General features: G+C 35.7%; 1 pseudogene across 1 annotated transcript; it reads right to left on the bottom strand.

Moving 5' to 3' along the window:
• Nucleotides 1-27,524: 27,524 nt before the first annotated feature.
• LOC307064219 (proteasome maturation protein-like) lies at nt 27,525-57,491 on the bottom strand (annotated as a pseudogene). The gene is made up of 3 exons: nt 57,337-57,491; nt 28,166-28,410; nt 27,525-27,799 (listed from the first exon to the last, which is right to left on the bottom strand). The product of its transcript is annotated as a proteasome maturation protein-like (transcript).
• Between the last annotated feature and the right edge of the window lie 14,598 nt (nt 57,492-72,089).

Raw genomic sequence — 72,089 nt, 5'->3', positions numbered from 1 at the left:
ACAAAGATTGAAAAAAATTAAGAATGATAATTTATGATAATAAATGTATGAATTTTAAAAACCTGCCAAGCCATACTAAGCAATATTCACAGATATATACATATGATATAAAACTATAAAGAGAGAGACTATTAAAAGCATTTATGAAAATTACAACCAATGAATTTATTACAGTAGATATTTAACACTGGTGAAGCAGAGTGGGAAATAAGAGATTTCAATAATTTTATGTAAATAAATGAAGATGATCTAAATGACCTTGCTATAGAAAGGAAGTCAGGCACCATTACTTGAATTTGACAGAGACTCAAAGGAAGACAGAGGAGTGGGAAAGATTTACAGTAGAAAAAAGAAGAGAGAAGGCTTCAGGTATGCCCTGACTGGAAGCTGTTGGCATGGGAAGCTGGAGGAAGGCTAACTAAAATTGGGGCATCCTATGTAATTGTTTAGGGGAGTATATTTGACTTTTTTCCAGTTGGTCCTAAGTTGGACGTGGGGGCAGAAATTAGGGAAGCTGTCAGTTATTCACGAAGTCCTGGCCATTTGGGGCTACTTGCTACAGGGGTTGTTGTCTGTCTTCCTGGACTGGTTGCTGCAGATCATGGTTTGGCTTTGTGGGTTGGTTGCTGAAGGTTATGGGTGAGAGTTCTATTTTTATATATAGTCTGACATCATCCATTTGCCTATTCAGTCTATCAATCTATAAGTTTTTATTTATTAAAGAAGGCTCACACTATTCATATAAGACAGAAATGTAATTCCATGGATGAATACTTAAAATGACAAGAAGTATCAATTTATATTAATAAAAATAAAATCTAACATTAAGATATTATAAATATGTTATTTTGCTATTTTTGGCATTTGCTGAAGGTTATCACTTATATGCTCGTACATATAAGCACAATTCCTAAGCTAAAACTCTACATGTGTTTCCAAAATGCTGATTCTTAAAATATACAGCTCAAGACAGTTTTAGCATTCGTAATGCACCCTATTATGTGACTAAAAATAAAATTTAATCAAGATATATTTCTATAACTGAGCACTGTAACTGGGGCTGGACAATGCAAGTAATATATTTATCAACATTATTTTCTATTTTCTTTTATCTTCAGTATTTCAATTTATGGGGCAGAAGTCTCTGATATTAACTATTTTAAATAGCTGGTAAGACAAATGATTGTTCTGCCCCTTAGCTAGTATAGTATGGGTGTTGATATATAGTACTACCAACACAGTAGTATCTCTTGTGAAAAGAGAAATATGGACAATTCTGGTGTAATAAATGCTACTTTTAGAAGCCAAAGTTATCTACTTGTAAAATTGGTGTTTCCTTGAAAGAAGTCATATTATTATCAAGCTGAGGAACAAGTTTAACTTCATATCTGGTAGGACGTTACAGCCATTTTGATTTCTTTCTTATTTTCATTTTGATGTTGCAAACTTTCCTTAGAGAAGAAACAGCAGGGGTTGTTATTGAGGAAATCATTATATTGTACAGAGGAGCTGAACAATTTGGGAAAGGGGCATGAAGATTTACTAATGGTCTGGCTTTTTTTCTTATAATCTATCTCTGATATATGGTATGAATGAAAAGATAACTGGATGACTGCTATTAGAATTTTGTGAAGTTTTTGCTGGTTCCATTTTTAGGGGGACAGTGCCCTAGTCATCCAAATGGCATTGACAGGGACTGAAAATTATCTCCTTTCCACACACTCAGCTTCAAAATCAGGTCAGGTTGTTCTGTAAATGAAAACCCAACTGAAGCAGTTTCTCTTATCCTCTTCTTTGGGTAGATCAGGATCTAGACTTCAAAGCTAAAAATGTAGTCTTTTTTAGGAGCAATACAATCAGTGCAGACAAAAGTAAAACTCACAGATCAACCTCTTCAAACTTTGAAACTAAGATGAAAAGACCCATCTAAAGTCCATGGACAGTGAAATGCCATACTATTCATAGAAATTTTACCCATAGGTACAATTTACTCTGACATATTTGTTTTAAGAGTAGTGGGCTTAGTCATGCAGTCAGTAAAGTGAGATAATCTGAATGAATTTGTCTTAATAAAGGCTATAGATACCCACTGTAGGTCCATTCCAAAGTTGCAACATATCTCAATGATTATGTGTCCTTTATATGTTAGAGTTGGCTAGCAAAAATCTTCTAAAATCTGTTTTAAGGAACAATTTACATCCCTGTGCACCACTGCTGAGTGTCTGTCTTGTAAGTCTAAAGATTGACTACATTTCATTTTTATCCCTCGTGTAGAAAAAAAGGATCTTTTTAATTAACATGTTGAGCATCTTTTTTTAAATCTCAGGAAAATATGATAAATAATACTTTAAAAAATGCCTACATCCTTAAGAACCTCAAGTTCAGTATGGGAGATAAATTCACAAATTCATAGTTCATAAACTATATGCTAAAGTTTTCTAAATGTTGCCCTCGAGTTTAGGGTACCACAGGTAAGAAAATAACCAACTCTTTAGTAGAACTGATTAAGGCATTATAGGGAAAGCAACCTTTAATATGAATTTGGAATTATGAAAAAGAGCACAATAGACAGAAGGGGAAAAAAAAGAGAAGAACCTTTAGGCAGAGGCAAGAGAATGTTCTAGAAAGTGTGAAAGGACACAGTGTATTTCAGGAAGTCAGTTAGGCTGGGGCATAGAACCTATCACTGAAGATATGTCATGATGCACCTTCCCTGACAAGACAAAGAATCTGAACATTGGCTCGTAGGCAGTGAGCAGCCAATACACATGACCATATTTAAAATTTATGTATTTATTTTTAAAAAGATAATTGACAGTAGTACCATAAGCTATGAGTGGAGAATGAACTATGAGAAGGAGAAGTGTCAGGAAGTTGGTAATGAGGCTGCTTCAAGACCAATAAAATCAAATTCAAAAGCCTGTTAGGTAGGGAGGAAGTAAAGAATCCAGCCTCCATTTCTGAGGTGGCAATTAATGATTGATTAGGCATGAATGAGAAAGAAAAAAATTAGAGATTAAGATTCTAGTTTAGGTAAGGACAGTGGTACAAATTATCAAACTGAGGGCTATTATAGGAGAAGCTGATTGAGGAGGCTGGGATAGAGAATGAAAGTAGAAATAAATGAGATCTTTGTACCAGTGGTCATTTTGAAATTCCTAAAGGACGCTCATTAGACATACAGGTTTGGGTCTTGACCCATAAACCCATAAATTCAGTAGTTGATGTTCTGTCAGCTGAGGAGCTCACCCAGAAACAGTATAACAAATGAGAAGAGGAAAAGTCAAGAATAAAACTCTAAGGAGCCATGGAGCATTTGAAGGGGTATGAAGGAAGAGGATTCAAAGAGGAACACTAAGAAAAAGTCATACAACTGTAAGTTGTTGCTGGTGCTGATAGCGTTCTAAAAGCCAAAAGAGATCATTTTCAATGATCAGTGTCAACTCTGTCAAGGGACAGCACATGTATCACAATGTTGCCATGGTAATACTTTCATGGATGATCTGTTAAATTTTTGTTATTTTTTTAAACAACCAGGTGAAGATTATGTACTTAAAATGCCATTATTTTCAAAATGCCTTTTTTAAAATCTTGAACACATAAAAAAATGAATGTTGCATTTAACATTTTTCAGGTTTTTTTGTTTTCAATTTAGTGCTGTGTCAATTTTAGACTGAATTTGACTGAGTAACAGAATACCAAAAAATTATGGTTTAATCATTCAAAGATTTAATTTCTCATGTTAAAAAAAATGAAGGTAGCCCTCTCTGGGCTCCTACCTTAGCTTTACAGCCTCTTGGATCTGTCTCTTTCATCTTCTACTTCACCTCTTACCATGTGGCATCCATTCTCAAGGTCAAGATGGCTGCTGAAGCTCTAGTTATCACATCTGAATTTCCAGTCTAATTAAAAAAAAAAAAAGAGGGGTAAAATTGATGTTCCTCTCAGTTGAGTCAGATCCGTTGAAAGAACCTTCCCAGAATTCCTTCCCAACACATGTTTTCTGGACCACATCTAGGTTCAACATTGTTGGAAATGTAGCATTCGTTTCTAGCAACAATGGACCAAGATAAAATTTGGAGTCTGGTAAAGAGAATGGATGTTTGGTAGGTTATTAGCTATCTTCGCCATGAGCTCCTAATATATGGAAAGGTTTGGCGGATTTGAAAAAAATATATTAAAAAAATTTAAATGTGGTCCCTTCCTTTCATCAAACAACTAATAGTCAAGTAAAAAATCATATATAAAAACAAAATATAGAAACAGTATTTTTGCCATTAAGAAGATAGGTACCAAGTGCAATTGGTTATAGTGGAGATGTAATCCCTGATGGAATGTAAATTTTCCAGGTGGCTAAGACTGGGGCAGGACATAGGAGGAAGGAAGACTCAGGGGCAAAGAAAATAATATGTTTTGATTAAAGTACCAAAAATAGCATGATGAGAATAACACTGGGCCTCAGAAATTGAAATAGCAAATTCAAACCGACATTGAAAACTTAGGAAGATTCACTTATAAGAGAAATTCAGGCACTTGGGTATATGGAAACTTCTAGGTCCTAAGTATCAACTACTGAGGAATTTTACATGAAAGCTACTCCCCAAAACTGCAAGACAAATTCTTTAGTAAAGGTGTGTCACCTCTACTCAATTTGTTATTTTTTTAGAAATCCTTATGCTTCTCTAAGGAATGAATTGCCATAAATAGTGTACAAAAGAAGAAGAGAAAGAGGTATGCTGTTTTATCAATCTTCAAGTATTCAATTTAGATAAGTTTAATTTTTGAAGAAGGCAAACACAAAATGTATTTTAGGTGTATATTGAATTTCATCCCAAATGAAGATGCAAGGTTGTGTTTAGAGAAATTTAAACACCTGATTGAAACAATTGATGTTTAATCAGGAGGGGTTTTTCAAACAATGTGCAATTTGGTTTTCTGAATTATTTTTTTAGAGATACTTGCCCTTTGATAATTGTTATTATTTTAAGTATTTTATTAAATTAGTGGTTTTCTGATGTTTTTCATGTATTACTTATTTTGATCATATAATAATACTAGCATTTACATTTTCTAACTTGCTTAACCTTACAACCCTCTGTAATAGATACCATTATGAATAAAATTTTACAGACAAGAAAATGTAAACATTGTATGTTCTAGTCTTTCCTTTCAAGGAATAGGGAGATATCACCTTCTAGATATGGTAATTATTAGCTATTCGTAAACCCTGTCACTCACCAGGGTATTCTATAGGAGTATGAAAGTTATTTCTTCCCATGAATTAGTTTGATTTATAAAACCAATTTCAATGATTCTTTCCAAATCCAAAGAAACAAAGAGTTACGTACTGATGAAATCAGCATGGTCTTTTAAACCTCAGAGTTAAAATAGTGCTCATATTCTCAGTTAAAATAGTACTTATCCAGACTGATTTATGGAATCCTTCTCTCTCCTATGTGTCTTTTTCCTAGAATGTTTGCTTGTTTGGGGCACACCTCTTTATTGGGGCAGATAGAGTCCTGAAGCCCTCTGCTTATAAAGTGGCACACATTGGGTATCATACGTTGTTTTTGTCAATAACACACGAGCAGCCTCCAAGAAGCTGATGCAAGATCTAGAGAATGAAGATGCACGCAATACTCGCAATTGAACTGAGCAACTACTTGAGACATTGCAAGTAAAGAAGAAGAGAAAAAGCCACAGGATTTAAAAAAAAAAAAAAAAGCCACTTTTTTTGAAGCAAAGCATTTTGGGAACAACTCTCAGTCTCAAAGAGGCCATGGCCACCTTATTTGCAGCTGCCAATTCTACTTTCTCCCTTTCTTTTCTGATTCCTTTATAAATCCAGAGAGCTCTAATGCTTCAAAAGAAAATTGTATCACTTATTGGTCTTAGGTATTATGTGGCAGGAGAGTCAACAACAGATTTTTAATCTCCCACTGTTGGGACCATTAAAACATCAAAATCGAAACTGCTTTAAATAGAACATATCGATTTCCAAGATATAATTTTTCAAGTACGTTGGAACATTACTGAAAGAAGTTCCCTTAAGCCAGGGTATGCTAAAGAGTGTATTTTTCTTAAACACCATCCAAGAATGTTAGTTAATTAAGAATGTGAAAGGCAGTTAGGTGTAGAAAATTATTTTCGACTTGGATCACGAATGTTGGAGTCAGACAGGTGTGCAAATAAATTTTGCTCAACTGAATATTGTGTACTCTTAAACCCTTTCCATTTCTGGAGCTTGATAAAATGCAAATGACACTTTGCATGACAGTTAAGAGAATTAAAATAGGTCATGGGCAGAGAATGTTCATCACATTGAATCTCTGTAAATAATATTTATTGTGCCTCTTTGAAGTGCTATATTAGTGTGGTAATGCTAGATAGATCTTGAAATCTTCAAATTAGCATCTATGTACTCTATCAACCCTGTGTTAGGCATTGTATTACTTCCTGGAGTTTCAGAGAAAGCAAAGACCCAGCCCCCATTATTGTCTACTCTAATGGGGTAAACAAACAAATAAACAGGTTGTTTTACCATAATTTGGTAATTTGTACCCCTATACTTAAGATGTCATTTTTAAAATCTAGCTGCTTTCATGATGTTTTTTCTTGCATTTGTTTTTTAAAGTTATATTTGATTATGATGTGTCTAAGCATTTTTTTCTTAGAATTTATCCTGTTTGGGCAACTTCTTGAATCTGTAAATTTTGTAAATTTATATATTTCACCTAATTTGATAAGTTTTCAGTCATTACTTCTTCAAACAGTTTTTTTTTTTCCTCCTCTGCATTTGGAACAGCAATTACCTATTTATTAGCTTTTAAAAATTCTCCTACAAGTTACTGAGGATCTGTCCATTTTTTAAAAAGTCATTTTTCCCTTCTATAAATCTGATTATTTCTATTGGTGTAATTTCAAGCCTACTGATTCTATCTTTTCTTTGGCTTTTCAGAGATTCTAGGAGTAAGGACCAGAAATCTGTGGGGTTTTCAGCTCTTTGAGATATAATTTACATATCATGAAATTCATCCATTTAAAGTGTACAATAAATGTTTATGGAGTTGTGCAACTGTCACTTCATCAATTTTAGAAGATTTCATCACTCCAAAAAGAAACCTCATATCCTTTAGCCCCAATTTTATCTCCCAGTTATCCTATGTGCCCCAGACCTAGGTAACCACTCATAACTGTCTGTCTCCATAGGGCTGCCTATTCTGGATATTTTACATAATATATGTGGTCATTTGTGATGACTTCTTTCACTTATCATAATGTTTTCAAGGTTCATTCCTGTTGTAGCATGTATAGGACTTCCTTCTTTTATGGTTATGCAGCACATTTTATTTATTCATCAGTTGACAGACACTATAGGAAATACTCTAGTTGTGTTGAGTTTCTTGGCTATTTATTCACAGTAAGACTCCTGGGTTTTGTTATACATTCCCATTTGCTGGCATCCTTGGAGGAATCAGGCTATTTAATGTCATCCCTTTGTGCATCCATTGGGGGATGGGGGGTTGTACAGAAGTTTTGTTTGTCATATAAAGGAAAATCACAAGGGAGAACTCAGGCATAGGCCCTATACAACTGTTGCTCAAGCCCAGTCCACTTCCTGTTGAGTTTGTTGTTCTCACCACATTTGGAAAAACTCTGCTATGGGTCACCATGAAAACCACATGTGACTATAAGTCAGTCACATAAGAACATATACTATATGATTCCACTTATGAGGTATCTAAAATATTCAAATTCATAGAATCAAAGAGTAGAATGGTGGTTGTCCCTTCAATTTTCCCCACATCCTCCATCAGGACTTAAAAGATCTAACTTTACCTCTATTATTCAGTTCTGATACAATAGGTAGATGTTCCACATTATTCAGAGAACATATAAGCCTGTAGAAAAGATTCCACTTATTTTTTCTCAGTCTTATCAGAAAAGGGACATAAAGTCTCAAAAGATAAATTACAATTTTGTCAAAACACAGTTCATTATTTAGGGAATGACTTATCTAAGGAGAGAAGAGCACTCTCTCCTGACAGACTAAATACTATTTAAACTCATCACAGACCCTACACACACAAACACACACATGCACACACAGTGTTAGCCCTTGCTCAAAAAATTACACTTTCCTTACCACCCAAAATCTTCTGGAAAGGTTGGAAGGATCAATAGCATACTTAAATTAAAATCAGCAAAACTTTCAGAAATCCTTGAGTTCCCTTGGCCAAAGGTACTAGCACTACACCTTATAGCCATTTGAGCCACAATTGAAGGAACATATCAGTTATCCACTAATGAATTGGTAGCTGGTAGGCCATGGCTTTAGGAAAGTTATCTCTGACACTAGACTCTGCCGTACTGCATGCAGACAGGGCAAAGTATTGAAAGGAGTTCATGTACTATATCCATGTACTGTACACATTAAGGCTGCCTTTCCACATCTTCCTAAACAGACTCTTCATGAATGTCAACTAAGAGATTTCATCTGTTGGAGGAGAGATCAGAGAAAATATGTTCTTGAATGTTTTCAGGAGAGACTTTACCAGGTATTGGGAAGAACAAATACAGGGAAACTCCAGGGAATCAAACCTTGGGTTTGAATTTCACAACTGAGAAGAAATTTCAATTTCTTCACAACTGGAAGTCTACTCCAACAGAGAACCTCAAGCTGAGAACTGACAGAGATCCCCTAGAAGCAGCTGATATTTGAAAGCAAACAGCTGATCCAAGATCTTTGGAACAAGTGAATGACTTCAAAGAGTAAACAGCTTCTTCCCAAGATGTGTGACCAACACTCATATCTAATTCTTTTTTCTCTTTCATATGCTTGATCATAATCATTCTTCTCATTTCCTATAGACCCTTGTTTGTCATCCACTCATAGTGACCCTTTTCCTCTTTTCTTCCCTCCTTACTATAACTGTTAATTTAGAACATTCTCATTCTAATGCCACTGACTTCAGTCTTGCTGACAGCTGAATTTGCCATCTATTCACAAGGCCCTAATGATAAATTTAAAAAAAAACCTCTGGGCAACGCTGGACTCATCAAATGAGACCATAAGGAATTACAGCCAATGGTATTTCTATTTTCACTTAACATGAACAAATGTTGTTAAACTAATCAAACCATTGTTTTGTTAGTGTCTCTCTCTCTCCCAGAAAAAAAAAAAAGCTATTAACAATCTATTGGCCAGACAAGAAACAGCTCTAAATCTGAATTCAATAACGTTCAGAGAACAATGAGCAAATACTTGCCATCTGGAAAAATTTAACAGAAGTCCATACATGTAACCCAGCTAATATAAGGCCTTCATTCCAGTCTGTGAACTGTGAACACTTTTTTTTTTTTTCCTGTATCTCCACATGCCTCTATTGGATACTATTTCCTTTGATGCATGGCACTTTTCCTGTTTGCCCATAATAACACCTCATGCTCATTAGGAATAATATTCTAAGACTTGTCTATACACTAAGATCCTAATTTTATAAATCACCAAGCCTAGAAATTGCAGCTCAGATATAAGCTCCACAATGAGGCCACCCTTGATTACTCAGGCAGCCTACCTGGGGGAATTACTACCTTATTATTTATGCAAAGAATCAGAACAGTGTTCCCATCAGTAGTATTAATACAAACAGAAAAGACTGTCAGAAACTTATCACTAACTCTGGGAGAAGTTATTAATGATATCATCTCTGCCTCACCTGGAAAAATGATCAGTCTCATGCAACTCATTGGCATAAGTAATGATGGACAATCACATTTCTCCAGGTTTTTTTGTTGGCTAGGTGTGGTGGCATCTGTGCCTTTGCAATATTTCTTGCTGTGCTTGGATCAATGGAACAGACAAGGTAGAACAGGTTATGCATCACCTTAGGGAAAAGCTACTTGGTTGTCTAGGGTTTATCTTCACGGCCTGTGGTATTTGTTTTCTTCACCTGGATTGAGCAACTGGGGGTCCTTATTCTGAGGCATCTTATAGGGATTGTTATTATAATTTGCTTATTTTTTTTCATATTGTTCAAGTTGCTGGTCCAGTGAATTCTATCCAGAGTCTTAAATGTTTCTGCACAGAGGGTTTCTCCTCAGATGATTGCTATGATGATGCAACAACAAAAAGATCAAGGACATCTTGCGACAGAGTTGGCTATGGAGATGACTGAACAATCTCTGAGTGGTAAAGATCTGCATTACTGGCTTTTCCTGAATTGCTCGACTTCTCACAAGCTAGAGAATGACCCAAAAAGGTACTGAGAGACTGAATATACAAATGGAAAATGTTTAGATCATATATGAAAACAGAACTCTGACCCACAATTTCTGCAGCAACCAGTCCAGGAAACCAAACCATACTTCTGCAGCAGTTAACTCATACTCATACTGTTCAGAATTTGTTTAGTAACTGTCAGCTTCCTAATTTTTGGCCCTATTTCTACTTTGGGACCAAGGAGAAAACTGAATATGCTTTTGAAACCAATCATATCAGATGCTTTGCTCCTATGCAGAATACTTCCAGCTTCCCCAGGCCAACAATCTTCAGAGCATACCTAAATCCTTCCCTTTTACACTCTAAAGTTTTTCCACTCCCCTGACTAGACACAACTTCTGCCAGACACAAAAATAGTGACTGATTCTCTTGCTACAGAAAGCTCTAAACAAACAGCCTCAGCTTATCCTCATTTGAGTGGTCTTCATTTAATTACATGAGATCTTTATTTTAAAAATTTCAAAATTTAAACTGGATGAAAATAGTTGCTGACATTGTAAACTTGTATCTGGAAAAATATACAAAAAATAAGAATTGGGCTTCCCTGGTGGCGCAGTGGTTGAGAGTCTGCCTGCCGATGCAGGGGACGCGGGTTCGTGCCCCCGTCCGGGAAGATCCCACATGCCGCAGAGAGGCTGGGCCCGTGAGCCATGGTCGCTGAGCCTGCGCATCCGGAGCCTGTGCTCCGCAATGGGAGAGGCCACAACAGTGAGAGGCCCGTGTACCGCAAAAAAAAAATAAAAATAAAAAATAAGAATTAACTCTTTGAATGGACTTCTTAGAGAAATTTACTGTATAAAATTTATAGTACTTTACCTGTTAGAATTGTATACTTTTCTATAAATATTATACATTCATACATAAATCATATGTTGGACTCTCCTTACCAGTATTTTGAGGCCATACACACACACACACACACACACAATATGTATTTTTATGTACACATCTATGTACTAAATGGTCACTTGGTATAAAAACACCCTATTTGTTCATGGATTGCTTTTTCTAATTTGACTTAGCTTTTATCTCCCTTATAAGGGTTTACAAAAATTACAAGTAGAAACAAAATTTAAAACTTTAAAAATAAAAAGTTTAGAGATATATTATCTATTTCATGGGTTTGTTTATTCACTTAGCTTTTATTTATTCCCACCACTTTCTAAGAACTCTGTTTCCAAAAAAAGAAAGGCAAAAAGACATGGCCCTTAATTCAATACCCCCAGACTTCATTGAGGGGCCTATATATGTAATAAAAATCAGGGTGAAAATTACACTTTATAAAAAGGGAGTACACACAATTCTAATAGAGCACATTGAAGGGAGGTATACTCTCCCCACAACATCAAAGATGGCTTTGTAAAAGGATTGATGCTTGAGTTCCATCCTTAAAGAGTTTCTAGGTGGAGAAAAAATGGAGGATATGACAGGTACACAAATTAGAGTGTGCACATTTGTGCAGGTAGGAAAAACCAGTGCTTTCAGTGGGAAGTAAGCATGTCAGTGTGGCTATACATAAAACATGGTGCAGAATGTGGAAAATCTAATCTAGGAAAATACACAGAGTCTCAATTATGAAGGGCCTCACATGTTATGTTAACACTTTATCTTAAAGGAACATAGAGTCATTAATCAGGGGTACAACACAATCATATTTCTCTGTTAGAATGTACTGCTAAAATTGAATAGTGATTAGTAATGCAGAATCTGAGAGACCTCAATTTATATTTGCATTAGGCAAAATAATGGTCTCCTAAAGATGTATATGTTCCAATCCCTAGAACCTGTGACTATGTTAGGTTACATGGAAAGACGTCATTAAGGTTATTTATCAGCTGACCTTAAAATGAGAGCTTATTCTGTGTTACCCAGGTGGGCCCAACGTAATCACAAGGGTCCTTTAAATGTGGAAGAGGGAAGCAGAAGAGTTAGTGTCAGAATAAATGCAAGGTAAGAAAGATGTGACTGGCCATTACTGCCTTTCAAGATGGAAAGGAGTAAAGGCTAAGGGATGAGGGCAGTCTCTGCAGACTTGAAAGGCAATGAAATAGATTCTACTACAGATTCTCCAGAAAAGCTCAACATCATGATTTTAGTCCACTGAGACCCATTTTAGACTTTCTAACCTCCAAAACTATAAGAAAACACATGTGGTATTGTTTTAAGCCACTAAGTTTAGGGTAATTTGTTATATCAATAATAAGAAACTAATATAATATGTTAGCCCAACTACTAGATATGTGTGACCTAAAGTTGAGTAAATTACTCAATGTTCTATTTCCCCAACTGTAATAAAAGATAAGAATATTATCCCATTTGTCTTCCAGGAAAACTGAAATAGTGTACATGAAGCACTTTGCCTATTGTTGGTGTTATATAGCAGCAGGCAGAAGAAGCAGGAGTAACTGTAGCATTATCTTTATCTGCTTCGTCATTATTGGACATTCTGTGAAATAAATGTTTCATTGGTAAAAGAAGACAAATTTCAAATTTTTTCAGTAGATCTTATGAGACGTGAGTTAGGTTCTAAACAAAGGTAGTAGTGATGGGGTTGGTGAGAAGAGGATGATCTGAGAAGTATTTTAGGGAAGAATCAAAGACTTTTGGCCATTAGAAATGGATAGAAACATAAAAGGAAGACTTTTATCTTCTATCTTGGATAACTGAACACATTTCACAAATAGCAATATGGTTTAATAAATCATGCCACACTCTGAATCATGAGAGCCTGTATAAGTCAGGCTGAGAGCCATATGAGAGGTTGTTTAAAATGCACAGCCTTTTCCTACTTTCTTAAAGTATTAAAGACATTAAATAACTCTGCTGAGCTGCAAGAAAAGCTGATCCAGTATCAGATAAGCCCTGCTGTCCATTGCACATACTCTGCAAGATCTTCAATAGCATCTTAAAATCTACCTGATAACTCCATTAACACCTTTTTCTCTGTGGTAGCCTAATCTCCCACATCTTTAATAAAATGCTTGTCCACACAATGATCACACTGCCCTCTGCTAATTTTGGGTACCTGAATGTTCTACCCTAAAAATTATCTTCCCCAAATAGCTTCCTTTTTAACTTAGGGTTTGAACAGCAGAGCTTCTTTGTTGCTCTGGATTCTGGACATATATCATTTTGTCAACTCTTGGACATAATCCTCTCCTTCCCATCAACAGTTACCCAAGTAGACATTTTCCTTTACCTAATTTCCTTGTTAATAGACAAACACTTATATACTGAGAACGTATCTGGAGTCCTGCTGAAATTAGTCCTTGGACTTCTGCTGATTTTAATCTCTATAAATGATCTAGAGAAAGAAAATGACTGTGAACTAGCTGGAGTTACTAATCAGCCAAAATTGCAGGGGAGGAGAGAAGTAGAGGAAGCTACAACCAAACACAGGTGGGGTTCAATATGCCCTGTAGCTAAGTGGGTATGTGGTAAACAAAATATAAAAGGGAACCTCATGAAGAGCTTTACACATTGGGCCTCAATGATTAAGAAATAAGTAATGCCTATCAGTTGAAATGTGTGATGTTTGGGGCATAATTATGGATCAGTAACTCCAAAAGGGTATGAACTGTGTGAAGCTTCAATTAGACCAGAAAAAAGGATATGACCCACTAATATGGCACACTTGGAAATAGATTTGCATTTCAATTTGTTTTAACTTTCATAAAAAAGTACTGCTGAGAAAAGGAACAGAAATGAGATATCAGGATTTGCTGTCAGATTCACCTAATAAACTGGAGTGTGTACATGTGTGAGCATGCATGTGTATGTTTGGAGTTAAGTGTACCATTTTGTAAGTTTTGATACATGTATACACCCAGGTAACTAGCACCTCTGTCTATCTATCTATCTATTTATCTATATATCTATCTATCTTTCCATCAGCCTAGAGCCTAGGAAGTGTTCTTGAGTCCACTTAAAAGCAATCTCTCTTTCTCCATAGGCAACCATGGTTCTTATTTCTATCTCTACAGATTAGTATGGAATGTTCCAGAATTTCATATACATGGAATCCTACAGTATACACTCTGTGTTTGGCCACTTCCATTCAGTTTTAGGCTTCTGAGATTCATGCACACTGTTGGGTTTATTAGTACTTCATATCAGAATTTGTTTATCCATTCTCTGATTGACGGACACTTAGACTGTTTCCAGTTTTGGGCTATTGTTTAAAAAATGAAAACCTTCTATGAACTTTCTTCCACAAATCTTTTTTTAAGGATATATGTTTTGGGCTTCCCTGGTGGCGCAGTGGTTGAGAATCTGCCTGCCAATGCAGGGGGCATGGGTTCGAGCCCTGGTCTGGGAAGATCCCACATGCTGCGGAGCAACTAGCCCCGTGAGCCACAATTACTGAGCCTGCGCGTCTGGAGCCTGTGCTCCGCAACAAGAGAGGCCGCAATAGTGAGAGGCCCGTGCACCGCGATGAGGAGTGGCCCCCACTTGCCACAACTAGAGAAAGCCCTCGCACAGAAACGAAGACCCAACACAGCCAAAAATAAATAAATAAATTAATTAATTATTTTTAAAAGTCAACTGATATTTAAAAAAAAAGGATATATGTTTTAATTTATCTTACAATTGGGTCATAGGGTTGGTATATATTTAACACTATAAAAAATAGACCGAAAGGTTGGCAAAGTAATTGCATTAATTTACATTCCTATAAGCAAAGACTGAGAGTTCCAACTATTCCATGTCCTTGCCAACATTTTGTGTTGCACATTTTTACATTTTAACTATTCTATTTGATGTAAAATAATTTCTTATTTTAAAATTTAATTGTATGCCCATGAAGACTAAAGATGTTAATAAGCACCTTTTCCCATGCTTTGGGGCCACAAGTGTTTTGATCAATATAATTATGTTATTTGTGTTTTCATTATTTATTAAAAGGGCGAGAAAACATATATATAGTATTTTGTCAGATATAAATATTGCAAAATTTTTTGTAGTCTGTAATTTGCATTTTCATATTCCTAACAATGTTTTTAGATAGAAGGGATTTTATGTCCAATATACTTTTTTTCTTCTTCTAAACAGTGTTTTTTGTCTTCTAAGAAATCTTTGGTCTATCCAAGGTCACAAAGATATTCTCTTACAGAGATTTTCTTCTATAAGTTTTAGACCTAATTTGTGTTTATATCTATGATACATCTGGAATTAAATTTTCTTTGTGATATGATGATGGTTTTTTAAAATTTTCCCTTTATGTTTATTTAACTTTTCCATTCACATCTGTTGAACAGACTACCCTTCCTCTTTCAATTGGTTTGGCACTTAGCTAGAAAAAAAAATCAATCAACAGGATACATGTTGGTCTATTTCTGGAGCCTCTATTCTGTTCTATTCATCACTTTGTCTATCCTTATACCAACAGCACACTGGATAAGCTTACCTGTTTAGTGTAAGCCCTCCAACTTTAATATTATTTTCAAATTTGCACATAAAATTTTGTTTTCTCTTTTTTCTTTTCTCTTTTATATATATTCTAGAAATAACTTGTCAAGTTCTGTTTTTAAAAAGCCTGTTTGGATTTTTATTGAGATTATGTTGAATCTACAGATCAATTTATAGAGACTGGCATCTTAATATTTAGTTCTCCAATCCACAAACATATCATATCTCTCTATTTACTTATCTTCTTTAATTTCTCCTAGTAATGATTTATGTAGTTTTCCATATAGAAATTTCACACATTTAAAAACTTTATTTCTAAGTATTTTGCATTTTCTAATACTAGTGTACATAGAATGTTCTAATTTTATTTTAAAAATGTTACTCCTGGTATATAAGTTTCCTGGCAAAGTACTGCAAACTAGGTGACTTAAATCACCAGAAATATATTCTCTTAGACTTTTGGAGCCTAGAAGTCTGAAATCAAGGTGTAAATAGGGCTGGACGCCCCTTGAAGGCTCTAAGGAAAAATCCTTCCTTGTCTCTTCAAGCTTCTGGGGGCAGCGGAGGTTCCTTGCTTGTGGCAGCCTAACTCCAATCTCTACCTCTATCTTCCTTCATATGGCCTTCTTCTCTGTGTGTCTCTCTGTGTCCTCTCATCTTCTTATAAGGAAACTAACTGTAGGATTTAGAGCCCACACTAATCCAGTATGACCATCTCTTAACCTAATTAACTGCAAAGGCCCTAATTCCAAATAAGGTCACATTCTGAGGTCCTGAGTGGCATGAATTTGGGGAGAGGGACACCATTCAATATGTACAATACATTGAGTATATGGAAATACAATTTATTTTGTTTAATAAGCTAGTGTCCTGTGACCTTGCTAAATTCATTGATTAGATGTAAAAGCTGTTTTACAGATTTTTAGGGTTTTCTTTTTACAGCCATGTGTGGTCATCTGTGCATAAAAACACTATTACATCTTTCACTTCAGTCTATTCCTTTCATTTCTTTTTCCTGCCTTGTTGTTCTCAAGAAGACGTCCAGTACAATGCTAAATAGAAGTAATAAGCATAATCATCTTCTCCTTTATCCAATTTTAGGGAGAGAGTATTCCGGATCCTTTTTATCATATTAGGAAAGATTCTTTCTATTCCTACTTTGCTGAAGTTTTTTAAATGATGAATTAGATTCATCATTTAGATTTCGGCTGTTAGATTTTGCCAAATGTTTTCATTTAACACATTTATGAAGATGATCATACTTTTTCCTTTACTTTGTTAGCTAGGTAAAGTACACTGACTGATTTTGTTGTTATTAAAGCACCTTACATTTCTAAGATAAATCCCGCCTGCTCTATTGTGCTTTATCACTTGTTCTTTGCTGGATTCTTTTTAATAATATTTTATTGAAGACTTTTGTGTTCTGTCCATGAGAAATGTTGGTCTATAATTTTATTTTATTGTCCAGTTTTGGCTATCAGGGTTATGCTGGCCTTGTAAAACAAATTACTCTTCTATTTTCTGAAAGAGTTTGTGTATGATTGGAACTACTTATTCCTTAATAATAAAGAAATTCACCAATAAGATTGTATGTACCTGAAGTTTTCTCTGAGAACTTGGAAAAAATTGAGAATATGCTAAAATCTATTAGGGAGGTGTAAAAGAAGAAAAATTTATTTGAACTTCACATGGCTCATTTTTCATTGAGTAAGAGTATTTGAATCATAAATAAATTAATATAATCATAGCACATGGTTTCCATAGCAAGGAAAAATATTTATAGTGCCAATATAATTTGAAATTGTTTATTTATTTTGTAACTTTCATATTCAGACATTAGTAAATCACAGAAGAATGAACTACAGCTATAAAATAAAATAGAGTTCTCTATAAAGTTCTCTGTGGAAAGATTAATGAAATGAGTTGAATGTAAACCAGACTACTAGAACTAAAATAGAATGAGGAAGACGTAGGAGTTTCACTCAAATTCCTCAAAGAAAGAAGAGGTGGTTTCATTCCTAATATCTGAGTGGTTCAGAGAAGGGATATGAAAAGGCTAGGAGGGGAGGCATGTTCAAGGTTACATTATCAATATCCATAACTTTGTGAATACTTTAGAGACAATAATCTCCTGCTTTCAAGTGCAGTAACTTGAAAAGGAGAATCATCTTACTGAAGTTGCTCAAAATGAACTTTTAAAGGACATTTTAGCATGGCAATAGCAACAAGAGCTTTGATTGATTGACTGATTACTATGTTTGAAGCGTATAGTGATTTCTTTTTAAATTTCAATTTTCCCTCACAATAACCCTATAAAATGAGTACTACTATTTTAATTTCATATGTGGATGAAACTAAAGCTTGGAGAGCAATACTTTACCCAAGATTACACAGTTAACAACAAACAGAGTCAACATGCAAATCTAGGTTTTTGTGATTCCTGAGATACTGAATATACAAACAGAAAATGGCTAGACCATAAACGAATGTATGCCAATAGAACTCGGACCATCAACCTCTGCAGCAATCATCCCAGAATGGTCAAGACTAGGTCATTGCCAGCTTCCCTATTTTTCCCACTTCCACTTTTGTCCAACTTAGGACCAACCAGAGAAAGTAAAATAAGCTCAACAACCCAATTACATAGCATATCCCACTTCTAGCTAGCCCACCTCCCTCTTCCCCATGCCAACAACCTCTAATCAGAGCCTGCCTGCAGTCTTCTCTTTTTTACTATAAATCTTTTCCACTACCCTGCCTAACTTTGAGTCTTTGCCAAAACAATTGATGGTAGTTGAATCCTTTGCTATAGCAAGCTCTGAATAAATATCCTTTGTCCTCATTTGGTGGGTTTTGTTTATTTCCACATACCAAATGCTATAATTTCAGTTGCTATACAGTAACGTTTAGACTTCCAACGCAACAACTAGTTGCTAGTATTCTTAAAACTTGCTTTTGGAAGGCAAAACTTTCTAGCCAAAGATAAAAATAGAAAACATTTACAGGAGCTCCTCACCTTAGATAATTTGGGGTGGTAAATGATGGTAAAATAAAAACTGCAAATTATTGTTCTAACCCTTAAATAGACTTGTGTTCTGAACTCACCGTTGGAGGAAAAGATCCAGAGCCAAATGACCTTTTATACTGTATTCCTTGGTTCCATTCTACAGCTAGTATTGTTACAGATCAAAACAACCAGCAGTGCCCAGATGTAAGCTGCAGATGGTAAGTTAAAGCAAAGTGTTTTCTGGCTGTCTGATGGCTTTCCCTCTGCAAACGGAGTGAAACACAGCAGGGACCAGAAGTAAGTACCTAAATATTTCCAATTAAAGTAAGGTGTATTGGCAAATAAAAAAGTTGAGGGGAAATGTTTAAAATAGTATCAATGTATGAGGTATGACTCAGACAAACTAGGAGAGGTTCTACAGCCATCATTTCCAAGTACTTTGACTTCAGCATAGGATACCTTAAGCCACTCAGCACTTGATCTATTTCCAGAGGCCACCAGTATTTATTTCTCAACTGTTGTTTCTGGGAAAATCAATTTCTCCAGAGCGTATGAAGTGTTCTCCAAAAAGCAGAGGGTAGTCTCTTTTCAAATGAAATGTGAACAACTGGGTTATACAACATTGTACAAGTTTCTTTCTCATACTACTTCCATAAGCTTTAAATATATAGGAGGCTGTGACCTAAAAATGTTTCTAAATATTTTCACAGTTCATTTCATGGGAGTAGTGTTCAAAGAAACATAACTGAACTGATATGATCTTCATTGGAAGCCATCTTAAAGCTTTAAATGCATTTCTATATTCCATTGCAATGAAGATATTACAGAATGCTGAGTCTGAGAAAGAGCCAATGAATTAACTTTAGAATTTTTGAACTAGGATAAGGTAAAAGAAGGAAAGCTCTTAAATGACAGTATAGAACAGTGATTAAAGGCTGAGGACATGGTACCAGCCTGCTAGGTTTGAATTGCTGGATTTGCTGCTTTGTGGCTTTAGGCATATTATTAATTACATTATGCCTTAGTTTCTTCTTCTATTGAAAGTTATTGAGAGGACTGAATAAGTTAGCATAAGTAAAGTGCTAAGAATGTACCTAGTTCATACTTTTCATTATCATTGCCATAATTTATTTACCATTCTCTAGGAAATTTGAGCAGTAGACCTTGGACTATTCTGGCCACACCCTTTCCTCTGAGTTTACTGTAAACAAGTTAATTTTTGATGTTACGAAAAACTGGGGTCAGAAAATATTTTTTAAAATCTCAATGAGTTCTGTTTGGGGAAGGCTGTCAAAGGAGGTAGGGGGGCTCATATGCAAGTCATACATTTCAATGCCTTAGCATTCTTACACCCAATAAAGAGACAGGTTAAATCCTCTGCCAAATGAATACCCACTACATTATACCTCCCTCCTCAAGATGTTTTTCTTCTGTAGACATATGCTGAAAACTGCAGCAAGGTGCAAGGTGCTCTGAGGGTCACCTCCCTGGGGTACCTCTGACACCATTAAGCATACAGAGACTCTAGGAAGTCTAGGAGGTTCATTTCCCTACCGCTGTGTTTACAATTAGGTCCCTCCCTCAACTGAAGAGTGACTCAATTTTCTATTGAAAGACTATCTTGATTTACAAATGTCTAATGAAATGACTATATTTTAAATCTGCAAAACATTTCAAATATAATATTCTATTTTCCCCCCAAAGCTCCTCCTTCACACTGGTACTGCATCAGGATAAACATCACTTCCCAAAATTGAGAGTTCTTTTGTCTAGCACTCTATTTAAATCAGCACCGATTTCACAATCTGGCTTATTCAGTTCCAATTTTAGTTAATAGTATTAGAACTAATGAGCAACATTTGGATTACACGTTTGTACTGTACTATAAAAATTCTCATTCTCCTAACATATTGTAAGCTATTTTTGTGGCTATTTGGCTTTTAAATACCTTCTTCACTGCAAGGTAATCCATTATAGCTATTAGATTGTTGCTGTGTCAGGGTACAGAGACTAATAAACCTTGAAGGATTTAGAAAGCTACAGTTTCTGAAGTTCTTTCATCAGGTTTCTTTGGCAGGTTAAATCACTTATTCTTATTAATATCAGAGAGCCGTTCAACCCAATAGTGAAAGGTCACCTTAAGTGTCTCTGTAAATAATTACCTAATTCTAAAATCTTGCAGTTGAAATACCCGTTTTTAATCATCCTACTTACTTCTAAGAACATATGAAGGCAATAAAATAATTTCAAAGGTGATGTTTTTAATATAATCTGCAGCTTAATCATTGCTCATGATAGGAAATGGTCAGTGACCACATCCAAAACCATTTTTAAACTAGCAACTTAATTTACTAAACTCATCTCTTTTTCATCCTTTTTTTGTCAATTCTATTTTCTAAAGAAGATGTGGTGAGAGTTATCAACTGTCTCATAAATGGTTATGTGTAAAATGTGTATTGGTACTTAAATTTTAACGAACAATGAAGTTAACCCTCACTGAAGAGTCAACTACTAAGTTTATCTAACTTCCCCACCTTGGTTTGTGGGTACTATACTTCCTTTTCCATAGTTCATAAATTTAATAAACCTAAACAGTTGAAAAACAATAATTCATGCTTCTTTATATCATAACCATATGATATTAGCAGGGTTATAACTTCACCCACAACTATAATTTTGTTTTTGTTTCTTTGGCTTAGGGGCAAAAAGCCAAAAAAAAAACATACACAAGCACAGAGCACAATGCAGGAGTGTAACAATTTAGAAAATAATATCCATTTGCAAACTACAAATACAAATATTTCTCTATAAATCTATTTAAATTATTCAAGAAAAAAATTTAGGTATTTTTAGTCATTTCACTCTTTATTAGAAATTACTTTGAGGGCAAATAAAATAAATAAAATGAGATGTTATATGTATCCCATTTAGTTCTCTGTAACAATATGACAGGGAAGAAGATAGAATAAACAAGCAAATATATGTTTGCATTATCCCAGTCTCCACTAATATACATAGGCTGATCTTCATTAGCAGAAACCCCCCCCAAAATTTCTGCACTATAAAAACTAGAATCCATGTTCTGCTGAGAACCACAACAGACAGTATTCTTGCCTTCACCTTAAAAGATCAACCTGATCAGATTTATCTTATGTCCCCTCTTGATTTTTTCTCTTTTTTACTATTACTCTTCTTCGAATTCCCACTTGATTTGGCAAATTTCTCTAGGTCTCAATATTCATGTTTATGTTCCTCCCACCCTTGGGCATTCTCCTCATATGCTAATGAATTTACCTAAAATTGTACTTTTCTTCACTGTAAAAAGGTCTGAGCTCACACGAAAAATGTTTAAAATAAAAGGCTGTAATTAATGAGCATATTATTAAATTAATTTTTAAATGCAGTATAATGATCTTAGGGATTCAAGCCTTATGAGAGGTGTTTGACCTCAGATCTAAAAAAAAAGCTTGAAAAAGACTTCTAGAAGGATAGACTACTTGGTTTGTAGTTAACAAATAACTTTACATTATACCTCTGAGGAATATGTATGGGAAAAACATAAAAAAGGTTATGGTACCAAGACCTTTACAGGGCTGAAAAATGCATCTATAACCTAAACTATTAATTTAATACACTCTGAACAATTGGATAGTAGTATAAATATAGAGAAGATTCCTGAAATTTTGAATAACCAGCTGTATAAACTTCCTTATAGCAAGCTCATTACTACTGGATTAAGTTGCATGTTTGAGAAAGGAATTCATACAATTGACAATTTTAAAAAACTATTTTTCAGAATTCAGCTCAAAATGTATTGATTATAGCCTACCCTTAAATAATGAATACAATCATAGTGGCATAATATTATCATAGCACTTCATTCATGACTGTAGAGTTTACATTCAGAAGTACCTAGAAAAAATTCTGCAGGATTCTGCACAAATTTTGATAAAACTAGTTATAAATCAGTCAGTACCACAGCAGCTTCTACTGATAACAATTCAAAGTAATAGCAAGTGAAACCTAGGATCTCAAACTCATAGCATAGTAAAGCACCTAGAAACCATGATAGACAAAAGCATGTAATTCACGTTCTCTCATTTAGGAGGATAATTCACATTCTCCTCCTAAATGAGAACTCTTGTTCACACATACCTGAGTGTTACCATCTCTGACCACCCATGCTACAATTTAAAAATAATGCCTTGGTCTTCACTGCCAAGTCTGCAAGGGCTAATCCAGTTTTGTGATGTAATGAGTCATCTAGAATAAATGCCAATCTCATTTTTTCCAACATTTGCTTTGGCAAGATAGTAGAGACAATAAGGCACTTCTCCGAAAAATTCTGAGGCCAAAATGAAAACCAAAGTTTTTTTTGTTTTGTTTTGTTTTGTTTTAATTTGGCCGTGCTGCACGGCTTGCAGGATCTTAGCTCCCCAACCAGGGTCAGAACCCAGACTCCGGCAGTGAAAGCGCCGAGTCCTAACCACTGGACGGCCAGGGAATTCCCAAAGAAAACCAGAGTTAAAGGACAATAAATGTGTCATCTTTGTAGTCACCTCAGAAATTATTTGCAAACCAAGTATAAACTTCATGAAATCCTTAAAATAGGACACAATACACAGAAAACCATCTTATACCAACAGAGCAAGGCCAAAGATAATCTGAGTAGGTAAAAAAGCTACTTTGTGCTACTATGCCCTAGTCACATACTATGAAACACCCAGGGACTGATGTTCAACTACAGTCAAGACCAAAATGAGAACCCATTAACCCCTTACAAAGCCTTCATTTGTTTTTCTTTGTCTTTCAAGTTTGACCTTGGAAAGACAAAAATATTAGGTGACAAACTACCAAGTATAAAAATAATAAAGGACTGAAATCTAAATAGTTAATTTGACTGATAAGGTCCACTGCCTGTTGCTTACTTATCTCTTCTATTCTAATTAATAGAAGAGATAAATAAGCAAATAGGACTACTGTATCATGACTGCTCTTAACTGAAACTGTGTAAAGATCAAATAGAAGGCTAAAATTACAAGGACTGGAGAGGTATCAGTTTGGAATAAGAAGAGACATATTTGCTAAGTTCTAAGATATATTTTTTTCATATTTACTTGTTTGTTTGCTTATTCACTCAGTGAAGGTCTATTGAACATCTAATATGTGCCTCTTTTAAGCTCTAAAGATATAGTAGTGAACAAAACAGCCAAAACTAGCTATCTTCTTGGAACTTACATTCTGGTTGGGGGCTCTATCTAACTGTACTTGATATCTGGTCTTGGATATCTAATGGGCATATCAAACTTGACAAGTCCAAAAAATTCTCAATCCCTTTCCCCTTCAAATGTATTCCTCCTCCAGTCTTTCCTATCTCAGTAAATGGCATGTCCATTCACCCTGTTGCTTATGGCAAAAACTACAGTTACTCTTGTTTTCTCTCATTCCCTTATTCTACACTTACAATCTATCCATCATCAAATGCTGCTGGTTCTACCTTCCGAATATATTCCAAATGTGACTGTTTTTCAACACCTGCTACCACCCTGGTCCACCATTTCTCAATTATACTGCCATAATAAGTTTTCTAACTTTCCTCATTCTGTAAGAGGAAGCAGGGGAGAGGGAGAGAAAGAGAGAAAAAGAGAGACTACAAAATAGAACAAATAGAGAAAGACTGTTTCTAGTTGTTTACCTAAGGTATCCAGGAATTAGGTTGAAACAGATATATACATATGTATGTGCATATATATATATATACACATTTTAATATAGTCTTACAAGCTTGATTTTTAATTGTATAATATTTTAGTATTAATAAAACACAATTAAATTGAAATGCAACCACTAAACATAAAATTTAAAAAGTACTTTTCCAATCCACATCCATTGGAAAGTTCTTAAAACACTGGCAACCTCGTAGCAAAGAATATTTCCAGTGCTCAGACTTTGGTCTTAATATATCATTTTCCTATAAAATGAACCAAAGTTCCTTAAAAATGGCAGGAACTGTATAATGTCTGCATGGAAAAACAAGCTTTTACCTTAGATAGCAAAAAAAAAAAAATCTCAAACTCACTGCTAGAGTCATGCCAAAGGACTCAGTAGTAACTGATGAATCTCACACTGGGTGAGGATAGAAAAATTTGAGCATCAAAAATAATATAATTTAAATACCTAAAATACATTTAAATACACCAGTTCATCATGATGCTTAAAAAATGCTAATTGCTTGTCATTTGAAGATGCTGGTAAATGGACTCATTATGTTGTGAAATAAATGTAAAAAATTAAATATGTATCCTACTGTTTTCTGCCATAACTGCTGTGGGTTTTGGGGGGGTTTTCTTGGCTAATGATATAGCACATGAGAAGTTTATTTTTAAGGGAGAATTTCAGATAATAAAATAATATGATAGATGTACTATCATTTTATATACTCTAATGAATTAATTAAGCTAGATATTGATCAACAACTACTGTTAACATCAGAAAACTAGAAAAAACAGGTATTATGTGCTTCATTTTAGATAAACACAACACTATGAAATAGCATTGCTACAAAAAGAGAAATGAATAAATCTAACCACATCAAGCCTCCAGTTCTAATGGAGAGAAAAATATATATGAGTGTTGGTTTGCAAACCTGGGAATTTACCAGGTGAAATCTGAAACTGGCCCCTATACATGGAAGGCAAGAAGAGATCCAAGAAAGAGACAGATGACTCCAGATTGGTAGGTGGCAGGTTTCATAAGCAAGGGGACTTAATTACCAGGTTTGTTTTGGGCAACTTCAAGATAAGTAGATCTTCACACCTGCCCACCAGAATCTTAAAAGTTGACATAGAGACTTTAACTGGGTTTGGTCATGTACACTGTCCAGATGTCTCAACAGCACATTACTCTCTCAAGGTTGCATCCTTGAAAACAGCTCCAGCTGTGGGATCAGTGGGTGGAACATATATTCCAAGGACAGAGGAGGGGGTGAGGAGCTTCTGATTGCCCAGGCCCACCTCACAGGTCAACGGCTGGTCATGACCTCTCAAAAACCCCTCCAACAAAGAAAAAAGAACCTGTTAAAAGGACACATGAGGGGTGCAACCAGCAAAAGCTAAACTGTAGGAAACTGCTGAACAAAGAATCTTGTTTCTGATTCAACAGATACGTTGCAAGTAATCTTTTTATCTTTAGTTTTGGTATAAGTTTATTTATTTATTTTTGGCTGTGTGTTGGGTCTTTGTTGCTGCACACAGGCTTTCTTTTTAGTTGTGGCAAGCAGGGGTTACTCTCCGTTGCGATGCATGGGCTTCTCATTGCGGTGGCTTCCCTTGTTGTGGAGCACGGGCTCTAGGCACGCGGGTTTCAGTAGTTGCGGCTCAAGAGCTCTAGAGCACAGGCTCAGTAGTTGTGGCACATGGGCTTAGTTGCTATGCGGCATGTGGGATCTTCCCGGACCAGGGCTCGAACCCATGTGCCCTGCATTGGCAGGTGGATTCTCAACCAGTGTGCCACCAGGGAAGCCCTAAAAATGAGATAGATGGAGAGAAACAGAAACCATGCCCTCTAAATTACAAGGCCCATAAGGTAGAAATAAAATGATACATCGAGAATACCAAGCTTGTTTTGCAGAGGACCAGAGAAACCACAGACAAGGAAACAACTTGCTGACAGACCCTGACTAAGCATCACACAGGCTCAGGCACACTGAAGGACTAGAATGACATAGTAAACTTTAGACCTCAAATGACTAAAATCTACCACGTTACATAAGGAACCCTGCACATACAACCCATGATGAGGTTTGAAGAACAGTCACACCTGCACAGAGAACTCTAGAAACTTACAATTTGCTTTCCACCAATCATTTCTTGGCCCCCTCCCCCTCTTGCTCCCTGCTTCCACTATAAATACCCCAGTCAACAGCCTATCCAGGAAACAGATCTGAGCTTTGCCTCTTGTCTCCTTGCTTGGCCGCCCTGCAATAAAGCCTTTTCTTTCTGGAAAAGACTATTGCCTCAGTATTTGGTCTTTCCATTGTGCAGTGAGCAACAAGCTACTTGCTCTGTTACCAAATCTTTTATATTAAAAGGGAATTAAGAGATATGTCAACTAATTGAAATGTTTAGAATTTAGTTGGTTCCTGATTTTTAAAACAACATATAAAAATAATTGTGGCATTTGTGAGAAAGTTGGAAAAATTTAAACGATTGGATCTTTTCTGATATTAAGCATTTATTGTTAAATTTTTGGAATAATAATGATATCATGGGTATCTTTAAAAAGAAAACTATTAACTTTCAGAGAAACATACTGATATATTTGCAGATGGAATAATACATCTTATATCTGCTCCAGAAATGATAAGATAAAGGGAAGTATGTAGGAGTATATAACACAAGATGGGCCAGGTAATGATAATTGTTGATGATGGGTCATGGTGAAGTACTTTATTATGCTCTTCTATTTCTATATATGGTTAAAGTTTTATACAATAAATAATTTAAAATACATATGCAAAGCAACATGATATAAATATATATAAGTAAAGTTTTTGAGACAAGAAAACATAACTGTGTTCCTTTCATTGTCGTGTGATTTGCTAAGTGTTTTGAATCATTTCAAATAGGATAAAAATGTCATATTTGAGGCTTCATGCTTTTAGTGTATCTTTTGTTGGTAGAGGTGTTTTCACAGCAGCAGAATTTATATTTTCTGGCAAAACTTCTCATGTGTCAGTACTTTTAATATTGTATACATCAAATTATAGTAAAAAGACAACTATAAACAAGATGCAGTTCCTCTACTTTAATTAACCACACACCTCTATTATAGTAGGCCAAAATTATATTCCACCATCAAGTGGGGTTCTTTTATTACATCATTTTGTGATGGATCATTAAAAATATCTTGAAAACCAATAGCTTCATCATTACCCCTCAACATATCCAGTGAAAGATTTGAGCTAGGAAAAAATGGAAGATACTGAACATGATCCACTGCACTGAATTCCATTTGTAATTCTATTAGAGCAAATAGACCCTGGATGTTTCTTAATGTGGATAAATTCATTTTATTTTCATTGAGAATTTTATTTTGGTATACTACTCATCTGGGGCTGCCATAACAAAATACCACCAACTAGGTGGCCTAAACAATAGACATTTATTTTCCCACATTCTGAAGGTTGAAATCAAGATGCTGGCAGGGTTGGTTTCTCCTAAGGTGTCTGTCCTTGGCTCACAGACAGCTGCCTTCTCATTGTGTCCTCACTTGGCCTTTGTGTAAATCTCTGGTGTCTGTTCCTCTTCTTCTAAGGATATCAATCATTGGGTTAGGGTCCTTATGACTTAATTTAATCTTAATTACCTTCTTAAAGGCCCTATCTCCAAATACAGTCACCTTGGGAGTTAGGGCTTCAATATATGAATTTGGGTAATACTGTTCAGTATGTAAAAAGCTGAAAAGTTTTTTTTCTAATAATTCAAGAGGATGACTGGGCAAAAGTTAATTTTTCACATAAGAAAAATATTTTGAAAGAAGATCATGACTTTCAAAAGGTCCACTTGCTGAAAGTTCAGTAACTGGAATACTATCCATTAGCTGAGATCCAAGTCCTCTGGCATTCACTTTTAGCCTGCTCAGCACACAGCAACTCAGCCCCCTGATGTCAGCCAGCCCCTCACTTCTAATTTTGGGAGTTGATTCCTCACATCTGCTGGCACATGCTTTTTTTTTTTTTAATATGCACAGATTTGTGGTCAAAAAGATTTAAAAGTTACAGATAGCAAATAAACATACGAAAAGATGCTTCACATAATATATCATTAGGGAAATGCAAATTAAAACAACATTGAGATACCGCTACACACCTATCAGAATGGCTAAAATCCAGAACTGACAACGTCAGATGCTGATGAAGTATGGAGCACCAGGAATTCTTATTTATTTCCGGTAGAAGTGCAAAATGGTACAGTCACTTTGGAAGACAGTTTGGTGGCTTCTTACAAAACAAAACATACTCTTACCATACAACCCAGCAAATGCACTCCTTGGTATTTACCCAAAAGAGTTGAAAATGTATATCCACACAAAAACCTGCACATGGATGTTTACTGCAGCTTTATTCACAAACGCCAAAACCTGGAAGTGACCAAGATGCCCATCAGCATGAGAATGGATAAATAAACTGTGGTGCATCCAGGCAACAAAATATTATTTAGCACTAAAAAGAAATAGCTATCAAGCCATTAAAAGACATGGAGTAAACTTAAATGCATATTACTAAGTGAAAGAAGCCAATCAGAAAAAGTTACGCAGTGGACTTCTCTGGTGGCGCAGCGATTAAGAACCCTCCTGTCAATGTAGGGGACACAGGTTCAACCCCTGCTCCAGGAAGATCCCACATGCTGCAGAGCAACTAAGCCCTTGCTCCACAAGTACTGAGCCCGCGCTCTAGAGCCCGCAAGCCACAACTACTGAAGCCCGCACACCTAGAGCCCGTGCTCTGCAACAAGAGAAGCCACCACAATGAGAAGCCCATGCACCGCAACAAAGAGTAGTCCCTGCTCGCTGCAACTAGAGAAAAAGCCAGCGCGCAGCAACAAAGACCCAACTCAGCCTAAATAAATAAATAAATACATTTAATTAAAAAAAAGGAAAAGTTATGTACTGTATGATTCTAACTATATGATATTCAGAAAAGAGACAAACTATGGATATGTTCAGTAGTTGCTTAGACGGAAAGGAGACATGAATAGGTGAAGCACAGAGGATTTTTAGGGCAGTGCAAATACTCTGTATGATGCCATAATGATGTATACATTTCGTTATACATTTGCCAAAATCCATAGAATGCACAACACCAAGAGTGAATCTTTTTTTTTTCTTTCTTTTTGGCAGTACGTGGGCCTCTCACTGTTGTGGCCTCTCCCGTTGCGGAGCACAGGCTCCGGACGTGCAGGCTCAGCAGCCATGGCTCACGGGCCTAGCCGCTCTGTGGCATGTGGGATCTTCTCGGACAGGGGCACGAACCCGTGTCCCCTGCATCAGCAGGCGGACTCTTAACCACTGCGCCACCAGGGAAGCCCCCAGAGTGAATCTTAATGTAAACTATGGACTTTGGGTTACTATGATATATCAATGTGGGTACATCAATTATAACAAATGTGCCATTCTGGTGAGGGGTGTTGATAATGGGGGAAGTTATACGTGCCTGTGGACAAGGCATATGGGAAATCTCCATACTTCCTGCTCAATTTTGCAGTGAACATAAAGCTGTTCTAAAAAACAAAGGCTATTTTTTAAAAATAATAAAAATTTAGAAGTTGTAAAAATTTGAATCCCACCCCTTTTATTTACTGTGTTATTTTGAACAAATTAATTAGTATCTTTGTAGTCCAGTATACCTATCTGGAAAATGGAATAATAAAAGTATTTGCTTTTCAGAATGATTAAGGATAAGTTTAAATGAAAAAATAAGGATTTTACAAAATGCTTTCTGATACTGATTTGTACTAAATTGATGGGAGGCTTTCAACTGGGACATAAGTGAAAAACAGTTCAGATAGGGGGCCATTTATTCCTTTATACTACTTCTATAAGGAGAATCATAGAAATATTTCTTTCTAACGATTATTTTATAGATTCTCGAGATCTAGATATAAGATTTATGTCTAGGGCTCCCCTGGTGGCACAGTGGTTGAGAGTCCGCCTGCCGATGCGGGGGATGCGGGTTCGTGCCCCTGTCCGGGAAGATCCCACATGCCGCGGAGCGGCTGGGCCCGTGAGCCATGGCTGCTGAGCCTGCGCGTCTGGAGCCTGTGCTCTTCAACAGGAGAGGCCACAACAGTGAGAGGCCCGCGTACCGCAAAAAAAAAAAAAAAAAAAGATTTATGTCTATAATAATCTTGCTTCATTAAAAAATAATCACTGTTTTCATGAAGCAATATATATTCATGGTACAAATTTTAAACTTAACTAAATCATACATGGTGAAAAGAAATTCCCCCTACTCCCTTCTTCATCATATATATGTATATATTATATATATAATATATATATATTATATATATATTCCATATAGATGACCTAGTTTTATTAGTAAGAACTTTGGTAAAATTTGTTTACTTAAAAATAAAAGATTTAAAGATGGCGGAAGAGTAAGACGCGGAGATCACCTTCCTCCCCACAGATACACCAGAAATACAGCTACACGTGGAACAACTCCTACAGAACACCTACTGAACGCTGGCAGAAGACCTCAGACCTACCAAAAGGCAAGAAACTCCCCACATACCTGGGTAGGGCCAACCGGTACTCACCAGCCCAAGAGGCTTGTCTGCTCGCCCGCCGGGGCGGGCGGCAGTGGGAGCTGAGGCTCGGGCTTCAGTCGGAGCGCAGGGAGAGGACTGGGGCTGGCGGCGTGAACACAGCCTGAAGGGGCTAATGCACCACAGTTAGCCGGGAGGGGGTCCGGGAAAAAGTCTGGACCTGCCGAAGAGGCAAGAGACTTTTTCTTCCCTCTTTGTTTCCTGGTGCGTGAGGAGAGGGGATTAAGAGCGCTGCTTAAAGGAGCTCCAGAGACGGGCGCGAGACGGGCTAAAAGCGCGGACCCCAGAGACGGGCGTGGGACGCTGGGGCTGCTGCCGCCGCCACGAGGCCTGTGTGGGAGCGCAGGTCACTGTCCACGCCCCGCTTCCAGGGAGCGGGTGCAGCCCGTCACTGCCGGGGTCCCAGGATCCAGGGATGGCTTCCCTGGGAGAACGCACGGCGCGCCTCGGGCCGGTGCAACGTCACGCCGGCCTCTGCCGCTGCAGGCTCGCCCCGCACTCCGTGCCCCTCCCTCCCCCCACCCCGGCCTGAGTGAGCCAGGGTCCTCAAAGCGGCTGCTCCTTTAACCCTGTCCTGTCTGAGCGAAGAACAGACGCCCTCCGGCGACCTACACGGAGAGGCGGGGCCGGATCCAAACCTGAGACCAGGGAGCTGTGAGAACAAAGAAGAGAAAGGGAAATCGCTCCCAGCAGCCTCAAAAGGAGCGGATTAAAGCTCCACAAACAACTTGATGTACCCTACATCTGTGGAATACATGAATAGACAACGAGTCATCCCAAATTGAGGAGCCAGGAGTCAGTGCTGTGCCTCTGAGGTGGGAGAGCCAACTTCAGGACATTGGTCCACAAGAGACCTCCCAGCTCCACATAATATCAAATGACGAAAATCTTCCAGAGATCTCCATCTCAACACCAGCACCCAACTTCACTCAACGACCAGCAAGCTACAATGCTGGACACCCTATGCCAAACAACTAGCAAGACAGGAACACAATGCCACCCATTAGAAGAGAGGCTGCCTAAAATCATAAAAAGTCCACAGACACCCCAAAACACACCACCAGACGTGGACCTGCACACTAGAAAGACAAGATCCAGCCTCATCCACCAGAACACAGGCACTAGTCCCCTCCACCAGGAAGCCTACACAACCCACTGAACCAACCTTAGCCACTGGGGACAGACACCAAAAACAACGGGAACTACAAACCTGCAGCCTGCAAAAAGGAGACGCTAAACACAGTAAGATAAGCAAAATGAGAAGACAGAAAAACACACAGCAGGAGAAGGAGCAAGATAAAAACCGACCAGACCTAACATGAAGAGGAAGGAGGCAGTCTACCCAAAAAATAATTCAGAATAATGATAGTAAAGATGATCCAAAATCTTGGAAATAGAATAGACAAAATGCAAGAAACAGTTAACAAGGACCTAGAAGAACTAAAGATGAATCAAGCAATGATTAAAAACACAATAAATGAAATGAAAAACACTGTAGATGGGATCAATAGCAGAATAACTGAGGCAGAAGAACGGATAAGTGATGTGGAAGATAAAATAGTGGAAATAACTACTGCAGAGCAGAAGAAAGAAAAAATGAAAAGAACTGAGGACAGTCTCAGAGACCTCTGGGACAACATTAAACGCACCAACATTCGAATTATAGGGGTTCCAGAAGAAGAAGACAAAAAGAAAGGGACTGAGAAAATATTTGAAGAGATTATAGTTGAAAACTTCCCTAATATGGGAAAGGAAATAGTCAGTCAAGTCCAGGAGGCACAGAGAGTCCCATACAGGATAAATCCAAGGAGAAATACGCCAAGACACATATTAATCAAACTGTCAAAAATTAAATACAAAGAACACATATTAAAAGCAGCAAGGGAAAAACAACAAATAACACACAAGGGAATCCCCATAAGGTTAACAGCTGATCTTTCAGCAGAAATTCTACAAGCCAGAAGGGACTGGCAGGACATATTTAAAGTGATGAAGGAGAAAAAACTGCAACCAAGATTACTCTAACCAGCAAGAATCTCATTCAGATTTGATGGAGAAATTAAAACGTTTACAGACAAGCAAGAGCTGAGAGAGTTCAGCACCACCAAACCAGCTTTGCAACAAATGCTAAAGGAACTTCTCTAGACAAGAAACACAACAGAAGGAAAAGACCCTACAATAATGAACCCAAAACAATTAAGAAAATGGGAATAGGAACATACATATCGATAATTACCTTAAATGTAAATGGACTAAATGTTCCCACCAAAAGACACAGATTGGCTGAATGGATACAAAAACAAGACCCATATATATGCTGTCTACAAGAGACCCACTTCAGACCTAGAGACATACAGACTGAAAGTAAGGGGATGGAAAAAGATATTCCATGCAAAAGGAAACCAAAAGAAAGCTGGAGTAGCAATTCTCATATCAGACAAAATAGACTTTAAAATAAAGACTAGAAGAGACAAAGAAGGACACTACATAATGGTCAAGGGATCGATCCAAGAAGAAGATATAACAATTGTAAATATTTATGCACCCAACATAGGAGCACCTCAATACATAAGGCAACTACTAACAGCCATAAAAGGGGAAATCGACAGTAACACATTCATAGTAGAGGACTTTAACACCCCACTTTCACCAATGGACAGATCATCCAAAATGAAAATAAATAAGGAAACACAAGCTTTAAATGATACATTAAACAAGATGGACTTAATTGATATTTATAGGAAATTCGATCCAAAAACAACAGAATACACATTTTTCTCAAGTGCTCATGGAGCATTCTCCAGGATAGATCATATCTTGGGTCACAAATCAAGCCTTGGTAAATTTAAGAAAATTGAAATTGTATCAAGTATCTTTTCCGACCACAATGCTATGAGACTAGATATCAATTACAAGAAAAGATCTGTAAAAAATACAAACACATGGAGGCTAAACAATACACTACTTAATAACGAAGTGATCACTGAAGAAATCAGAAAGGAAATTAAAAAATACCTAGAAACAAATGACAATGGAGACACAACGACCCAAAACCTATGGGATGCAGCAAAAGCAGTTGTAAGAGGGAAGTTTATAGCAATACAATCCCACCTTAAGAAACAGGAAACATCTCGAATAAACAACCTAACCTTGCACCTAAAGCAATTAGAGAAAGAAGAACAAAAACACCCCAAAGTTAGCAGAAGGAAAGAAATCATAAAAATCAGATCAGAAATAAATGAAAAAGAAATGAATGAAACAATAGCAAAGATCAATAAAACTAAAAGCTGGTTCTTTGAGAAGATAAACAAAATTGATAAACCATTAGCCAGACTCATGAAGAAAAAAAGGGAGAAGACTCAAATCAATACAATTAGAAATGAAAAAGGAGAAGTAACAACTGACACTGCAGAAATACAAAAGATCATGAGAGATTACTACAAGCAACTCTATGCCAATAAAATGGACAACCTGGAAGAAATGGACAAATTCTTAGAAATGCACAACCTGCCAAGACTGAATCAGTAAGAAATAGAAAATACGAACAGACCAATCACAAGCACTGAATTGAAACTGTGATAAAAAATCTTCCAACAAACAAAAGCCCAGGACCAGACGGCTTCACAGGCGAATTCTATCAAACATTTAGAGAAGAGCTAACACCTATCCTTCTCAAACTCTTCCAAAATATAGCAGAGGGAGGAACACTCCCAAACTCATTCTACGAGGCCACCATCACCTTGACACCAAAACCAGACAAGGATGTCACAAAGAAAGAAAACTACAGGCCAATATCACTGATGAACATAGATGCAAAAATCCTCAACAAAATACTAGCAAACAGAATCCAGCAGCATATTAAAAGGATCATACACCATGATCAAGTGGGGTTTATTCCAGGAATGCAAGGATTCTTCAATATATGCAAATCAATCAACTTGATACACCATATTAACAAGTTGAAGGAGAAAAACCATATGATCATCTCAATAGATGCAGAGAAAGCTTTTGACAATATTCAACACCCATTTATGATAAAAACCCTGCAGAAAGTAGGCATAGAGGGAACTTTCCTCAACATAATAAAGGCCATATATGACAAACCCACAGCCAACATCGTCCTCAATGGTTAAAAACTGAAATCATTTCCACTAAGATCAGGAACAAGACAAGGTTGCCCACTCTCACCACTCTTATTCAACATAGTTTTGGAAGTTTTAGCCACAGCAATCAGAGAAGAAAAGGAAATGAAAGGAATCCAAATTGGAAAAGAAGAAGTAAAGCTGTCACTGTTTGCAGATGACATGATACTATACATAGAGAATCCTAAAGATGCTACCAGAAAACTACTAGAGCTAATCAATGAATTTGGTAAAGTAGCAGGATACAAAATTAATGCACAGAAATCTCTTGCATTCCTATATACTAATGATGAAAAATCTGAAAGTGAAATCAAGAAGACACTCCTATTTACCATTGCAACAAAAAGAATAAAATATCTAGGAATAAACCTACCTAAGGAGACAAAAGACCTGTATGCAGAAAATTATAAGACACTGATGAAAGAAATTAAAGATGATACAAATAGATGGAGAGATATACCATGTTCTTGGATTGGAAGAATCAACATTGTGAAAATGACTCTACTACCCAAAGCAATACACAGATTCAATGCAATCCCTATCAAACTACCACTGGCATTTTTCACAGAACTAGAACAAAAAATTTCACAATTTGTATGGAAACACAAAAGACCCTGAAGAGCCAAAGCAATCTTGAGAAAGAAAAACAGAGCTGGAGGAATCAGGCTCCCTGACTTCAGACTATACTACAAAGCTACAGTAATCAAGACAGTATGGTACTGGCACAAAAACAGAAAGATAGATCAATGGAACAGGATAGAAAGCCCAGAGATAAACCCACGCACATATGGTCACCTTATCTTTGATAAAGGAGGCAGGAATGTACAGTGGAGAAAGGACAATCTCTTCAATAAGTGGTGCTGGGAAAATTGGACAGGTACATGTAAAATATGAGATTAGATCACTCCCTAACACCATACACAAAAATTAGCTCAAAATGGATTAAAGACCTAAATGTAAGGCCAGACACTATCAAACTCTTAGAGGAAAACATAGGCAGAACACTCTATGACATAAATCACAGCAAGATCCTTTTTGACCCACCTCCTAGAGAAATGGAAATAAAGACAAAAATAAACACATGGGACCTAATGAAACTTAAAAGCTTTTGCACAGCAAAGGAAACCATAAACAAGACCAAAAGACAGCCCTTAGAATGGGAGAAAATATTTGCAAATGAAGCAACTGACAAAGGGTTAATCTCCAAAATTTATAAGCAGCTCATGCAGCTCAATAACAAAAAAACAAACAACCCAATCCAAAAGTGGGCAGAAGACCTAAATAGACATTTCTCCACAGAAGATATACAGACTGCCAACAAACACACGAAAGGATGCTCAACATCTTTAATCATTAGAGAAATGCAAATCAAAACTACACTGAGATATCATCTCACATTAGTCAGAATGGCCATCATCAAAAAATCTAGAAAAAATAAATGCTGGAGAGGGTGTGGAGAAAAGGGAACACTCTTGCACTGCTGGCGGGAATGTGAAGTGGTACAGCCACTATGGAGAACAGTATGGAGGTTCCTTAAAAAACTACAAATAGAACTACCATATGACCCAGCAATCCCACTACTGGGCATATACCCTGAGAAAACCATAATTCAAAAAGAGTCATGTACCAAAATGTTCATAGCAGCCCTATTTACAATAGCCCAGTGATGGAAACAACCTAAGTGTCTATCATCGGATGAATGGATAAAGAAGATGTGGCACATATATACAATGGAATATTACTCAGCCATAAAAAGAAACGAAATTGAGCTATTTGTATCTGAGGTGGATGGACGTAGAGTCTGTCATAGAGTGAAGTAACTCAGAAAGAGAAAGACAAATACTGTATGCTAACACATATATATGGAATTTAAGAAAAAAATGTCATGAAGAACATAGGGGTAAGACAGGAATAAAGACACAGACCTACTAGAGAATGGACTTGAGGATATGGGGAGGGGGAAGGGTAAGCTGTGACAAAGCAAAAGAGAGGCATGGACATATATACACTACCAAACGTAAGGTAGATAGCTAGTGGGAAGCAGCTGCATAGCACAGGGAGATCAGCTTGGTGCTTTGTGACCGCCTGGAGGGGTGGGATAGGGAGGGTGGGAGGGAGACGCAAGAGGGAGGGGATATGGGAACATATGTATATGTATAACTGATTAATTTTGTTATAAAGCAGAAACTAACACAAAAGAAAAAAAATGAACAGTAAAAAAAATAAAGATTTACTTCCTTTACATACCTTTCCCTTAATTTTCAAAACATCATTTCTAATAAACTCATATTCCCACTGTGTAAAGAAACCGATATTTAAAGTGATTAAGGAGCTGCTCAGAACTGTGAGTTAGGATTTATCCCATATCTATGTGATTGTGATTCCAAAACCAAAGGCTTTTAATTTGACTAATCAGCTTTATTAATGCTGAGTCCCTGAGTAAAGATTTAATTTATTCTCTTACCTAAAATAACATTTTCTTATCTTTAAGAAGTTTTACTTTGATTTTCTTTGTTCCCTATACCCATCTTTCTCCCTTGCCACCTCCCTAAACCTCCTAGGAATTGTCATTTTCTAGGATTTCAGGATGAGACTCTGTACAATCACATTTTTCACTTTTTCTAACTTTAGAAGTGTGGTAGTCAATGAAAAGTTTAGACAGCTTATCTTCAGATTCAATTTTGGTCATATACAAGACTCATTCAGCCTTCTCAGGTCCTTTCATGAACAGTCTCAGAAGTAAGGCACCTTAGGTTTGATGTATTTCAAGTCTCATAAAATGCGCTGTTCACTTTCAAGTATGTTCATTCATAGCCATTCTCTTTCTATACCTCAAAGTCAAGAGAGGTATTCCTATAAAAGAATTTCGAACCTACCACTGTTAATTCCATATGAATACTGCAAGGAGATGATAGAAATACCCAAAGGAAGCACCATTTTAGCACTGGGATAAAACAAAATAAAATGTCAAGTCATATTTGTCTCCCTCTTTTCTTCCATCTATTTATTATTAAGCACAGATATTAAAAAAAATCCAAAAAATCCTAAGAGCTAATACGTGATTTCAGAGCTTTCTGTCTTTCAAATAACTTACGCTAACTGGTGTGTCCGTAGACAGTGTGATATAATGGAAAGCATAGTAGCTGGATGAGCTCCAATTCTTACTAATGGAAGATCCTAGGCATCCATTCACTAGTCTTCAGCTTCAACTTCCATAAAATCATTCTAATATCTACTGGGGCAATTTAGAAGCTTCAGTGGTAGGTATTAAATGTTTTATAAACTGTAAAACACGTAAAGTGGAGGATACATTATCTCTGAAAAAGGTTTTTTTTTGGTAAGAGAGTTTTGTCACAAAACCTCATTCCTTTTTCACTGCACTTAACAATCCATACAAATATTTAAAATTAGTTTCAAATTTGGCATATGAATTTTATCCATGGCTGGGAAGGTGGAAAGGTAACATAATGACAGAGTCATGCAAGTTCCAGGAAGAATGACTCTGTGAATTTTAGCAGCATCTTCTAGAGTGCTAGGGGTAGAGTGATAAAACTCAAAGAAACTTTTTCAGAAGGGGAATGGAGAATAAGAGACATAAAGTTCCATGCCTAAAGCAACCAAAATAATCAACTATACTCCAATATAAAATAAAGATTTTTTAAAAAGCAACAAAAATAATTATTGGTGAAAACTCTACAACCCAAAACCCAAGGCTGCCAGATAAGCTTTTCCTTTTCTCAACATTGATATGTACTATCTCCAAAACTCTCATGCTGGAGTCTCAGGTAATGGACAACCCAGCAGTGGGAAATATATGGGAACAGACAGCTCTGACCAGCCTAACTCAATTCATACCATAAATGTAACTCTCAAGAGTAGTTCTGATGCTAACTAACCTTCTGAGATTTTCAGCTTGGAGACAGATGCCCAACAACCTGTATCTATAAATAATCAGAATACACGTGGGAGCTAATCACTTTTTCTTGCTTCCACCTTTAACATTTTTGATATTTTATTTTATTGTTTTTGTTAATTGCTACTTTGAAAGCACATATGCAGAATAATACCTTTCAATAAAGAAATTTCAGAAAATCAGTATCGGGCCTGTAATGTTCATTCACTGAGTGAGTGCTAAACTGGACAATTAATGAATGAGGAATGAAGATAGCTTTATAAGGTAAATAGTTCTTTCCTCTTTTCTAAAGATAAATGAGAGTTCTTTAAGTCTTAGCTGATGTCTTGGGACCAAAGAAAAATACAAATACAAACCTGTCTTTATTTTTTAAATAGATGTACTCCTATCATGTGCAACTTACTACTTTATAAATCTAACATATTTTTCTGAGTTAATAGGTGCTTGATATTCACATTTCAAAAGTTGAATACTCTCTTAAAAATTTTTTTTTTATTTTTTAGCCACATTGCACAGCATGTGGGATCTTAGTTCCCCCACCAGGGATCAAACCCGCGCCCCCTGCATTGGCAGCTCAGAGTTTTAACCACTGGACCACCAGGGAAGTCCCTGAACACTCTTTTAATGTGTATAAATATTATTAAATATATCTTGTTTATAAATTTAGGGTTTTTTTTCTTAAATTGATAAAGTCTGGTAGTTTTACTAACTCTTCAACATAGACAAACAAGACTACTTGAGATAAAGCATTTTTGTCACTGCCACATTTATTCAGCATACTGTAAACTGTCAGTATGACAAGAGATAGTGAAAACAATTTTGGCATTCATCTTCACATTGCATAAACACTGAGGGAGTTGAAACCGGGAAGCTCTAATTTAGACAAGCTGACCAGCAGTTACCAATTTCTGAGGAATAAAGCTCCATTTTCATGTGTTGGGCCAGAGGAAAGAAGTTCCCAGAAAACTTGACAACACCCTTAGATCTCATCTTAACTTCCCCCAAACTCTGTGCTGTGGATAAATCCTTTAATATTTTGGGGCCTCTAATGTGCCAAATGAGGAGGTTGAAGACATTGGTCCCCAAGTTCTTTACTACAAAGCTCCTTTTAAAATTTTATTTAACTACTTTAAAAGTTAATTTTAGACTTACATAAGTGTTCAAGAGTAGTACAAAGAGTTTTCTTCTACCTCTCACGCTGCTTCTTCTAATGTTATGTGACACAACCATAGTAAAATGATAGAGAACAGGAAATTAACATTGACACAATGTTATTAAGTAAACTACACCAACTTTCCACTAATGCAATTTTTCTTTTCCAGCATTCTATACAGGATCTTGTATTATATTTAGTTGTTATTTATACTTGTTATACAATCTGTAGCAGTTCTTCAGCCTTCCTTGCCTTTCGTGCTTATGACACTTTTGAAGAGTATTCATCAACAGTTTTGTAGAATGCCCATAAGTTGGGGATCATCTGGTGTTTTCACAGATTGAGGTTATACATTATTGTCAAAAATACTACAAACAATGTTGTACCCTTCTCAGCGCTTCACATCAAGGGCTTCGTGATGTCAATATGTCTTATTCCTAGTGATGTTTACCTGGATCGCTAGGTTAAGATGGTATCCGCTAGGTTTCTCCAATATAAAGTTACCGTCTTTCCCTTTGTAGTTGGTAAGTATCTTGGGGGACATACCTGAGACTATGTAACTCTTTTCCTCCTCAAACTTTTTCCCAAGATTTCCCTAATTTTAGTATTCATTGGTGGATTTTTGTAACAATTATGACTGTAGTTATTGCCTCATGATGATCCTTTATTTCTCTTCTTCCTTCTATACGTTTTCATTAGATTGCTACTGTAAGGAAGGTTTGTCATGTGTCCCCCATTTTTTAGTTAATCTGATTATTTATTTACATTAGTAAGGATCCATGAATATGTATTTTATTCTATGAGTTATATTCCAATACTATCACTTTTTATTCTGTTGGGAAACATTCCAGTTTTGTCCATTAGGGCTCCTTCAGGGTGGCTCTTGTGTTGCTTCTTTTCTTTTCTTTTTTTTTCCTTTGTAACACTTTCTTACTTTCTGGGATGAGAAGAAGTTTCAGACTCCTCTTGTATTGTCCTGCCCCAGTTCTGGAATCAAACAGTTATTCAAGGAGCCCTAGTTCCTTTAACTGGAGAATGGGATTTACAAACCAAGATCTGGATCCTTGGCATGCTAATTGCTACTGGGATGTCATGGCTTCTAGGCCATATTAATAGACAGAACTAGGAAATATGTGTTTGTGTACGTACTAACCCCTGCATGGGTGGATGCACACAAACACACACCATGTCTATTGTTCTGCCTATTAATCTATCAAAAACCATGAGTTTATACTGACACCTCCAATTCGAATGCAACACCATATGGTTCATTCTAGCCTCCCTTCTTTCCATATTTAGAAATTCTTTCTCCAAAAGTGAGAAATCTGGCTTTCATTACATCTACACTACATTTTCTTACTTATAAGTTTTAGCATACACATAAAATAGTTTCAGAATTGCTAAATCATACCCCTACGAAAAACATTTTTACTGACCAGAGTTTATCTTTAGTTTACAGTATTTTCCACAGTTACTTATATTAGTTCTTGACTTCTCCACTCCATTCAATATGGGTGTGTTATTCATTTGTAATGCAGTTAAGTTCACTTGTTAGTATCTGTATTCAATTTTTGTTTCCTACCACATCACGGTTGGTTTTAAATGTTTGTTTATTTTAGGGCACATGTGAATACTACCAGGGCCTTTTAAAATTATTATTATTTCCCCCAAAGCATTCATGTTTTAAAATTGTTGTCTATGAAAAGATTTCATTTATAAAGTGGTCATTTTCCGTTTCCCTGATTATTTTTTGTTTTAATTAAAGTCACAGAAAATTACAAAGAGAGTTTCCAATGTTATCTCTGAGTTGATTTAAATTCTGACCAAAAGAAGAAAAATAATTAACAATCAGCTGTCTCATACAGCATTACAATTTCTCATAATTATAACTGTTAAGCATAATCTTATGACTATAATTAAAATGCATAATTTTAATTGTTTTTCAAAAAGTACAAACAGTTCACTTTACTACTTCCAAAGGCACGTAGACTAAAACACTGGATTAAAGGATTTCTAAGATTATATGCCCGTTTATGATTCAATCCTGAGTCAGAAGAAGAGGCCTGATTTTCTGCACCACACCTGACCCACAAAACCACTCTCCAGTGATAAACAGGGAAGGGAGGAATAGATGTAAATGACTAGGCTGGACAAATAATTTTCCTATCTGTCAAAGGTCAAAGTTGATTAAAGTATACCATGAAATTAAAAACACTGTATTTTGGTATGTGAAATGGAAATCACAATGATTCAAGTTATACAATACCTACAATTACACAAACTATTAAATTCTTAAAGTTAGAATTCCTCAGATTTAACAATATGAAGAGACTCTTAGAATGAAGCTGATGAGTTTGACAAGAAATTCTCTAAAAAATATGATTCATATGTTAACAGTTATTTTTAAGCAGAATATCCTCCCAAATAATTCATTTCCACCTCATTTTTTAAAACATTTTGTGTACTTTCCTTTAAAATCTTTATTTGAATTTTACATCTTAACATTAGTCATGGGACAGTAATATAAAGAGAATACATTATCCTGATTGATAGCTGGAGATTGACAAGTCTCATTGTCAGTTTGGTAGAATTGTACATGTATCCTAGCTCAGAATTTTAAATCTCCCTCAGAGATTGTGTGCTAATTAAAAAGGAACTGCAATATATTTTCATAATTTTGTCATTTGGTTGAACTCAGGTGAATCTAAGGTGCCAAATAAAGTTGCGAGTTGTGTTGAATACAAGCCCTGGCATCTTAGATGTCACATGCCCATTAGAGAACACTCAACCAATAGATACAATGGTGTCATTTTGGAGCATTCTCAGTTGGTACACAAAACTAGCAGTGATTACAGCAGGTTTTCTGAGAGTAAAATATCATGATATTCCTAACAACACTGATAATAAATACACTCCTAGAAAAGATGAGTTACCTCAAGTCTGAGAATTGTGTTATATAGGAGAATATTAGAAGGATTTGAACTTAAGTACAAATAATTCAGGAAATATTTCCACTAAAATTCAAAGTCCCACAATAATTTTTGTTTTCTTTGAGTTTAGGTAGTCTGTATTTTTTCAGAAATAGATCTTAAATGAGTAAAATGTCTCACTTTCTTATAAGTTATATATATTATATATATATTGCCAGAGAGAGGGAAAATACTTGCAAAGCTCTAAAAATGGTAATTATCTAAAATTTTTACTTGCCCTGACTTATCATAATTTCTAAATAATGTCTAATATCTATGATTATTCACAGTTTTCTAATATACCTATTATTACTCAATGAGTTCATTAATTCAGAGAGTCGTGAAAATAGTCTTGACACTATTTTATTCTTCTTATATTGATGTAAAGAATGTTCATCAACTAGCATTTTAGTGTTAGGGACCACAATATTAAAAGCCTTTGGTACTTGCATATTCACAGTAATACCATGTTCTCTATTTTCTCACTGAAAGGATGAGAACCCTAAACTTTCAGTGACTAATAGAGTCTCTTACATTAACCTATAATTACATTCTAATTAAGAATGTGCCCTGTTTTAGGTCTTACCCATCTCCTATCCTCTGATACATCAGAAGTTCAGTGACCTTTTCTTCCTTTACAAATGAAGTTAAATAGTTCCCGTAATGGATTTCTACTACCTTTTTGAGTTTTATTTGCCACTGTAAATTTCTCACACTGAGTCACATTCACACACTCATTTAGTGTTTTTGTAAAGTTTCTAAGGTTTTAATTCTAGAAAGTATTATTCTGAAGATGACTCACATCAAGGACCACATGTTTCTGACTTGAAGTCTCAACAATAAAATCTCTAAAAGGACTACTTAGCCCAGACCTTGGCTTCTCAATACTATTCTCCAATAAAAGGAACTAGGTCTCCCTGGAAAATGGCTGATGTCAGAGATGGGGCACAGAAATGTACAACATGCCCCTGGAACATCTTGAATTGGCAATAAAAAAGTACATACGCAAAAAGAACACAGGGGCCAACTCAAAGGAGCTGCCAATGGATAAATCTGGCACACAGCAACAAAATAAACAATGATAATATTGGATTACAAGAAATAAAGTAAAATAAATATGCATTTATCCATATTAGTATAAATGAATGGATGAATAAAATAAATAGATAGTTATATAAATGCAGGAGGAAAACTGCTCTTTTTTAAATAGGAAATTCCAATTAACAAATGTAGGAGGAATAAACAAAATAGAAATTTACCATTAGACAAATACCACAATAATAGTGGCAGGCAAGAACTATCCATGGATGATAAAATAACTGGATAGAAGTATTATGAGAAACAGGACATTTGGATAGTCTTAAAGTATCTCCTCAAGAGAGACTTGTCAATTACAAAAGAAGAATTATAACTTTACAGTGGAGAAAACTGACACCACCTTAACCATGTGATCAAGATTAATACTACCAGAAATAAGACATATTGACTTTATGGCCTTCCTGAAATGATGTGCTGAGAAGGGTATATCATTTCTGTGGTGTTCTTGCCAAAAATGCATAACTTAATTATGACAAAATATTGCACAAGCCTGAATTGAGAGGTATTCTACAAATAATAGGCCTAGAGTCTTCAAAAGTGTCAAGGTCATTAAAGACAAAAAAACAAAAAACAAAAACTGAGGAAATGAGGAACTGTCCTAGACTTAAGGAAGAGATCATGACAACTAAACAGAATGTGAGGTCCAGAATGGGATTCTGAGTCAGAAAAAGCACAATAATGGGAAAAATGGCAATATTCAAATAGGATCAGTAGATTATTTAATAGAATTGTATCAAAGTTAATTTCTCCTTTTGACAGCTTTAAATGGTTTCTAAGACATTAACATTAGGGAAAGCTGAGTGAACAATATACATATGGAAATTCCCTTTATTATGTGTGTAACTATTCTGTAAGTCTAAAATTATTTCAGAATAATTTTTTAAAAAGATCTACGATGGTTTCTCTCCCAAACTTCTGGAGTTCAGATAGGATATTGAAAGATACCTTAAGAAAGTAAATCCACTGAGATAATATTTTCAATCTCAAGTAATATGAGGAGAACCCTGTAAATGAGAAAACAAAATCTGAAATTTTATTAATACATTATTGCTCCCTATTTCTGAAATGCTGTACTAAGATTGTTCAATAAAGTCTTTGGGAACCAGACTTTGAATCATTACTCTGCTAGTTGCCTCTTTAGCTCCTAACATAAGCTGCAAGTCCATTGAGTCTCCATGGCTCAGGGGACATTCTTATACTGCCTAGTGGTGCCCTTGCAGCATGTCTCTCTCTCTCCCCTTGTATCTACATTTAGTCTCTGGAATATCTTTGTATGTAAAATGTTCCCAGAAGGAGAGGTGCAAATAAAATGGTAATTGTGTCCCCATGTCATATTAGCATTGTGCTTCAGCTTATCATTCCCATAACACATTTAGATATACTTTCCGCACATGTAGTTTTCTGAGTAAGATACATGTTGGAATCTTTAAAAGCTTTAAAGGTCAGAAATATCTCATAGAATCCTGTATTTAAATAAATTACATTTGTTTGCTCTTTCTTTCCAGGAATTCCTAAAGAAGACATGTTCAGTAATAGTATACTCCCTGCTTTACATCCTTATCTTTGCTTAACAACTAACTACTTCAGAAAGCACTTGCGAGAATAAAGTATTTGATACCTATAGTGCCTGGTGGCTTGACTCCTACAAGCATATCTCAAAGTTCTGTTACAGCATTTTATTAGTGATGTTGAGCATCCTTTCATGTGTTTGTTGGCAATCTGTATAGATTCCTTCATTTAAATAAGGGCTGTGAATATGTTGATAACACTGTATAGTATAACCGAAATTTGCTAAGAGATTAGAACTTAAATCTACTTGCAAAAAAAAAAGAGATAAATATGTGAAGTGATAGATGTATTAATTAACTAGATGGGAGGAATCTTTACAAAATGTATATGCATATCAAGTCACCGTGATGTATACTTTAAATATCTTACAATTTATTTGTCAATTATACCCCAATAAAGCTGAAAAAAAACAAACAGGGCTTTAAGAGAAAATGGCTGTAGAAAAGAAGAAACTTTAAAAATAAATAAATACTGTTAATACTATATGTCATTAAATCTAAGACCCCATTAATTGTAATTAGATGTAAATAGATGGAACACTATTTATAAGTGAATAAAATATACTGACACAATTTAACCTTGGTACGAAGCTTTCATCACATTTAGTATTTTTGCTTTGCACACATTTAAAGAGTTCTCTTAGACTTATTTACATTTACATTTTTATCATATATCACTCTCATGCATACATAAAACTTAAAAATAATTAAGATATTACTAAAACACTGTCACTTTCAATGTCCAATTTTTCTGAACCATTTTATAACTCTGCATCATAAATGTGCATGCTTTATCAGAAATATTGTCCTTTCTGCCATCAAGAGCATTTATAATGTGGCCTTACTTCAATAGGCTTTAAGATTTTCTTCTAATCCACTGGCACCCATATACAAGTTTTAATGTGCATGTGCAGGCAAGTAAGGATTGCCATTTGATCAAAGGGGATTGCAAAATGCAAACTGATTTGGAGATTTTTTTTTAACTTCTTCTTAGAATGAATAAAATGTGGCATAATATAAATGATCTAAACACAAAGGTATAAATACTTCAGATTTTTTAATATATTTCTTTTTCTAATTACATGTATAGTGTATTTTCCTTATAATTATGTTTTTCTTAGGTTCATGCACTCAACAGTTTAATAGTCAAAAAAGGAAGCCTGGAGAAGAAAGTTAATTTTTAATTTTTGAAAGTGGCTAAAAATAATTAATGGAGGTAGAGAACCAAAATTATAATTGTTTTATATCTATATTTTTATCTACCTTTTATATATACACACACATATATACCTCTTTATCTATATACATACATGTATACCTATATGTAAAGTATTATATTTATGTATATATGTATCAATAGATAATATAGATACAGATGATAGATATATTGATATCAGGGATATTTTTGTTCTCTTTCCATGCAAAAGCAATGAAAAATGAAGAGACATACTTGAAGATAAGTAGTATTTGACAGTCAATTGCTATCTTTTTTTTTTTCTTTTGCGGTATGCGGGCGTCTCACTGTTGTGGCCTCTCCCATTGCAGAGCACAGGCTCCGGACGCGCAGGCTCAGCAGCCATGGCTCACGGGTCTAGCAGCTCCGCGGCATGTGGGATCTTCCCGGACCGGGGCACGAACCCGCGTCCCCTGCATCGGCAGGCGGACTCTCAACCACTGCGCCACCAGGGAAGCCCCAATTGCTATCTTTTAAACAATTTGATAACTATGTCATTTAGCCATATTGTAGTGTTCTTAAATTTTTTTTCAAGGTCAATATTGAATCAGATGTGTACAGACAGTAAGACATATGAATTTATGAAGAAACATTTTGATTGAAGTTGGCTAGTGTGTCAGAACAGAGGAACACTTTTTGAAAATGGTTATCTAGAAAAAAAAATTGAATTAAAAAAAGCTGTATATGTATGTATTTTCTTTCTTCTTTTTTATCACCTCTAGGTTTTGTGGGCTTATATAAAATGATGGTCATATTAGGGATATACATTTTCTCCAAATAGAAATCATGGTTCCAACTAAGGAGGAGTTGAAAATTAGTTTATATAGATATTTGTGATAGAAAGTTAGTTCCAAAGAGTTTTTTCTTCTCACATAAACAAAATTTGAGAATTGGTGAATTATAAAGTATAATTGGGATACTGATTAAAATCAGTTTAAATTCATAAAAACTATCTTGTTTTACCTGTATCAGTATGAAATCGTAAAAAGAATTACACAGTTAACTTTCTCAAAATTACTTTCTCATTCACTCAGCCAGCTAGGGTTATGGTTAACTCATCTAAGAAGACAAAATAAACTGTAAAGAGTCAGTAGATGTTTAAAAAAGTTAAACAAAGTTAAAAAAGTCAGTAGATGTTTAAAAATTGGAGGAAATCTACACTTATCAGAGTACATGTTCACAAGGCTTTCAGTAAGTAAAATCAATTTTAATTAAACAAAGAGAAGTTTAAATAAGAATTCCAGTAAACCTTGCAGCTTACTTCCTAGATAATCTCCTAAAAGATTAAAATATTTTCCACAAAGGATGTAACTCTTCTATGGTAATTATGTGTCATTTAAAAATAAGTACCTCTACAAAAAAAAGAACAGGAACAAGTAAGCAACACATAAAATACAGAAGATAAATGTAGATATAGATTTAAAATACGGTTCATTTTGACTTGGGCATTTATTGAAGTTTGCCGACATGCTAATATTCTGTACCAATCTACCATTTGGCTTTGATTTGTAAGAAATTAACAGAAATCTCAATTAAATGAAGTCAGGAGACCAGAAGGGGGCGCTCTTATAGACTTTGATGATAGCAGATCCCAACGGGAAAAAGAAAGACTCCTTTTCCTGGCAACAGCTCAGCCCAAGAAAAGCCATGGACTCTGTTTACCATAGCTCTTCCAGCCCCCTATTCCTCTCTATAAAAGGTTACACCTCCCTTGCCCTGTAGGGATTTGCACATGGCTCACCATGGTTGCAAACCCCGAATTGCAATTCTCTGCTGCTGCCAAATAAACCCATCTTTTCTGGAGAAATGTCTCGCAGACTATTTATTTCAAGTCAACAGATTTTATCTTTTAATGATGAATGTCTCCTTCAACACTGTTAATGGCAGGTATAGAGTTTGCATAATAAATGTGTAATCTGATAGGCTATAGCATCATATCTAACCACTGTAACAATATCAGTAATAAAATTAAGGCATACCATTCAGAATTATTATTAATATCTGAATATTCATTTTCCAAAATAGGTAAGCCTCTGGGTATCACGTACAGAAAAGTTCTTATATATTTTAATTGTTGATTTCTGTATATAATTTGAAGTATAAACTTAAATTTATCATTGCTTGGGTAAAATTCTGCAACAATTATGATTTTGAAAGCTGCTAATTATATATAATAAAACATTATTAACTTTTAAATAGTTATAGAAAAATGAATTAGCAGACTATACAAACGTTGAGAGAATGTGTTAACTAGATAATATTTGAAAGAATGTTAGATATATTTTTGAGCCAATAAATATAAAAAATATGTAGAAAATCATATTTATAAAATGTGAAAAACTACATGGCAGAATATGAGTACTACATTACTTTAATAAAAACTCTGCAGAATCTCTGGTATGCTATCATTCAAAATATCAAAAAATAATTTTAAAGACCTCCATTTTATATTAAGATACTGAATCTCATTTAGGTTATCAGCCTTTCTAAATAAAATCTTATATGAGAATTCTACATTTTAAAAAATCCTAAATGTATGTAACAGTTTATAATAAAAATATTTAAATAAGAAAAAATAAATATATAAACAGTATGAGGGAAAAACTACTTCTTAAAAATGAGATGCCAACAAAAATATCCTGCACTCCATTTATTTTGGTGAAATGGAGGCATCATTGTCTTACAGCAGAAGTGCAGTATACTTAATTTAGCAGCAGAAGATGCTGAATTTTTATTGTTCCTGCATAGTAATGCAACATTTTAAAAGTTGACTACAAAATTTTTAGTAATAAAGTCGTAAAAATTATAATTATTTTGATATACATTTTGATAACATTTTATTCTTTCATTTCAGAGTTCATTCTATGGGTGGATGATACTTGATTTCACACTAAACTTAAGCCAGATGTTATTTTTAACTATGAGCTTTCAGTGTTTGACCAACATGTATATTTGGTGAATCTTAAATATACAGTAAATTTTCTTTTAAAAAAATGAAGTTGTTGAGGGAGATGAGCAAAGATGCTCTGATACTTTGAGGCAGGAAGTTAAAATTTGCTCTACCTTCTTTGAAGAGTAGTTTGCGGAAGTGTGCTTTAAAAAATTTTAAATATGAATACAAGTTGAAAGAAGAATGCAATGTGACATAAGTTATGCAGATAATTACTCATCTAGGAATTTGCCTAAACATAATATTACTTGATTGGTGCAAACATATGACTATAAGAAAATATTAAAAGGTACATTGCAAGGTTAGTCTTTATAGTCCAAAAAACAAACAAAAATGAAAACAATTTTAAAACGTAACCATACTAAATAGCCAAGAAAACAATACTGTGCAGTCATTAAAAATGGAAGAATTTTCATTAAATAAAATAACGTTTCCAATATACTAAGGTGACAAAATACATTAAAAATAATATATACAGCACAATGTCATTTTTGTAGCTCTATATCTAGTATTCTGACATTATTAATAATACCTCATTTCACTTAAACTGTTTCTTATTGGATGAATCTTTACTTATAAGGAAGTGACAGTTCTACTGGCCTCTGAGAAAAATATTAAGATATTTCCTTACTTAAATCTAGACTCTAATTTATACAGCACCACTGATGACATTCATTCTGCACTGAAAAACGTTGCCTCCAAAAAACCAGAAAACAATATCTCTGTGTTATTGGTGCTGCATTTCTGCAACAATAAGGTCTTGAACACAGCATTTTCTCATATAAAATTTTCAATTACAGTATGTGCTGCATTTGGTGACCATATATCTAGTATTGTCAACATGATCACCAAGGGTACACTGAATCACATAGCTGAATGACTTTATAAAGCTTCTCATATCTTGGTGAAAAGAAAAAGAAAGTCTGCAGGCTGTATGGTAAGGGTCAGGAACTTTCAAAGATAAATAAAAACTACTTTAGTATTGTCTTTATAAAGAAGAAAAATCAAACACTTTATTCTAATTCAGCCAAGACTAGGAACCTATGTGATATTTTATAAAGTTAGAGCAATTTCTCTAATACCATGTTTTCACCTCATGAAGTACAGAAGTTCCACATGAATCAAAGACTTTATCCAAATGTAATACAATGACAGATGAAGATTATAAACATTTTTATATACATTATATACCTTATTAACCGTTTAAGTCAAAATGGCAGTTGGGAAAATTTACCCATTTAGAATAAAAAGGTGACATCCTAAATCCACAAAATGCAGACCAGACTTAGACAAGTAGGATCTTTTGCCCATATGTTCCCCAAAGGACTGATCTTGCTACATACAGTTTATTTATTTATTTATTTATTTATTTGCAACTTGTGTTACCTTCAGAATAGTTCTTTTAGTCATTATATTAGTTGAACAAAAGAAACGGAATCCATTTCCAAACCTACACCGCACACTTTATTTACGTATAAATCACTTCCATTTTCAAAATTTTATTGGAATAGAAACCCTCTGGTAAAGTAGTTGAGTTTCTTATAAGGCACCTCTTCAGCCCCAGAACATTAATGAAAAACCTTTTGTGAGTGTTCAGGGAAAATAATTTCTAATGTGTACTCTAGGCTATTAGAAACTTGAAAAAGTCTTTTATTTTAAGAGAGTAGAAAAATTCTAACAGATACTAAACTGTGCCTATTTATTCTCACAGCCATAGAATTTAACAAAAGATCCCTTTTCTTGGCTTTATATGCAAAAGAACCGCTTTAACTTTATCCCTTCTTGGAAATTTCCTGACAGTCCAGGGGTTAGAATTCGGCACTGCCGTGGCCCAGGTTAAGTCCCTGGTCAGGGAACTAAGATCCCGCAAGCCATGCAGTGCGGTCTAATTAATTAATTAATTAATCAATTAATCAATTAAATAATTTTAAAATTGAAAAACTTTATCCCTTCTCAATGAATAAACTAGTAGTTTAATCACGAGGCTGATAATTCAGACCTCAGGGAAAACTTACAAAAACACTTAATACAGTAAGTCCCCAACATATGAACGAGTTCGTAAGTCCAGTTTGTTCCTAAGTCCAACAAAGTTAGCCTAGGTACCCAACTAGCACAATCGGCTATATACCACTGCTTTTATGCTTGCTTCTGGATATCCTGGGCTTGAAATAAAGATACTGCACTACTGTACTCTATACAGTACTGTACAGTAAAGTATACAAAAGCACAACCACTTGTAGAGGATGCATGCACATGACAATGTACACCAGACGTGTGAACTAACTTAACATGATTGGACATGCGAACACACGTTTTCCTCTTTGAAAATTTGCAACTTGAATGTTCGTATGTAGGGGAATTACTGTTAAGTAGTTCTATTAAACTAAATGAATGTTCATATTTTAGTGGTATTTTTCCTAATACAGTATTATAACACACAGACATTTCAACCTCTATGCCAAAGCTAAATAGGAGGAAATATGCCTAGAATAATGACTTTCTTTATAGAACAAAAAGCTCAGATTTCTTTAATTATTTGTGAAAAGGTAAGAGTTTAAAAAAAACTAAATTGAAATTACACTTAAAATGAAAATTTCAAATATTGAATTTTTGTTAGAATTTTCTGAGATTACTAGTATCTTTAAAACGTAAAAGATTCAGGAAGGTGGCAGGGTAGTGCATCACCACATCATCATTTAAGTCTCCTGATGGCCAGAAAGATCTTGGAAAATGACTGTGGATTAATGCAAACTTACATGGTGGTGCCGATTAGAAATAGAACCTAGTACCTAGAACAGAGGTTAGCAAACTGCACCCTGTGGACTGTTTTTGTATAGCCCAAGAACTAAGAACGCTTTTACACTGTCAAAGTTCTACTAAAGGCAAACAAGACCAATATATGACAGAGATTCTATGTAACTCACAAAACCTAAAATATTTATGTCTAGCCCTTTACAGAAAAAGCTTGCCAACTTCCACTCCCCAAAATGCTTTCATTTCAATTCTTATCAAGTAAGATAATCTAAAAGAGTTTTCATATACGTCGTACGGACAGAAATGTACCTTCACTGCTTTGCCTCCTGTTCTTTGACATAGTACAATAGTTCCCCCTTATCCACCGGGGATATGTTCCAAGATCCTCAGTGGATGCCTGAAACCACTGATAGTACCAAACCCTATACACACACACACACTCTCACACTCACTCGCACACACACACACAGACACACACACACTATGTTTTTTCCTGTACATACAAACCTATGCTAAGGTTTAATTTATAAATTACGCACAGTAATAGATCAACAGTAATAACTAATAATAGAACAATTATAACAAATATATTGTAATAAACGTTACATGAATATGGTCTTTTTTCCTCTCTCTCAGAATACCTTATTGTACAAATGTAATGCCTTCTCCATGATAACTAAGCACCAATCACACAGTGTGACTGTAACTTCTGCAGTTTGAAGTGTGGCAGCACCTCTTTACAATTTCACGGATAGAAGATTCATTCTTATTGTAAATCTTAGCAACTTCAGCATACAATTTCTTTTCCTTTCCTTATTAAATCAAGAACTTCCACCTTGTCACTTAAAGGAAGCATTTTACAGCTTCTTTTTGGCATATCTGAATGGCCAGCATCACTACTCTCGTGTTTTGGGGCTATTATTAAGTAAAATAAGGGTTACTTGAACACAAGCACTGCAATACAAGGCAGTCGATCTGATAACTGAGATGCTCCTAAGTGACTAATGGATGAGATATGCTGGACAAAGGGATGGTTCATGTCCTAGGCAGGACAGAGCCAGAGTGCATGAGATTTCAGCACACTACTCAGAACAGTGCAAATTTAAGGCTTATGAATTTTTAACTTCTGGAATTTTTCATTTAATATTTTTGGACTGCAGTTGACCATAGGTAACTGAAGCTGTGGAAAGCAAAACTGCAGGTAACAGGGGACTACTGTATGTTCTTTGACATAGTGTCAGCGAAGTCTCTAGAAGTTTAGTGACCTGGGGTATAAGACACCCCTTAAAAGCAAAGAAAAATTGTCCCACTTGCACAGCCCACAACTAAGAAGAGACATAAGTACTTGTTGGGCCTTTTTGGATTTTGAAAGCAGCATCTACCAACTTAGGTGTGATGCTCTGGCCCAGCTGCCCATTATGAATGAGACCCAGCGTAGAAACCACTCTGCACAATCCCCAAGCTCAGATGCAAGGTACCTTGCTCTTCTGGCCTTATGACTAAATGACCAAATGATATTCAAACTGTCTGTGGCAGAATGATTGTTATATAGAATTAAGTACTACAGTACCATAAGAAATATTAAAGAAATTAAAATTTTAACACTAAAGAATGTTTAAGCCATTAAGTAGATTGAAGATTGGCCTCCAAAATATTAAATGACCCATTTTCTATTTTGAAGCAAGTATGTATCTAAATGACCCATATCAAATTATTATCTATTTATTTAACTTAGCAATTTTGTTCAAATTTCACAGGGGTGGACTATCTGAGTTTTTATTTTGCATACCAGATTCATGTATCTCTGGAATAAGTGAATATAATCTTATGACCTAAAAAGATAATCATAAGTAGCACATGTTCATTAAAGAGTTGCAGATAATATGTAGTCTACAGATCAGCTTGATTTAAAATGAGAATTTAATTAGACTATGAATTAAAACCAAAATTATAAAGCAGAGTAGGTGATGGAATGGAGATTGAAATGTTTACCTCCATTCTAAGTGGCAGCTTTATCATACCACCACCAGCAAGATCTTATTCTTCATAATAAGAGAAAGTCTAGGCAAGCAATACTTGAACTTCCCAACATAATTTCTCTATGCAAGAAAGTACTGTGAAACAATAAAAACATGGAAACCAATCTAGAGTATGGTTCAGTAAACTACAGCAATGATTGTGAACTAAAAACAAGTGAAGAGCCAAATATGGATTGAGTGATAAGAAAATTTGCTTGAGCCACATATCAGTGATGGTCTGCATATCTTACAATGACTTCTTTGCTCCATTGACAAATGGTTGACTACTGTCGGATTTAAAATTTTGCGTCTTTTTTTATTTTTTGGTTATAAGTATAGCATTATAAGAAAAGTTATCAATTCTATGTAATATTTCACTTATTCACTGGAGAGCTTTTTTTTTTCCAAAAAAATGTATTCTGACCCCAAAACCTTCACATTCTAAAAGATGGTTTCATAGAAACTATTTGCCAGCACTCACTGTGTTTTGTTCTCCAAACTTATCCGGATGGAGATAGGGTACCTATAAAAAATTTTCACTTGTTGATCATAAGTGTGATTATAAAATTCCATGAGCAAAATAAAATTCTGGGAAAATATTTATTTTAGAAAACTATCTGTCCTTATGTATTTGGAAAATGACAAATATGTCTGAATAAATTGATAACCCTTTTCTTTGGCAAATTTAATTCTTGTAAGTCTCAGGAAAAGTTGAAAAAAGGAACAAAAATGTCTTTAATTTGTAGACATATGTATCAGTCAGGTTTTGCTATATGATAATACTCTATAACAAAAACCCTAACATCACAGCGGCTTATAATACCACATTTATTTCACATTTATATGTCTTCTGGTTAGCTACAAGTCAATTGATTTTGTCTGAGCTTGGATAAGCTGGGTGACATTATTAGTTTGGGTTTGGGTTCTGCTTCACATGCAGTCATTCTAAGATCCGACCTAAAGGTGCAATGGATATGTGGGGTGTGCTCTTCTCCCGCTGCCATGCCTCCCAAAGTCTCAGCTCAGAACTGGCACACTGTCACTGCCATTCACACCCATTGGCCACAGCCAGTCACGTGGCCAAATTCTGAGTCCATGAGGTGATAAATTACACTTCTTCCATGAAGAGAAGGCTGTGAGTATTTGATGAACAGTAATCTAAGCTATACAATGTGGATGAGCTAGTTCAAACTCTCTACGAGAGGAAGATAATATAATAGATTCTACTTCAGTGACCAACACTCAACAAGTCTGAGAGGAAATGACACTATTGGACACTTTGCCTGTTCAAAGACTTACACTTTGGGTGCAAAAACAGCATTAAACCACGTAGTCATCTCTTTTATTAGCCAAGAGGTGTTGGAAATTTAAAGTGATATTAATGATAGCAAAGTCAGGGCCAAAATATTGTGCGATGTTCTTCTTAATTAGAACATCATTTGGCATAATTTCATTGTCAAAATGCAAAATGAATAAAATTGTAGAGGCTAGCATACCTTCTCTGTTCTTCAATCTAAACATTTTTTCCATCAAACTCTTTTTGTAAAAAGAGAAAAATGATACCTATATTATGATATTTGTTAATTCAAGTTTAATTAACTACATAACCTTTCTGGTTTATGCAGAAATGCAACATTTTTCTTTTTTTCCATTATAGAGATCAAACACTTGGCCCTTTTGCATGGTCCAAGTGCAATTCTTTTTTTTTTCCTGTCATTAGGTCAATGTGGTCTAATATGATTTAAGGTAAAATGATAATTCCAAATAGAGAATGACTTAAAGTTGTTTACTAACTTCTTTATTCATAATTCTTTTAATATTTCATCCAAAACAAATAATTAAAATATTGCTTACTCAGAAACAGACTCACAGACATAGAAAACAATCTTATGGTTACCAAAAGGGAAAGGGGGTGGGGGAGGGATAAATTAGGAATTTGGGATTAACAGACACACACTACTGTATATAAAACAGATAAACAAGAACCTACTGTATAGCACAGGGAACTATAGTCAATATCTTGTAATAACCTATAATGGAAAAAAATATGAGAAAGAATATATATATATATATATTTTTGAATCACTTTGTTGTACACCTGAAACTAAACCATTGTAAATTAACTAATTTCAATAACAATTGAAAAAAATGTTTTCTATTTAGAATGCTAATCCACCTTCTATTGCATGCTACTTGATTTTATTAATTGATACATATCTTGTTGAATGGATTTTATATTTAATCCTCCTTCTATATCCAGCTAATATTCCACTTCCTCCACTAAGCTTTTTCCAGATACAATGACCTACAGTGATCTCACCTGTTTCCGATATCTTTTGGTTTTTGTAAACACTGTTATTTTCCTCTGATGCTTATGTGTATATGTGTTATTCCTTCAGGTAGAAAAGCTTTGGTTATCTAGTGCTACTTAACAAATGACAAATTACTAGCAAAAACAGTAACAACTATTTATTAGTCTTATCCTCTATCTTTCTGGCTAGGCAGTTGACCTATGGGGTTTTTCAGGCAGTTGCAATCTGACAGCACCTGGGGCTGAAGTCATCTCAAAGTCCACCTCTGTTAAGTGTCTGGAAGCTGCTGCTTCCTGCAAGCTAAGATCGCACTGGGAGCTCTCAGGTAGAACACCTCCATGTGGTTTCTTCATGTGTCTGAGACTACCACACATCACAGCAGCTGGATTCCAAGGGTGGGTGTCTCAGACAGAAAGGCAGATGGAAGCTGTGTTATGTTTATGAATTAGTCTCAGAAGTCACACACCTGGACCTCATTTTAAAATGACATTCTAACCATATCTCCTTGCCCTAGATTCCTTATGCTTCCTCCATGTCCCACTATCAAAAAAGGGCTCGGCAAATAAACATTTTGATTAATAAATAAATGAACTCAATGTTTTGATTCCTGTAATTACACTTGCCTAAGGCTTATGTTACTCTTTCAATATCTATAATTTTCCATCATAAACTTTTTAATTTAAAAAGATACATTATGAAATGAAGTTTAATTGGGTATTTTACTTTACTTAGCTTTAATAATTAAAAAAGAGAAGTTGAAAAAAACAGAGTTGAATCCCATTATGAAGCAGATACCCGGCCCATGATTAACAAGGCCATATAGAATTTGTCAGGATATAACGGAAGGCTGTACTCTGCACTATACCTGGAAATAAAATTTAATATTTGGAATAATCAAATTCTCTGGAAAAACTAAGGACTTATTTTGGTTTTATTGCAGTTCAACTTATTAATTGGCTTTCAAATATTAAGTAGACATTTTAATTTAGATCACTTGTTTACATAATGTACTTTCCATCATGTTCAAGGTCCTCAGATGTGGTTGTATCTGTTGTTCACAGCTCTAGGGTCCTGGTTGAGGGAGTGAGTGGGGACTGAAGTTCAGCCTGTCCTCTGTCTACCAAGTCACATACCTTTAGCACCAGGGTGCTCAGAGCACGTTCATGAGCTGCTCTTTTGAATTTGCATAAAAATGATGCCATATGGTTTAGTAGAGTCCCTGGTATGAGACATGATGTTACAGTAATTTCCTTCAAAGAAAATGGTATAATAAAAAGGCCACTAGGGTCTCGGCATAAAAAACAGATGCAGTGTGAATCTTGGCTCTGCCACTTACAGTACTGTGACTTTGTGAAAGTGATGCAACCTCTCTGAGCTTCAGGTTCCTCACAAATAAAATGAAAATATCAATTCCTATTTTTCAGAGCTGATATGAAGAACAGAGCTAATACATGAGAAGCATGAAATACAGTGTCTTACAGAGTAGAAATTATTTAAATAGAATCCATAATAAATTCTAAGAGAAGTTCTGTCATTGAGCTTTAATCCTTGGTTCTGTGTTTGTTTTTTGATAGATACAGTTCTATTTTAGGTATGTAATTACATAAATCACTGGTTAAAGTCACAATAGGAAGAATAAAAGAAAGTAGTATGTTATAATTCAGTTCAGGAAAAACACTTCTGAACAAAATATTCCTAAGGATTTGTGTAAGAACTGTTCAGTTTGAATTTTCAAAACTTAGTTTTCTAAATCCCTCAGCAGTTTGGGGGATTGGTTTCAGGACCCTCCCCCTCAAAATACCAAAATCCATGGACACTCAAGTCCTTTATATAAAACGGCATAATAACTGAATATAGCCTATGCACATACTCCTGTATACTTTAAATCAACTCTAGATTACTTATAATAGCTAATGCAATGTAAATACTGTGTAAATAGTTGTCAGAGCATGGAAAATTCAAGTTTTGCTTTTTAGAACTTTCCTGAACTTTTTTTAAAAAATATTTTTGATCCGTAGTTGGTTGAACCTGCTGATGCTACACCTGTGGATATTGGAGGTTGGCTGTAGTTCTCAAAATCTAGCTTCCTGGCACAGAAGGAATTGTCTTGTAAGATATCACATCCTGTGATAACTTCTGTTAGGCAAGAGCCTAGCCCAGTGGCAAGATCCAGGTAGCTCCTGGTTCAACCCCACTTTTGATTAGCCATACCTTGCTCGAAATGCAACAGATTCATCAGAATGATAAGACTCATGGTTAAAAATAAAGATTAAGTTAAAATAACAGCATCAATAAGATATATGCTTCTATTGCATACAGGCAAAAAAAACTCTCAAATGTGTGTTTAGAACATAATCTGACTGAATCGTTGCCTCTTTCAATGATGTACCTCCAATTATCTTCATTGGCTTCAAATCTTAAATAATTAGAACTATCTCACAATGGAAATTACATGGCTATCTATTTCTTAATAAACAAGAGGTGATTTAAAATCTTCCTCAAACAAATTATGAGTATGTCTCATAGATGACAATTTAAATAGCTGCACAATGCAACCCCCAAAACACAAAGTCCTTACCAAAGCATTTAAAGTGCTGTTTTGTCTCTCCTAGCTCATCTTGTGTACCTGCTTCCCTTGCTTATATGCTCTGGCCATGCCAGTCTTTCAGGTCTTCAAAAATATGTAGCCATAGGACCCTTGTACAGCTGTTCCCTCTCTCACTAATGTGTTTCCTCCTGCACTTTGCCTATATCATGTCTCAGCTTAAATCTCCATTCACAAAGATGCCGTCTCTGACACAGGATTAACAACTTAATCACTGTGAGCTTTTGTCATAACTCTCATTGCAAATAGAACCATGTATTTACTCTCTGATTACTGGTGTTTCTCCATGCCTCTTCCCACTAAGCCATATTTATTACCTTTATATGTCTAGTGCCAAGCAAATAGCAGGTCCCTCTTAAATATTTGTTAAATGAATAAACAATTATATAAGGAGATACAAAACTGTAAAAGTTTGAACATTTACAAATCAACACAAAGGGTCTGAAGAAAATCTTCACAAATAAATACAGCATTCATATGGAAGAAAAATAAGAAAATAGATGAATTTTTCAAAAATAATGAAGCATGATCTCATCAAAGTAAATAAAGTAATAAACACCCTATAACCAACTATGTATATGCATGGCTGCTCATTACATCATTGCTTAAAGCAATAAAAAATAACAATTTACTTAAATGGCTAATTTAATCTGAAAAAATTTAATGCAAAGAATCATGCCTCACCATTAAGAATAGGTGTAGATTTGGGTTTATTACCAAGGAGAGTTGTTCAGGATATATTTGTAACCGAAAAGCTAGTATAACCATTGTGCCTCATATAATTCCATTGCAAGGGGTAGAGGCAGGAGTGACAGAATACAAATAGGAAACATGTTTGAACAACAGAACTACAGGTGATTTTTCACTCTTTATTGATATTTTTTGCCCATGGTTTCTATAATTTTCTATGAATACTGGATAGAGAGAGAAAGATTGATTTTAGCCATGTATGTCTTTGGCACATTTCTCTTTTTGCTGCATGTTTTTCTGCACAATTTGATCTCTTTAGATGCATGTCTTCTCTCCTGAAGCACTTTACCAAGTATACTGAGACACAATGTTTACCCTCAAGGATTTCACAGTCATACTGATGATAAAGCTATCTATATAAGGGATTTTTGTTGTGTGCAATGAATCCAAGATATCTGATACAGAGGCAGTGAGAGAAAGGAGTCTCTCCGGAGAACAGTGCTTAGTTTCTCAGATAACTTCCTTCCTCCTCTGCTCCTTACCCTACAGTGGTGCCTGCATATAAAGAGGGAGGGTGTAGTTTATGTGACTTTGGCGGGGACAAAAGTAGGTCTTCTGATCACTGGGTGATGAATTTTGTACACCTATGAGACTTTATATCTCTAGCAGAAGTCTGCAGCTGGTATAACTCAAAGACATTTCCTTTGGCTCAGAAAGACCTCCAGATTTGCCACTAAAGGACCTCAACCACATCTCCCTCATTTGGTATCACAGACTTCTCTGTGTTCCCAGTATCCACTCCCTCCCCTTGGCTTTGCTCAGGTGACTACTTCTTTGCCTTCAACCCAGAGTCATTTTATTGTTAATGGGTCCCCTTAGCAGGTTCTTCATTAAGATACTAGCTACTTCTGCAAGACTGCCACAGGGAAACCAAGGGTAGCTGAGAAAGCTGAGCCTCACAGCTCCACCTGTAAAAGCATGTAGCACTAACACATTTGATTTAACGAAGCAGAGCCCCTGACTGGGCAGCTTTTCAGGAGGCCACATCCCAGACTCACAAATGAGAAGGCAAGAAAGCCCTTATTTATCAGATATGCCTCTCCCTATCTTTAGTCTTTACAATCAACATTTTAAGCTTTAAAATGTGAATATTGTTTTTTAAAAATTAAAAGAAATTGTAGATCACAGTGCTATTTGTTGAAAAGATATTAAGAGGACATAATCTTGGGCTTCCCTGGTGGCGCAGTGGTTGAGAGTCCGCCTGCCGGTGCAGGGGACACGGGTTCGAGCTCTGGTCCGGGAGGATCCCACATGCTGCGGAGCGGCTGGGCCCATGAGCCATGGCTGCTGAGCCTGTGTGTCTGGAGCCCGTGCTCCGCAACCGGAGAGGCCACAACAGTGGGAGGCCCGCGTACCACAAAAAAAAAAAAAAAAAAAAAAAAAGAGGACATAATCTTGCTGTTATACAAACTTCCTCATTGCAAGTACTAAGCTAATTACTGTCCCTTTCTGTGAGATACAAAAGAGAAAGTTGCTATAATACAATAAGTAGTGTCCAAAACATGAAGATGCAGAATTGCAGTACTGTGAAGTTACTGAAATAACCACTGCAGACCTGGGCAATTAGTTGACCTTGGATTCTAAATGCTCTTCACAATCCAAATCCAACTTTGTTCTGGCTGCAGTTAGAATGACCTGGTGGCTTTTTTTTTTTTTTTTTTTTTTTGAGAAATGTTGGCTGACATCTTTGCTGCTCTGGGGGGCAGGGAGGGAGGGTTGTGTTCAAGAGCTCTTGGTGGGGCACGTCTGCCTCTTCTTCACCGTCACAGGCGTCTGCTGTGCAGGATGGCGCTGGCTCTGTGGTTGGAGACTATGCTCAGATCCCAAAGGTACTTGATTTTGCAGATTATGTTCTGGATACTGCTGAGGGTGGCAGGGGAGTTCTTGTTGATGGTGGTCTGCATGTAGGAGGTGGCGGGCTTTGTAGGGCCAGATCTCCACTTCACCACCTCCAGGCCACTGCTGCCGGCTCCACACCACAGTCTTGTGGTCCATCAGCCGGTTGTAAGGGAAAGAAGTGGACCTTCAGATTATTGGGGTGGGTGCCCTCTATCTGTTTGTTCTTCTTGATCAGAAAATTGGAGCAGTTCCACAGGACCATTCATTGCAAATGCGTGCACTTGGAGGCAGCTCCTCTCCCAGCGGCAGCCAGAAAAGGAAAGTGATCAAACATTCCATGAGGATATTTATGGGGCCTGTGGCCGGCCAGTGAAATTTGAAGAACAGGGACAATAATCCTAAGAATCTTCTGGTCAGTTAGCATCCAATTAGGGTTGACAGAAAAATACCAGATGCCCAATTAAATTTGAACTTCAGATAAGTGACAAATAAGTTTTGTATTTGTATGTTGTATTTGTATTTGTATGTACATAAGTTTTGTATGTCCAAATACTGCATGGACATACTAACACTAAGTAATTATTTGTTATTTATCTGAAATTCAAGTTTAACAGGTTATGCTGTGTTTGTGTTAAATCTTCAACCTATATCCAATTCATTAGCCTTGTCAAGGAAACTGAGCCTAGAGAATACTGGAGATCCCTCTTCAAAGACAGAGTTGCCTGCTTTTTCTCCTTCTCACATCCTACCTGCCTCACAAAGTAAGAACATTAGCCTACCCCCAGCCCTCATTTTCAGGAGGTGGCAGGGGACTGGAACCAATGACAATACATCTTAATCCATGTTCCTGTTATGAAAGTTATAGCAGAGTTTTCTGGTATAAACAATCTGATGATCTCAGAAGCACAGGGAACAAAGGGTGCTGCTGAAAGAAAGACTTCATTTAAAATTAAAGCTAAGCATGCTCCATTTCTTTTTATGGTGATTATAGTTCCTTACATATTCTGTCATTCAAAAATAAAAGGGGTGGGCTTCCCTGGTGGCACAGTGGTTGAGAGTCCGCCTGCCGATGCAGGGGACACGGGTTCGTGCCCCAGTCCAGGAAGATCCCACATGCCGCCGAGCGGCTAGGCCCGTGAGCCATGGCCGCTGAGCCTGCGCTTCCGGAGCCTGTGCTCCACAATGGGAGAGGCCACAACAGTGAGAGGCCCGCATACCGCAAAAAAAAAAAAAAAAAAAAAAGCTACGTTTTATATAAATACTTAAATTTTAAATATTTTTAAAAGCTATTTTTTAAAGAGACAACAGACTTCCTAATTGGCGTCAGTATACCCATGAACTGCAAACTTAACTCCCTGTCTCCCCTGCTTTGGACATTATGTGGACTTAAAAATGAAAAGTATTTGCAAACTGTCTTTTAGAACTTAACCACTTTGTAAGTAGATGGACTTCTGTATTTAATAATGTACACAATCTTTAAAGCAAATCCAATGTATATATTCCTATCAAGGCTACTTTGAGAACTTGTGGGCTTACTCTGATGAAAATGAGTCAAAGTTATGATCTACTCAAAAGAAAATAAAACAGAAAAAAAGATAGAAGTAACAGTTTAATAGTGTTTCACTGAACAGCTGGATCAATTCCGAAACTTTTCTCAATATATTCAAATGAGAATCTCATTAACAAGGCAAAGAATTCTGGGAAGATAAGTGGATCTTAAAACAATTTCAAGAAACAATATATAATTAAGCTGCCATATGTGTTTCCTCTGTATGAGTGATACACAATATATAATGAGGTAGGGGCTACAACATTTCACAGACTTTTTATTTTTACCATGAAAGTCTTCCAGACATTCTAAGGGATGTTAAAATTAGTCTGGAAGAATATCTACTTCTCTTGAAAGTTGCCATTGTTGGCTTTGAGAAAGATATTCCTTCACTACTAGGCACTGAAGCATATGCCATCAGTCATGATGAATTACTATCTTATCTGTTGTCCCTTTTTAGGTTCAAGCAAAGGAAAAGAGTGACAAATTCTAATTGGTGAAACAAGTGATCAGATTTAACCCAAGTATTTCAAATTTGTGCCTAGATGACTTTTGACTACAAACGAAAGTAAACTTTTGCAAATACAGAGTCTTGCTGTGCTTCTATCCACTCCACAAGTGTTACCATATATTCATTTACTCAACAGATATATATATTAAGTGCTTACTGTGAGTCAGGAATGCTTATAGAAACAAGGAATGCAAGAGTAACGTTTCACTTTATGGAACAATCCACCCAACAATATCAGAATACACATTCTTTTTAAACATATGGAAAAAAGAGCAAAAATTACAAGTTATAATGGAGATCACAAATCACTGGAGGGGGAGGGTGGATAGACAAACTGACAAGTACATAAATTCTCTGGGAAAATTAAAGAAGTAAGGGAGATAGTGTTGTTGGTGGGTGGCTGGGTGGGTGCGCTGAGTGCAATTTTAAGTATGATAGAAAAGGAAGGCTGCACTGAGAAAAAGACTTCCAAAAGTCTGAAGTATGTGAGTGAACAACCCACAGTGAAGAAAGTACCTAACAGAGGATACAGGAAGTACAGAATCCTTGAGATGGTGTGCACCAAATGTTGAAGAGGAAGTGAAAAATGGGAATTCTTGTACATTGTTGAGGGAATGTGTTATAACCACTTTGACAAAAGTCTTCCGTTTCCTTATAAAACTAGGTATATATCTACCCTGTAACCCAGCAATTCTCATCCTAGATGTGACCAAGAGAAACAAAAACATACATCCACAAAAGGATATATACAAGAATGTTCAAAGCAGCTGTATCCATAGTAAAGCAAAACTGGAGAAAACACATATGTCCATCAACTGGTGAATGGATAAAAAATAATCTGTGGTATAGTCATATAATGAAATACCATGCAGCAATAAAAATGAACATGCAAAACATGAAAAAACATGAATGAAACTTGAATGAAACTCAAGTCATATAATAATGAAATACTATAGTATTTCATATAATGAAATAATATGCAGCAATAAAAGTGAACATGCAAAACATGCAAAAACATTAATGAAATTCAAAACCTATGCTGAGTAAAAGAAGCCTTGTTCAAATTATTTCATTTATTTTAAGTTCTAGAACAATAAAACTCATCTATGAGGGGGTAATGGGAATTATTATCAGGGAATAGGGTTAAAGGTTGACTAGGAACATTTCTGTGGTGATAGTAACATTTTATGCCTTGATAGGGGTTTAGTTACCCAGTTACTGTCAAAACTCATTGAAAGGCATAATAAATTTAATATTTCCTTGTAGGTTTTCTTTAACATCAAAAGAAAAGATTTTTTAAAATGCTAATCAGATACTGACATCAAGCTAATGATATTCATGCTGAAGTGTTTAGGAGTGAAGGGTGCTGGTGTCTGCAACTTGCTTTGAAATATATGTAAAACTAGATGAATGATGGATCAATAACCCGATGAACTGAGTATGTGGTATGTCTAGAAATGTTAATAAAAGAATCTAGCTAGTGGATGTATGGATTTTCAAGGTAAAAATTCTTTCAACTTTTACATAAGTCCAATATTTTCATAATAAAGTACTGAAGCACCTACGGTGTGCCCTGCTGGGGGGGTCTCCTTGGTCCAGCTGGGCTAGAAGCTAGCTCTGCTGAGCTTTCCAGCTGCTCTGTAATCAATGCACATGCACACAGGGGCTAGGAACAGGGGAGCTGCTGGCCCAGAAGAGGATGGGGAAGAAACTCAGAAGTTTGGGCTCAGGGAAAACTATCCCAATGCTGTATTCACCCTGTTCATCTATTCCATTAAGCAACGTTGGGCATTAGTGGGCTGGCACCAGAACCAGTGCCAGGAGTTGTTAATTACTAGCATCCTTCATACTTCCTTGATGCCTCCAGGAAGACCGAGCAGATTTATCAAACACTTTTAGACTATTTACAGCTGCTAGTCATTTTTCTGAGACTTCTACATGTACTAAGGCATCTAATTCCCACAGTAAGTCTATATAGTAAGTTCAGATATTTATAGACAGACAAACTGAGGCACAGAGAGGTAAAAGATGTAAAGCTAGGAAGTAGTAAAGTCAGAATTCAAACTCAAGTGGTCTGACCCCAAATTCTCAGCCTTTCACTGCAACTCTAAGCTCCCTTGCAGTTGAGATACTTTTAAGTATTAATCACTGCTCCAGGCCCATTTTACAAGGCTTTTCTTCCTGAAATCTTCAGTATAAACTTGCTGGAGTGATATGGTATTCTCACTCAATTTTTTCAGTGAGGGAAAAAATATCTGTTCTACATTGTTCAAGTGAAGGAACTGGAAATCCAATGAAAACCATATTTATTTATTTATTATTGCTATTTTATTTTCTCCATCTGTCATTCAGTTATTCAACAAATACTTTTTGTACATATATTCTGAGTTGAAAATATCAGGATGAACAACTGGATATGGTCTCTGCTCTTGGAGCTCAGAGTCCAACAGGGGAAAAGGATAATGTAGAAGTGATGGGATAAAAGAATTTCAGCACATATGTACCACAGCAAATGAAATGGGATTAGTTACTGGATGGTATTTGGAGGGTGGGCAGCTTTAGCTGGGCTGGACAGGCAAATCCTCTCGGAAGCAATTGCTTTAAAGCTGAGGCCTGAGAGGTGAAAAGGAACTGGCCTATATGAAGAAATGAGAGGAAAATGTTCCAGGTAGAGGGACCAACAAGGACAAAGTCATGGGGGCAGGAAAGTACTTGGTGTGTTCAAGTAATGAGAAGAAGTTCAGGGTGGCTGGGACATTGTGTGTGAGTGTGTGTGTGTGACAGAGACAGAGACAGAGAGAGAGAGACAGAGAGAGAGAGACAGAGAGAGAGAGACAGAGAGAGACAGGCAGCAGGGGGGGATGAGGGAATGAGGTCACAGAGGTAAACAAAGGTCACATCAGGTAGAGCCTTTACAGATAAGCATTTTTAAAATTTTACTCTAAGCTGGTAGGAAGCCCTTGAAGGTATAAATACAAGAAAAAAAATGGAAAAAGAAAAGAAACCTCAAGGAGACAAAATTAATAAGAGACAAGAAAGGAAGGAGTAGTAAAAATAGGTTCGATAAACAATGATGAGACACGTTCTACTGGCCTCTTTGGACCTTCATCATTTTAACTGTGAGAGTAACAAGAAATCATTGACTATTTCTGAAAATAGCAATAATATGATCTGACAGACATCTCACAAGGTCCATTCAAGATGCTGTTTGACTAAAATTGTGGAGTGGGATAGGGTGTGTAGGGGAAGTACAAGAAACAGAAAGAGCCGAGGGAAGGCTATTACAAAGCTGTAAGCAAAAATGACAGCTTAGACTAGCACGGTAGTAGTGGGGTGGTGAGAAGTAGTAGAATTTTGTATTAATCAGAAGATTGAACCAACAGGATTGCAGATGCATTTTTCTAAAGTTTTTAGTTACAATTATCCCAGCTTAGCTGGAATAAGAATCTTGTGTTTCTATTTTTGTTCACTTCAAAATGTTTTCTGATTTCCTTTTTGATTTCTTCTTTGGCCCATGAATTATTTAGAAGTGTGGTTTAATTTCCAAATATGTAGATATTTTCCAGATAGCTGTCTATTATTTTTAATTCTGTGCTACTGTGATTTGTGAACATATTGTTTACGATTTTAATCTCCTTGCATTTATTCAGATTTGCTTTATATCTCAGTATAGGCTTTATCTTTATATGTTCTGTGCATGTTTAAAAAGAAGCTGTAAAAACAGATAGATAAATAAATAACTAATTAGGTTTCTACCTAACATTAAAAAATAGTAATAATAAAAACTAAAAAGAAGGTGTATTCTGATATTGTTGGGGGACTGCTCTATAATGTAAGTTAGGTAAATTTCTTTGAAATGCTTTCTGTCTTCTATATCCTTACTAACAATTTGTCTACTTATTTTATCAATTATCCAACACAATTTTAATTTATACATTTTTTTTATTCCTGTCAGGTTTTGCCTTCACTTATGCTCTGAACATCATCTAATTTGACCTTCTCAAGTAATCCATCCATTTATATATTCCTTCTAAACCTTGCATGATGAATTTTTCGTCTATACTTGATCAGTTCCAACATGCTCTGGGATCTGCCATCTTGAAATACATACACTCCCTTTATTTCACGTTTATAATCAAAAGACTTCCCCATCTTCTATTGCCCTTTGATAACTAAGCATCTCGAAAGAGTTGTCTATATACAATGGCTCAAGTTCTTCTGCTTCTATTCCCACTACAACATACTCTAATGTAATTTTATCAGCACTTTGGGCAGAATGTGCTCTTACCAAGTTCACCAAGTATCTGAGAAGGCCAAATCCAATAAGCACTTCTCTATTTTTGTCTTAGACTCTTAGCTACGTTTGACACTATCAGGCACTCTTTCTTTTTTGTTAAACTGAGGTATAATTTACATAGAGTCAAATGCACAAATCTTAAGTGTACAGTTCAATGAGTTTTGACAAATATAAACAAAGACACTGAACTACTGACATTTCTATACACTAGAGAAAGTCATCTTGTATTCCTTTCTAGTCAATCTTTCCATTTCTGGAAACAACCACTGTACTCATTTCTATCATTAGAAATCTGCTTTACCCATCCTTGAAACTTACATAAATGAAATAATATAATAGGTAATCTATTGTGTCTTATTTCATTCACTAATGTTTTTGAGACTTATGTTTTGTCTATAAGTCATAATTTTTTATTGCAAAGTATATTCATTTTCTATTGCTGTGTAACAAATTACCACAAACTTAATGGCACAAGACAGCATTCATTTTTCATTTCACAGTCTCCATGGGTCAGGAGTTGAGTCACAACTTAGCTGAGTACTCTGCTCAGTTTCACAAGGCTGAAATCTAGATGTGCCAGCTGGGCTACATTTCCTTCTGAAGCCAGGGTCCTCTTCCAAGCTCAACTGACTGTTGGCTAAACTCAGTTCTCTGTGGTTGTAGGACTGAGTTTCCATTTTCCCATTGACTGTCAGCCAGGGTCTGCTATCAGCTCCTAGAGGATCCTGCAATTGCTTGCCACATGGATCTCTCACAAATCTCATAATATGGAAGCTTACTTCTTCAAAGCCAACAGGAGAACATCTCTATATCTTCAAAAAGAGCCCAGTCCTACTTTTAAGTGTTTTGAACTGATTAAAGCTGGGATACCCGGGAAGATTTCCTTTTTAACTCAAAATCAGCTAATATGAAATATTAATTACACCTACAAAAATCCCTTCACCTATCCACAAAATACAATCTAATCACAAATGTGAGATCCCATCATATTCACCTGAGCTGCCCATACTCAAGGGGAGGGGACTATTCAGCACATGTGTATCAGTAGGTGGGAATCTTGGAGTTCATCTTAGAACTCTGCCTACCACATTAAATATTTTGTATACCACAAATTTATATTTTTTTCCTATTGGTGGTTACCTCAACTTTAATTTTTTGGCTACTATGAATAAACTTGCTATGAACATCTAAGTATAAGTTTTCTGTGGACGTATTTTTCATTTCTCTCAGGTAAATATCTAGGAGTAGAATCACTGGGTCATAGAATAAGCATATGTTTAACTTTACAAGAAAGTTCCTATCAGTTCTCTAAAGTAACTGAATCACTTTATGTCCTGTCCAGGAATGTATGAGAGTTCTGGTTCCATGTTTTCACCAGCATTTGGTATTGTCAATCACAAAATTTTGCCATTCTAATGAGTATGAAGTGGTTGTGGTTTTAATATGTTTTTCCCTAGTGATTAATGATATTAAGTATCTTATTATATGCTCATTGGTCATTAGAACATTTTTGTGAAATATCTTGTGCCAATATTATGAAGTCTTCCCAATATTTTAAATTGGACTGTTTGCCTTCTAATTACCAAGTGTAGAGCTTGTTTTTATTCTGCAAGTTCTTTGTCAAGTATATAAATGGTTAATGTTTTTTCCTGGTCTGTGGTTTGCTTATTCAATTGTTAATGGTGTCTTTTGAAGAACAAATGCTTTAATTTTAATTAAGTCCAACTTATCAGTTTCTTTTACTTATAAATGTATTGTATTATGTATGCAGGCTAAAAAATATTACCTAAGTCAAAGTTGTAAAGATATATTCTTCTATATGTTTAGAGCTTTAGCTTTTTTCTTTTGGTCTGTGATCTTGTTTGAATTAATTTTTATATAACGAGAGCTAGAAATCGAAGTTCCTTTAATTTACTTTTTGCAGTATGGCTATCTGGATGTTTCAGCATCCTTTGTTGAAATTATTTCCTACTTTGTCTTTCTTGAAACTCTTATCTCTTATTTCTAAATATATATATATATTTTTTTTTTTTCAGGAATCAGCCAAAACCTCTCTTTTATAACACTCTCTTCTTATATGATTTTACCTTTTCCATGACTATCAATGAAATCTAAATACTGATGATATCTAAATGTATATCTGCATTTGAGTACTTACCCCTGGGTATCCAGATAAATCAATTCAACTGTCTGTTTGACATTGTCCCTCGAATGTTTCAAAGGCATCTTAAATTCAACATAGCGAAAAACACTCTTAATTTCCCCAATAATGGAACTGTTCCATCCATATAACTTTTCCTCATTTCCACAAATATTATTACTTCGCTCTCTGACATCTAAAATTATGTTTAACTCATTTCTTTCCTTATTGTCCTCAGCCAATAAGAGTAAACCTTCAATTTTTTTCCCCAAATCATCTGAAATCCAGCTAATTTTTCAGATCTGCTCTATCTCTTCAATACCCACCCACAACTATCTCTCACCTGGACTGCTACAGCAGCCTATTAACAAGCTCTCTTCTTCACTTATGCCCATCTCTAGTCTATTCTTCTCAAAGCAGTCAAAGTGATCATTTAAAAATATACATTGTATTATATAACTCCCCTGCCTAAAAAACTTCAATAACATTTACTCAATGAACTAAATAAATATGTATTAATCATTTACTGTGTCTCAAGCATTGTTCAAAGCACTGGGGATATAATGGTAATTACAAAAAGACATGGTTCCAGGACATATTTAAAGTGATGAAAGGGGAAAAACCTACAGCCAAGATTACTCTACCCAGCAAGGATCTCATTCAGATTCGACAGGGAAATTAAAACCTTTACAGACAAGCAAAAGTTAAGAGAATTCAGCACTACCAAACAAGCTTTACACAAATGCTAAAGGAACTTCTCTAGGCAGGAAACACAAGAGAAGGAAGAGACTTACAATAAAAAACCCAAAACAATTAAAAAAATGGTAATAGGAACATACATATAGATGATTACCTTAAATGTAAATGGATTAAATGCTCCCACAAAAACACATAGACTGGCTGAATGGATACAAAAACAAGACCTGTATATATGCCATCTACAACAGACCCACTTCAGACCTAGGGACACATACAGACTGAAAGTGAGGGGATGGAAAAAGATATTCCATGCAAATGGAAATCAAAAGAAAGCTGGAGTAGCAACTCTCATATCAAACAAAATAGACTTTAAAATAAAGACTATTACAAGGGACAAAGAAGGACACTACATAATGATCAAGGGATCAATCCAAGAAGAAGATATAACAACTGTAAATATTTATGCACCCAACATAGGAATCCTCAATATATAAGGCAAATGCTAACAGCCATAAAAGGGGAAATCTACAGTAACACAATCATAGTAGGGGACTTGAACAC

Source organism: Hyperoodon ampullatus (assembly GCF_949752795.1).
Source record: "Hyperoodon ampullatus genome assembly, chromosome: 15".
NCBI classification, from domain to species: domain Eukaryota; kingdom Metazoa; phylum Chordata; class Mammalia; order Artiodactyla; family Ziphiidae; genus Hyperoodon; species Hyperoodon ampullatus.
The sequence above is the reverse complement of the archived record's forward strand: the minus strand, read 5'-3'. Positions and strand labels throughout refer to the sequence as shown.